Genomic DNA, 72,089 nt, shown 5'->3' with positions numbered 1-72,089 from the left:
TAGCTTTTAAGGACACAAATATTATTTGAAAGTATTTGGCATTGCAATTTGATATAAAAGTGTTACCTAGAGACAAAGGCATCAACCTGCTGAGGAACTGTCTCCGAAAGAAAGTATCAGTATGGCTTTATAAATGAATACAAATTTTAATGGCTAGATCACACAATAAAGTTATTTTGCTACCTCATCACCTATGGGGTCAGGTGCCAATTCCCATAAAGTCTTGAAAAAAAAACAATCTGTCATTCTGGGTTGTACTCATACAACCTAAATCTACCGATCTGCAAAGTCAAAAAGAGATTTATTAAGGGCCACACTTAATACAGCCTAAGTTTCTTTACAAGGACAACATTTGAAAGAATAAAACACATTCTTTTGTACTAATGTCCAGTTTGATTGCTACAGAAATATGTGCAACCTACCAAATTTTCAAAGAGGTCCATACATTGTACCCACTACTTTTCTCAAAACTTTCTATATTAAGAAGAAGATTCTAGTCCAGACATTTCCCAGATTTTTTTTTTTTTTTTTTTTTGGCCACGAAATAATTTATTTCAGAGTTTCTACCCTCCCTCCTCTTTATTATAGCTCTTGTCAGCTATCATTATAAGTGAACAACACAAAGACTTAAAGACATACCCTCTGGTTAAAAAAAAAAAAAACATAGCTTTCAAGTGTGAACAGGATTAAACACACATAATAATTATACAAAGTGATAACACTTATTATAAGATCATATAAACACCGTTAAACGAACAGTGGCAGTAACCTTTAGGAAAGAAAAATAAAGCCACCAAAAATAATACAAATCAAAGTTTTCATTGGTAGGACTTTCAGGGTAAGGCTTCTCTGAAACCCTTAATGAAACTAATGTGCAGCATTTCAAAGCAAATGACAGTCACAGCTGATTTACATGTTCCATGCATCTTCAAAATGCAGTACGAAACACAGGCACAAAATGCATGGGGAGAAAAATCACTGGGTCCCAATCCCTCATCCTTGAGCAGTCCTCAAAAACTTAAAAACCGGTTTTTCTAAGCTTGTTTTCTAGATCGTCAATACAATTATACAACAATTCATTCTCTCCATATTAGCAATTCTTTGTTGAGTCTCATGCAGTTCTAAACCAAGGCTTTCAGGCTTTCAAAGGTTGTTTTTCTTTTTTTCTTTCCATTGCATTAGTTGTGGCTTCAAACATATCAGGCTTTTCCTTGAAAACTGCTTTGTTTTTCTTAAAAAAAAAAATCCCTCTTTGCTGAAAGTTCTGTTTTGATCTCATATTATCACTCACTTTTATAGCACCCACCAAGTATCTGAGGAAAAACTTCCAAGAAATTCTCCATGCACATACACACATTTTTAAGCACAAGCAAATCCTGGTGAATGGCCCCTCTGGTAACGGTCCCAGAGCTACGTACATGTCACCAAGCACAACTTCATGGATAGGAGGAAAAAACAACCCACAGACTGGCTACAGCCTCCCGGCGACTGTTGTGGGAAACCATCCAAATGTGCAAGGGCAGCTGTAGAGGGGATCTCAACCTGGAGATCATCAGGTTGAGGGAAAAAGTGAGTAAAGATGTAGAAGTTTAAGATAAAAAATGGAATATAATCTTTTTTATTTGGAGGTGGGTAGGTAGAATGAAATTGATCCTGAAAATTTAGAAACTCTTAATGTATTTAAAATAAAAAACACGTAATTAATAAACATCATAGGAGAAATAGACTTCTAAGAGGGCAGGAAATTCCTCAGTCAAGCAGAGACCATGTAAATCTTAAAACAGGAGAAAAATAATTAAGGAGGATACAAAATTCTCAAGGTGACCAAGAGGAGTTAAACAAAGAAACATGGAAATAAGGAAGATCTCTCTAACAGCAGTACTTTATTTGGACTGAAACAGAGAGAAGCTAAAGAAGCAGGTCAAGTAGGAAGATGAAATAAAACTCCTGTGAAGGTGGAGAGAAGAGAATATGCCCTGAAACATGTTGAGGTAGAGGAAGATTGAAATAGGCAGGATTCAGTGGGGAATGAGGAGAAAAAGTAAAAACATATTGCTGAGGAAGGCAGGTTATTTTATCAGTAGCAGGAAAGAGCAGAAAGTTTGCGGGAGGAAGCATTAGGATGCTGGTGCTTTCAAAAACCCTTCAACTCTTCTCTCCACATGTCCTTAATTCCATAAGTGGGATTTCTCTTCTTTCATATCATCAGCTCCTTCACCTCAAAGATGACTAGAGACTAAAGGTGGCCAAAAAGCCACCTCTGATGACAACCTCTGAGGGGTCATCAGATGGATAACGCGTGATCCAAGAGAGCCTCAGGAAAGACAAAGATAAAATCAGTAAGTAAGTGAAGGCTTTTCAAGAATATTAAAGGTCCAGAGTGATCTGAAGCCAATACAGATGTAATGGAAACCTGACAAGCAGCCAGAACAGCTCTCTGACCGGAGAGGTTGGGAGCAAAGAAGTCATAAAAATTCTCAAAGAAATTTCCAGCTAACGAAAATTCAGAAATGAAAGGTCGAATGTCCTTTAGCAAACACATATAAGCACTAAAAATTTCATAGTAATTAACAACAAATAGAGCAGCTATAAGAAAAAATAATTGCAAACCTGAGAAAAAAACAGCTTGCTGCCTGAACTTCTCTCCTCTCCTCTTTCAAACAAGTGACATTTTGCTATTTGTCTATTGTCCAAGAAATTGTTTGGGATCATTAAATATATAAGGGGCTCAGATATCTATATTTTACCTTTATGTCAAATATTTACATGTCATACATAGGACCTCACCAAGGAGTTGTTGTGATTAGTTGCCAAGAAGCATCAAGAATCAAATACAATTGTTAGTGTTTAAGGGTTTTCCTGTTTATTTCTACAAATATACAGGATAAACACTGTCAGTCCAAAGTAAACTATAGAGTACATATTTTTTTCCAAAACTAATACCCTATAAAAGCCTAGGATGGTTGAAAACTGAATTTAAACCTATTCTTTGTGGTGACTAGTACCATGTGTGAAGACTCAAGGGTATTTCACAACCCAGAGTCTCTGCTAACTAGTTAGAATTATTATTAAAAAGCTACACTTGGTTTAGACCGAATAGCTGATGAAGATCATCTTACACTGATCAAAAATGTGGTCAACATTTGGGTTTGATCAAAATAAGTAAAACCGATACGGGATACAGTTTTAAGAAACAACACCTCAAATTCAAGTTAGGTTTTAAAAAACCAACACAGCAACACATACATACTGCATCATCAGATCTAAGTCTGTACACCAGGGACTGGATTTTGAGTGACATTCAAAAGATTTTCATTAAAGCATCCATTTGTTTCAGTCATTTGAGAACTATTTAGTCACTTAACTCTCCCAGCTGATTTTTTTTAGATGCCAATTGACAGAGGAAATTCATTCCAACTAAAGATAAATCCCTACTTTCTCTGCCAAGAGTTTTCCTGCCTTGGATTATTATTGGTCTAAAGGGGACTTTTTCTTTCTTCTTCAAATTTAGCTCCTTCTAAGAAACCTATGTGAAATTAAGTTCTTCATTAAACTGACAATCTGGTAAGTCTACCTTTGTGCTTTGTGCTTCTTCTAAGGCAAAGCTAAGGAACATATGAAACAGAGAAAACTTCATATATAGAGAGCTCAGAAAATAATTTGTTTCTTAGTTCAGCAGCTAGACTGGTAAAACACACACATGATAAAAAAGAAGAACTGAGATCAACAAGCCCTCATTTTCTCTTTTTTTGAGAAAGCATTTTGCTATGAGTCAAACCGAAGCATTTGCTTTAAACCAGATCATGCACAATCAGTTTCAAAAATAATCAACTATTTTCAATGTTTTGATTATTTCTTTTCAGTCTTGTCTCATTCCATGATAACATGTACTCTTGTATTGAAGAAGGCATGGTCCTTGCAATCTTTGGGTAAAAATTTTGGAGAGAATAGCTTCACGAGAGCCCAGGGTATCAAACATCTGTTTCAATGTCATGTATTTTGATGGAGGCAGATCTCCATTTTTTTACTAAGTTTTACTAAGGCTTTTCAGATGAGATGGATAAAAGAAATTTGATCACTTGTGCGCATCAGTTGTTACGATATTCATACTTTCCATGAGGTAAGAGTATTAAGAGTAATGCCATCTATTAGATGACATCCCAGATAGGTGAAATTGTCTTATTTGGAGATATCCACATTTTGTTCAGTACGGTACTTCCCGTCTTTCTAGGAATTGCTGCATTAGTGACTGCTACACAATGTCACCCATTAAAGCACTGAATACACCCACATCTGTCATCTGTGCACTACCTTGGTCCGCCTTAAGTGGCTAAAATATTCTGAAACGTCTGAAAATTTCCTCTAACATAACAAATGACAATTATAATCGCTTAGCAAAGTGAGCAAGTTCATCATCTGAAACACTGCTAAAATCAGAGCAGCAGGATAGGTATTAAAATTGCTCAAAATTAGGTCTAAAGGAAACAAAGGAAATGCTCACGTTCTGGAGGAACAAGATATTCACAGCACCAAATAAAAAATATTTGAACAAAATTCTTGGTGCATATGTGGATTAACCTGAGACTCTTAGAGTCTTGCAAGCTATAGGACTGAAAAAGAGAAGTTAAAAGCGCCCATTACATACAGATAGTTTCATTTAATAACTTCCACCAGGTCATATATATTCCAGTGAGAACAAATTTAAATAGTCTAATTTTAAAAGAAATGCAATGGCCACAAATTATGTAATATTAGAAAACTGTGTAAAAAGGATTTAGAAAACAAGTTTTACATTCATTATTTGCCATTACAGCAAGGAATGCTAGTCATTGAGGTGATGCTGAAAAAACAAGAAAGCAGTTAATCTGAAGCATGGGTCAGCTGGACAAGATGCATTAACATAAGATAGTTCGGGTGATGTATGTCCTTTACATAGTTAATGGAAGAAAAAAGGCTCCAACACAACAAATTATTTTATAGCAGACATAAATTTGCAGTAGCTCTGTATTTTGTGTTATTTTCATTCTCTGAAACATTTTAGAAACCATGTTCCAAAAAGCAGAGCCTCAAAAAGGATTTGGGCTTGTATTTTATTCCTGAAGCTGGCCCATGGGCATCACACCCTTGTGACAGTTCAAAGAGGAAATGGGGGGGACTGAATTGTTTATTAATTGCCAACGTGTTAATTATATCAAATCACTTCCCTCAAAAACAAATTCTGACAAATTGAGGGTTGGGTTTTTTTTTTTTCCTTTGTTTGCTTTGATAGTTTTATTACAGTCAGCAAAAATAATAGCCAATCATATACTTCTGTTTTAGATGTCACCAAAAGAAGTCTTGGGAGGCCTAAGTCGGTGCCTATGGTGGTCAGAGAAGAAAAATGGTTTTGACATCTGTGGTTTCCATCCCCAGCTCAAGGGGACGGATGTGAAGCAGGATCACTCTGGTGCGTGTGTAGATCACATTCAAATGTGGAGTGACTTCCAGAGATTTTTCCCTTTTTGTGCAAAAGGGACAGAGAGGCTCGTTCTGTGCCCTGCACTACTTAAGAATGGCCATTAATGGTCTTTTTTTGCCTTTTTCTCACCATTGAGGAAAACAGGAATAGAAGTATAGGGAAAAAAACACTGTGGACTAGTAAGATTTAAAAGAAAAATAGGGTTCAGTCCTAATTCCCCTCTTGTGCCTGGAAATCCCACTGTGCTTTTCCCATTTTGGTACTTAATAATTAGTCATTAACTCGTGGCCAGAGATGAGCAGAACACACTCATCTACCACTTACTTGACAAGATTAGGCTCATGTTGATTATTTTAACAGACTAATTTAATTCAGGTTTCTGTAGTTTCTCTAGGAATTTGCCAAGCAGAAATTTATCAGAATCCATATAAATCTATGTCAGAAGAAACTTTAATGGAAATGACTACATTAAGAATTCAGGATTGGGCCCTTAATAGCCACCATAATTTATCATATTTTTAATATGGGGAAATCAGTAAAATTAAATATTCTAAAGACATAAAAGTAATAATGCAATCATTTAACATGAAGGAATAACTAGGCAATACCACCCCATAGAAATATAGATAGCCCCTGGAAAGGCACTGAATATAAAAAGCAGAAAGGCAATTTTAACTTTAGAGAAATCCTGCATTCAAAAGGAAAAAAAAAGAAAGAAAAAAAAGACAGCAAAAAGAAAAGCAAACCAATCACTTCTATATCCTTAACTCTTTCTAGGATAATCAAGTTTTATTTTGGACGGTATGTTTAAAAACAGAATGAAAAGGGCAAATTTTCAGAGGGAAGAAAAAACAAGAAAAAAAAAAGGCAAGTGTTAAAAACAAAGCAGAAGGATATGTTTAACTCCTACAAGGAAATAAAAACAAGAAATGCATGATGGCTACCTACAGATATGCCATGCACAATAAGGATAAGAATCCTTAGTCGAACAAGACAGGGGAAAACAAAAAGTATGAGACTGAAATTTCTGAATATTTTAAATTAAATGTTAAAGAAAAAAAAAAAAACCTAATCGGCTGAAGTTCCCAGACAATTTCCGATTCCTGCCACTGAGAGTTAGATTTTAACATTTATTAAGGAACTCCACCACTTCATAAAGTAGCTCTTTTGAGTTAAAAAAAAGACAAAAACTGATTAATAAATATTTTCTAGCCCCATATCCCCCCACAAACCTTGTTTCCTTTGCCTGGCTGTAATTACACTGTTCATCCTAAAATGGGAGGGAATTGGAAAAGGAAATTGGAATTAAAATTCCTATCTGCCTTCTGCTTCCAAACAGCCATTCACTATAGTGCTACATTGGCCTGCTGCATATTCGTGTTATTGACCAGTTTGGGGTGGTGAACCAGCAGTTGGTGTTTCACATAATCCATACATTATGTTTTTAAGCGGTATTTATCATTAAGAAATTCCTCCTTTTGAGGCCTTCAGATGTTACGGTGAAGCAAGGCTAGCAATGCTGGCATGATCACATCATCCTTGCTGCAAACTGGGGGAATGAGAGACGTTCCAGGCTGTGTTCAAAAGCAACCAAATTCCTTTGGGAAAGCTGCAATCGGATATGTTTGGATCAAGCAAAATGTGCGAGTTTATACTAGGTATCTATTAGGTACATTTCCATTCTCAATCCTTCTAACTCATGCTTTGAATATGTCAGAATCCAGATAATAACTCAAATTCAAATAAAGCATATGTTTGAAAACTACAGGTTGTCATTTTAGTCATAATATTACAGCTAAATACAAATTCTAACTAACAAAAAGAAAATGCAGAAAATGCTCCTTAGCAATTATACCTGTCTCACACAGCCTTGCTTTCAATGAGTGCTATCAAATTACTTTTAAGAGGAGGCTAGACCTAATAACTTACTTTTATCTAAAGGAGGAGTCAGGCAAGGAAATTTGCCTTCACAGACCAAGAGGCCAGTAGCAGTGCAGAAATGACTCCTAAATTTTTGCATAGTATGCTGGATATTAAACTAATTTGCTGTAAACAGCAAAAGCAGCAGTATATTTCTGGATAGTTGTGTCCCCATTTGTGTCCCCCAGTGTATTTTTTTTGGAATGATTTTACTCTTGGTTCTCCAGAAGTCTCTTTCAAATCTGCAGTTCTGCAGCCAGTGAACCCTGAGTGATTCCATCTGAATTGCTCCAAATTAGGCCAATAGAACCCAGAGTGCTCTCCTCTCTATTTTGGGGGGTAAAAAAGAGGGAGAATTCATACATGTGAAACCCTTTCTGGCTGCAGGTGATGGAGAGGCAGAGCACAGACATCCACACCGGTTATTTACCCGCTATTTACCACGTGCTACCTGCCAAGGAAGGAGGGACAGTTGAGTTTCAATATTGCTTATTCGTGGTGATTTCTCCTGCTCGCTGCACTCCCAGGGCTGGCCTGGGGTGACGATGGCAACGCGGTGACAAAATCCTGCATCCCAGCGGCTGCCAGAGCCGCAGGGACCACGGCTCCAAATTCCCATTTACGAGGTGGGATCTGGGCATCCATGCATCCTTGGGGATCTGCCCTCAAATGTCACCGAATATCAAAAAGGGGACTTTTCACTGGGGGTTATTTTTGAAAGAAAGTTCTTTTACCCTCTTGGTAATAAAACAAAAGAAAAAAGCCTGGAATTAAATGTGTTTAAAGGCAACAAATATTTCTTAAACCTCACACAGAATAGAAAGGCTTTCTTTCTCTGTAGCAAGAAATTATCATTTGCCTTTTCTAGTATTACATGAACTGTGATAAATTCATCTCAATATGCCAAAAAAAAAGAAAAAAATATAACTTTACCAAGTGAACACGCATGCACTTCATGCCCAGCGCTACAGGGCCAAGCTGCACACTTCCATTTGTGACTGCCAAAAAAAATGGTTGTGTGGCTCTGGAAACGCTTTGCTGAACTCAAGTAAAAATATTTAACGATTTAGCTAACTGATAAGCTAAAAATACTACTAATTCCCATTTGTAAAATGCTAAGTTGCATGCAGCTAATTTAAGCAAAAAGGAAGCCAGGCTATCAGCTGTGCATTGTCATTTGTGGACAATACAGCAAAATACTTTATTTGCCATCTCCGTTACCTCATAACAGTATTTTTATTTAATAGATGAGCTACTAAAATATATTCTGCAAGCAGACAGTCCATATGAGCTGTAAACAGTTGAACTCAGCAAAGAATTTGCAGGCTGAATTTACCAATCTGATACTGTAAAATAAGAAAATTGTACATAGGACAAATTTTTAGCTTTAATCTGATACAGCCTCCTGTTTGATTGACTGTTTTTTTTTCCTCCTCCTCTATTTTACTAAATATTACAAGTTTCAGGTAATCCTAAACTCACAAATACACAAACACAACCTTGAGGGGAAAGAGAGGCAAAGCAGATGATACGCTCTGGTAGCTTCCTGCAATGCAAAAAAAGAGAAAAAAAAAATTAGCTCAAATCCCAGGATCCATCCTCAGGAGCTTAATTGCTTCAAAGAATAGGAATCTTGTCAAATTCCATCCAAACAAACATAATCAGCAGCTTTCAAAGCTTGCCTGACATTGAGGAGGCATAGAAAGCAATGTGGAAACCAAAGAAATGCACGTCGATGGTCTGTCAAAATTTTTTGTTAGACATGATGCTATTATCAAGGCACATCAGGATGAAATAAAGTGACCTGGCTGACCACAGGCTTACAAATGTCTTGGGAAGGGAGGAAAAACGGTGAATCAAAAGGTAGCTTTGTTGCCCGTCCCCCCAGGCCGTCTTATTGACGGGAATGACAACGGTCCCAAGATGCTCCATTATCTATGACCAGCAAGCAGACATCAAATGCTCCGGAGCTGTCTCTGTCAGAATAGAAAATGCTGCTCAAAATATACAGGGCTTGTTACATTTTGTTCAGCAAAGGTTTGTCAAAAGCCAGGGTCACTCTGTGTGTGCACTGCCCTGAAGGGTAATTTTAAAAGGACGGAGAGATGCACTCGATCCCTCGGTGCTTCTCCTGGAAGGAGACTTCAAGTCTGGATGACCAAAATGTTTTGAAAATCAAAGAGTGACTCAGAAAAAGGAAAAAAAAAAAAAAAAAAAAAAAAAAGTGAAGCAGAGCTAATAGAGGCTCGTTACGACTTGGTTATTAGACTGCAAACCATTTTTCAAAACAAACAGATTTGGGAATTATTCCCGTATTTAGACGTCTTTTGAATAAAAATTCAGTGGATTTTTAATACATCGGGGGCAGATGCTACTGAAAGGCATGACTCAAATTACAACATAAAGTACTACAATGTAGTGCCTCATTCAAGTATCTATATTTTACCATTATGCAGTTAATTGCAGCAAAAATATTTATACTGGCGAGAAAAGAATTGTTAATACCGTACCCTTTGGAAAGAAAAGAGAGAGGTTTTATATACAAACCCGACCTCAGAAATGTTTGGGTAAACTTTGTTTTTTGGGTTGTTTTTTTTGTCTTTTTTGTGAACATCTGCTAAACACACACTGAGGGAAGAAAGTCCAAACATACTTCAGTAATTGACACAGAAATCTTTGTTTTAAGAACTGTGTTGCTAAAAAACATAGCAAAACAAAACCTGAGGGTGAAAAAGGACATCGGAGGCAGTGAAAGGCATCGCTGATGGAGCAAAGCCACTACAGGGGCTGTGCACAGCTCCTTCCGAACGTGTCAGCTCCTGCTGTTCCCTTCCTGGCCATCCCTGGAGGTCTCCAAGAGCACTGGAAGGGACTGTGGTGTCCAAGAGCCCCACACCGTGTCCTCCCCAGCTCTTTGGTGGCTCACCCAACAAATAGACCCATGGATATTCCTGAAAACATCGGGCTCTTCCACTTCAGGCTTTGCTCGCCGGACCCGTTCCTCTGTTTGCTCCTGCCATTGGTTATTGGGATCCCCAGAGCATATAAGTGTCTTGTTTTCTTGCTTTCCTTCTCAAGGACAGTTGAACAAGAAAAGCAGGAGAAAAAAACAACACAGTTAAAGCCTTTTGCTCCAGGTTTGAGGCTTTGAGGTTATATCTGATGCTCCACAGTCCACATCCATATGACTTTCAGGATAGAAATTAAGATAATAGTCTATCAAAAGTACTTCTTCTCATCTTAGGCCAATCTCAAGATGATAGATATGGTCCTTTTCTGTCTCATGGAAGACATGAGACATTTTTGTCACCAAAACACAAGGCTATTAATTTAATGCAATAGATTCTTTTTTGCTTCCCTGGGTGCTACACGATGCCAGGAGTGAGGGCAACTCGCGCTCTTACCAATAGGTAGTGCAAGAGTCCAGAGGGGCTTCTCACACCAGGTGAGACTTATTTGTCAACCTGTTCTGTTATAGAGATTTCCTCAAAACCCTGTACACTCATTTTTCCCCCCATTCTCCACTCTTTATGTGGATTGACATATAGTATGTTGCTTTTTTTTTTTTTTTTTTTTTTCTTTGCTATAGATCATTGATATAGACATGAAACGAGAGAGAAAACCTCCTCGTCAGTACATTCCACTTTGGTTAAAACATTCACATTAATATTCTAAACCAGGAAATCCTACTAGTGTCTTTAGTGCCGTAATACTCTATGGGATACTCAAAGCTTTAAGATATCTTCCACGTTTTGACATCAAAGCATTCACAGCAAAAGATTTGCCCGATAGCATCTGGAAGCAAGAGTAGTTCACAAATAGACCCACAGTCCCTGGTCAGAGATACTGGACCAAATACACGTGAACATCTTGCTGGCTTGTTTTATTCTCGCACAGATTTCAAACACATCCACAGAGTCTATAGAAGAGTTAGCAACACCTTTCCTTTTTACTTTTTTTCTATTCAATAAAATCCTATTTAAGAAATAAACTCAATTTTACTCACATTTCTGACCACAAAACCACAAAAATATACTTAGCCTCCCATCCTGTTTTCACAGTATTTTGCTTTTTTTTTTTTTGAATCAAATTAAATGGGAAAAAATTAGCATTAACTCCATTTAGTTGTTATGCATCCTGAGCATGATCAAAGTGAACAACATAAAGCAAACCAACACAAATAACACATAAGTTTATATTCCATTTCTGCACTCCAAAATAAGGAAAGCTACATCCTGTCCAGTTTGTTGCCATCAACAAGAATTCTAAGCAATACCTGTGATTCTGCAATATTTGTCTATCACGCCAGTATCCATATTAATTTGTGAGTAATGGAAGTCTTGCAATTAATGATAGCTAGCTTCCCATTTAAGGATAGACACTAAGCAAATGAGTATGATTGCAGATGTTTAAGAGTAAATGCGAAAGGAAAGGAGTGAGCATTAAAAAAAGAGAGTATTGATTCAGTGTGACTGATGTGAATGAGTTAAATGATTGACTATGAAGTGTGAATTCAAATTTACTGTGAATGGAATTTACTGTGAGTGGAACAGAGTATGCATGACCATGACTGAGTATGACTAGGTATCATTAGGAAGAACTAAGTGAATACGAGTGGAAAGCACTGATTATCTCCCCTGTAATCTATAAATAAACAGTATTGCAGGAAGTTTTGAAAAATGTATTTAATAAGGGATTTCCACTGCCTGAATAAACTTGCTGAGGCCAGACAGCCTGATCTAAAAGAAAATGTATCATTCTGCTGAAAGTTCTGTCATGTAATAATCTGTGAGCTTATATCTGACAGGAAAAAATATGCCTAAATTTAAAGCAAAATATGGGGGCAAAAAAAGGCTTTCCAATTATCAACAAATAAATTTACCAACTCATGCTATCAAGTACCCTCTCTTCTGCTTAAGGATATTATGTTAACAGACACATTTAAATTCAAAACTATGAAAATTTAGGAACCAAAGCTGTCTTATAAATGATTTTTTTATTGTCACTCAATAGCATTGCAGGCCCTCTGCAGTTTGACCCAACTCCAGTTTATTTCAGCAACAGTAAAGTGTGTTTTACATGCCAGGATCGCACATCCCGCACGCAGTAATGTGCCTTGGCACCTTCTCTGCTATTGCCCTCACTCCTCAAGTAGCTCTTTACTTCAGCAATTATTATTACAACTCAGGCTTGAAGAGTACTGGAAGTTAGTCCAAAAGATCTTTGTGTATAAGGATGATTTTAAAGGTGGATCATGTCACAGATGAGAACATAGACAGTATCTGAGGGTACAGTGTGTCACCAACATGAGTATTACTACTGAGCAAAGGGCAGGTCCTCGTTCTCTTCCATGCTATAGGAACAGCTCCTTGCTAATATGCTGCCCTTTCTAATCAGTAATTTGCCTTACTTTTTTGGCTTAATCTAAACCATGCACATGAGCATCCTTGAAACCTGTAATTCCTGGACTTGGAGACATTCTACATTATTTTTCAGTGAATTCGATTGATTATAGCTTTACAGGTTCCACTTTAGCTCAGCCAATTAAACTTTCACACAGACTTTTGTTAGCACTGGATAAGACTTCTGCATTGCCTCCTTGCTCGAGGTGGAGTGATGCACTTCTATTTTATGAAGACCAGAACAGAAACTCTTATCGGTTATTACTGACTGACAGTCTCCAAAATCAACGATTCCTGTTTGGATATTACTGAACATCACGAAACACCTTGAAAACTTTGGCACTGTCCCCTTAAAATACTTGCACTTTTCCCACTCTGCAACAGAACTCGTAAAAAAGGAAATCCCACTGGAAAAAAAAAAGGTTATGCAAACATATCTTAAATTAATTTAATCAAAGAATATATTTATTGAGAGCATGATGAACTCTGCTCCCCATCCCACTGTCTTACAAACTCTCCTCTAGGTCAAACACTGGCCATAGAGGCTGGAGGATCTAAATGAGCATCTCCCAAGTAAGATGGAAATGCCCTGGCAGGAAATAGTGAGTGATTTACGCTGCTCGTGCCAAAGCTGCACAACTTTGCTCAATAAATAGAAGACTTAGCTCTCGAGGATAGCAATTCAGCCATTTTAAAGGATCTCCTAATGAAGAAAAATTCACTAGTGGGATATACAAAAAAAAATCACAATTTCAGAAATGCAGAGTAAGTAAATTTCAAAAAAAAATTCACACCGTTATGTAATAGACATCAGTAAGAATGATGTAATTAAGACTTGGTTGTCTGTCCCTTGCTCTGTATATGAAAACTTGTTTATTATAGCTACATTGAGTTATCTTTCTTGTTATAAAAGATTTGCTATTAATACAAGCCGAGCTGATGTTACTAATTCTGTCTCCATGCACTGCAGGATCACTAACAAAAATATGCCCCTTTTTTTACACAAGCACTTTTACCAGAGACCTTAAGATTTAGCACTACCCACAAGCCACTGAACATAGGGAAATATTGTCCTGAATACAAGCTGACGTGCAGAATAGGAATCTCTGCTTATTCTCAGTATATTGTTAGCACCTTCCAACAGTCTTCAAATCCCTTAGAAAACTTTATTTTGGGCAAGACCAGTACCCAATGCTTCAGCATTGATTTGTACTTTTTCCATCCTACTTTCAGACTGGGAAATATATAGAATTTGCTGGGGTTCCTTTTCTGGATTGTTTGTTTTGTTTGTTTGTTTGATTGACTATTTCCCCAGTTTTTTTCTACCTTGAAAAAAGTGTCTTCTTTCTGATTTTCTCAACAAAATTTTCTGATTCCAGAGTTGTTTTTACAGCTACAGGAAAGGATAAATATTGAGTGGACAATTAGCTTTCAATATGCTCAATGATTTTTTTTTTGTTTTTTTTTTTTCTTTTCCTTTTTTTCCCCTGGCTAAGCCCCTAACCATGGAGTTAAAATGAATCTTTTCACTGTTTTCTTTCCTCCCACCCACCCTGGGTTACAAAATCAGCCAGGACCGTATCTGAAGCCCATGTCAGGTTGATGAAGGACACAGTTCCTAATTTGCAGCAGGACAGCAAGAAAGGATGCTACGCTAAAAGAACAGTTACAGGCCATTTTTAACATTCAAACAAAATATGACACTCATGTATTGGTATTGCCTCAGTAAACCCAGGTTGTCTGTTCACCTTAGATTAGACTAGAAATTCTTAACATAGCTTTAGGTTATCTAGCTTTATTTAGCTGCCAACAGAAGGACTTCTACTACTGTGGATCAAGGCAACTGTCTCTGGAATTGAACTCATTAGCAAAGTTTCCATAGGAAAGAAGATTAGAGAAAGCAACTGATTTTCCTTATCTGTACTGGTATTTCTATGGCAGTGAAGTGATTTCATCTTCCTTAAAGGCATTGGTTTCAGTTCACATTTTTGACTTAAGTCCTCAAATAATTCTGAGGACAATCAAGGATAAGTGACTACTCTGTGCTACAGTAGAGCAAATGCTCAGCATGGTCAAGCCCTGGCTTTTGACGAATGTCGTATTTTTTCATTGGCTTTGTATATAGCATTCAAAAAAAAGTCAATATTCTGGATTTGACTAAATACTGTATAGCTCTTATTTAAAATAAAAGGAATCCAGTATGTGCATCCAAAGATAAAATCTGACCCTGGAAATTGCAGATGGAGTCCAGAAAGTTTTCTGTGTAGGAAAAGAACCACCTTCTTTTTAGTATACATAGGATGCTAAAGAACATATGAACATGTTTCATTTAAATATTTGTAAAAACATCTTAAATTTTCACAGAAAAAAAAATCCTTCAGTAAAACATAACGAAAAGATTCAGTCCAACAACTGGTTAACTTTGGGGGTTGATCTTTCCAAAGACAATATGCTACCCAGCAGGACAACTGAGAAACTCAGGGCAAGGTGCAGAGAAGGGAAGACAGCAACTTCTCTGCTTTCACAAGCTGAAGAATGATGACAACAGGGGAAGGATGATGAGAGAAGAGGAAGATATTGTGGCAATTCGGAGGATTCTCAGTTCCAAATCCCCCAGTTTGGAGGGAAGCAAGGGGTTTATCAGAGGATGCTTCTGCCCACTGCAAGGAGCCCCTTGCAAATCCCAGCTCACGCAGGCTTCAAGTAAGGCTCCAAATTTGGCCAGCAGTCACTATTTTTGCCTCCAAATCACAATAATTTGAGTCATATTCATAGTTTAAGCCATCGTCGTCAAGAAGAAAATCACTGTAGTTTTGCCCTATATATATATATACACATATATATGTATATACACACATATATATTATATAATTCTGGCTTTTATCTCTAAGGCTTCTCTGGCAAACTTTCCACCATTCCTTCTCTATTAGGCCTCGAAGTGATGGGAGTCAGAGTTCGTTTGTGCTTCAGATCGTTGGCTAGACAATGTCCCCAGGCTTTGAACTGCACCATGGCAGAACAGCAACATAATTTCCTGGCTACCATATTCTAATTCATTTAATTAGGGCTTTTCATGGATCTCTTGGGTGTGTGTCCTTTCGTGTTTAGAGGTTTCTATAGAAAATCTCTCTCCCTTCTGGAAAGACGCGGTGAAAGTTCTGCTGCAAGTGTAGATCTTGCTTGCTCTTTGTCAAATTAATATTAATCACATCAGCGGTAGAATATACCTTGCCATGTTCTGTCTGCGAATAATAGCCTTGAAAAGGAATTCTGGCACAGTAAACCGCAAAGAAATGCACATAATTTGGATGCAGTAATAATGCAAAACCAGTTTTACAGTATATTTTTTTTAAAGTGAAGACCTGACAAGATTTAAATCCAAATTGTTAAAAGAAGCACGGTGATAAGAAGAGCTCTAATTAAGAAACATCTTGCTACTAAAAAATGTGAACTTCTTCACACATTTCATACCTCAGGCAGAGCTCAAGTGAAGGTAGAATTATGTCTTCCTTTTTAAATAAATGAAAAGGGGGAAAATTATATTAATCTGCATTGTAGTGATGCTTACATGCCTGAAACCAAACTCCCACTTTTTATTGTGTGCTGTTCTCTGCATAAACACAGGAAGAGAATCTCTGCCTTGAGAAGTTTTTAGTCTAACTACAAATAGGTGGGAGAAACAATGTGCCATTATCTGCATTTTACAGAAGCGTGCGGAGGTTACACGGTTTTTCCAAGCTCATGGAAGACATCTCTGGCAATATCCGGCTGGAATCCAGATCTGCAATTGGTTTTATATCTCTGAGCAGGTAGGAGCATGCAGATATACAAACACCAAGGAAAGCTCAACCCACATCTTCCATATTGTTTCTAACGTGATATTATAGGGAAAAAAAAAAAAAGGAAAAAGAGGGAGGATTTTTAGCTTAATATTCATTATTTCAAATGTAACTATGAGAGCACACCGGTATGAGTGCAGAAATGAATGCTACTGTGCACTTTCTTATTTCCAAACCAGAGAATACATATCAGCAAACAAAATTGTATTAAATGGGAGCTAAGGTTAAGAAGGCAAATCAGTAAAAGCATTTCAGGAATATTATAAAAAGAAATGAAGTATTTCTAAACCAGTGAATTGAAGGCAAACATTTTAAGTCAAATGTTTCGTTTAACCTTATGCTGATTTTTTTTAAAAAAATTCCATTTTGTGAGAAAATAAGTAATAATATTGAAAAAGTCATAATTCAAAACTTTTTTTTTTTTAAGAAAAAGGAACTTGACAAATTGACTTGAGAGTTATGGAAATTAAAATATTTTTAAAATCCATATATATAAATGAAAATGTAGACTTAAGGCACCCAAAACCTTAAGTATGCACTCTAACGATTTCTTGTAAAAAGCATTGACTAATTTATTACTAGTGAGTGATAGTGTTTACACTCTTAGCTAAGAGGAAAGTGATTTTTCGAGGATACTATATTCTCTTTCCACGGTATAATTGCAGTCAGGAGAATGGGTTCTAAATCAATTAGAACTGGTTATGTTTCTTGTGGCATTTCTGTCTGTGGTATCTGAGAGTAAAGATTACTAGAACATAACAGGGCTGATAACTGTGTATCAACTCATATATCCACAACAGACATTTATGTTATCCTGCAACATGAACAAAGAGGGCCTGTGAACTACATTATTTCTGACATTCTCAACCCTCTTTGGAACAGGAAAAATAGGAAAGCAAGGAGTTATCCTGATCACTTTTCATTGGGCAAACCTATTCTGGTCCAAAGAGCTGGCAAAACCTGAATTTTCTTTGATAGTGCATCCAGCATTACTGACTCCTATCAGTGTCACGGACTGATTACTAAACAGAAGATAAAAAAAAATATGTTCTGGATAACCATACTATTCTAAAAATATATATTTCTATAAGCTAGATCTATTTATGACATGCATCTGGAAATAAAACTGATGATCCTGAATCTGCATGCATGAGAAAAACTCCTCCACAGTACCCTCTTAACAAATATTGTGAACTAAGGAAATATTATCTGAGCAGGGAGAGTATCTACAGCATTCCTACTCTCCTCATATTAAAAAAAAAAAAACATATTTTGCATTAGCCTCAGGATGCACAAATGCCCTGGCAAAACAGCAAGAAGAAACTATAGGCCATATTAATTAGTTCAGTGCTAAGGAGGCAGCTTTGTCTTGTGCACCTTGCGCAGAGAAATACCTGTAGAGACAGTTTTTTTTTTTCTTTTGTTCTTTTTTTCAGTGATTTTAATTCATCTAACAATACACTATTAAATGACATAATAATTTCCCATTTCAAATTTAATTTTTGTTTTATTTTACTCCAGATACCCCACTCCTATTTTTTTTTCTCCATATATGTAGCTCTCCCCATGTAATCTCTACTTTTCTATATAATTAGTGTGCAATACAGCAATTCTCAATTCTTTCATCAGGATGAGCTACAGAAAGAGTGAGGAAAGAGCAAAGCAGCTTCCACCATCAGTGTCCTGGAGGCCTTGGAAGCAGCTATGGCCATGGCATGAGTGACAACGCAGCCATCGGCACTAGCTCCATCCCTGACACAGAACCAGCAAGGTGATTCCAGCATTTAAATTGTAGTATACTCTTCTAATGCTATTATTACAAAATGGACTAATCAAACTGTCCTGCAAAAATCACTTCTTCCTGTCAAGAAGAATGTCTCACTTTGCTATTATAAACTTGAAATATTCATAGCACAGGGCTTACGACCCAAATCTGACAATTTAGCATAAAGTTTTTAGATGCTTAATCATACATCTTAATAAAAAATTATACTTTCACCAACAGAGACAGATTCTGATTACCTGTCTTTGAGGAAACAGACTGCTTTAGAAGATTATTTGGAGTACTCTACTATTGTACCTGTCATACACTTTTAATTAAAAATGTATTGATGCATGACTAAATTGCACACAGTGAAAAACAGACCTATTTTAGCTCAATTGCATTAATGTACACGTAACCCAATGAAGTAAGCCCATACAATTATAACAGGAAGGCAGCCCCAGCACACTGATACTTTTTCAGGTCAACCTCATACCAGATGTATATGCGGTGGAGCCGATCATCACAAATCAATGTGGACTCAATCAGCCCAAATGAATTTACTAATCTATTCTAAATACCTGTAATGAAGTCATTCCACTAATCTATTGTAAATTAAATATGTGGAGAAATGAATACAGAATAATGATTAACATTATTTTATGGAGTATTTCATGGCAAAGTCCACTAACTAAAGCAATCTACACCCAATATTTTAATACAACAAGTACATGCAACTAAAAATACAATAGTTACATTCTATTACATCTAGAAGCACGACATCAATGCACTGTTTACAAGAAACTACTTTGGAGGCCGACATCCTTTATGCCAGTGGAATATTGAATTTAGAGTGAGAGAAGGTAAATGTGCTCTCAATTAAAATACATCAAAGAGAAGGGGAAATTTAGAAGAAAACAGCAGAAGAACACCTACATGGCATTGGGAAAAAGGTTATCGCAAAATATGCCATTTTGATGAGTTTTAACATATGCAAAAACATGCAGCTACTAGGAAAGACATGAACAACTATTTGTGTGCAACCAGGGCGCTGGAGCTTCTTGAAAAGAATTGTTTAATGGGGAGAGATTCGTTGTAACTGTGAAGAGGGCCGTGCTGATTAGGATGCTGAATTTGTGCTAGTTGCACTTCGCTCCCTGCCTCGTGGTGGGGGATCCCCTTCAGCAGGGGAAAGTCTGCAAACTCGGAGAAAAGCCACGTCCCCAACTAATGGAAACGCGTGACGACAACTGCACAGAAATCAAAGAGCCATTTGGATACTGCAGAAATGCAAGGTCCAAAACCTCCTCATTTTTCTAGAGTATCACTCCCAAATAGGCATTTTCTCTTTTTTAATCCAATATGTTTAATTTTGTGATTGAAATCTTATTCGTATTGTTCCGCATTCCCTCCTTCCTATACCTTTTTTTTTTGTGGCAGGAATTCTGTACTGCCATCACACTTGCCTCATCCTGTGTGAGTTCCAAGGATAGACAAAAATGGTTAAAAAATTCAGACAGTTTCCTGAACACTGTGGGCTGATTTCATCAAATAAGCTTCTTTGCATTTGGAAAAAAAAAAAAAAAAAGAAGTATTAAATGATACAGTCTTTGCCTCACTGTTTTCATTCTTTCTGGTAACTACATAAAGGTTTTTTCCAGCAAAACACTCTTTTACTGGAAATGTCAAGATGCTGAATTGCAAACTTTACACAGGAATAAATCTGGGAAGTTTTCATACTCAGAATTGAATTTTTATAAAAAAAAATCACAGGCCAACATATGGAGGACATGGAGAATCACTGCTCTGCCTGACTGAGAAAACTGCAAGCAACTGCTCAGAGATGCTCTTGGCTCTTCACGTGTGTGCATCACTTTTGCAAAGCTGGGAAAATCCTCAGAGCCCCAGCACCCAAGACAACCCCTCTCCTCTACTTCTATATAATATGAAGCCATCTAAAAAAATATATCTACAACTGAATTTCACTCTAAGGAGCAAACTTTTAATATACTCCTCGGTTTCCTAACCGAAACATTAGTATATCCCCCCAGTATGGTTCATGCAGATTATTAAGAACAGTTTTTTAATTCTACTTCTGTTAACTGAACTGAGGAGAAAAAAAAATCATTTTGTTAAATGTAGACATTTATATTGCACAAATTACTAATACCAAATAGCTATTTTAGAAGCTCACAAAAGGGTAGCCTGTATGTTGGTTCCAGTTTGAATAGCTATAACAATCTTACGAAATGGTTCTTAAAAGGAATTCCACTTAGTGGTTTATTCTCCACTGTGACCAGAGATGAAGTACCCTAAGTAACATCACTTCTTGTTACAACATCTCTATTACAGTGAGGAACAATGAGATGAATTTTAGCCTTAAAACTGAATTTTACGACCTTTCAAGTCACATTCTTAAACCTCATTTGAGCAGAGTTTTCTATTTTTGAATATGCTATTGAACTGAAAACCATGAAGCGACATAATAAAATCTGTTCTCATTTTGTGGCCTTTCTCAGGTGTAAATTAGGCCTTTCTATTGTCTTATTTATTTACTTTATGCTGTATAAATCGTTTTGCCAAAAATGTTTTTGGTACATTACATTTTGCTGTTTATGCCTGATGCATAACATGTTCACTTGAACAGAAGAGACAAAACAATTGTTATAGCACTGAATTAAAATGAATACTAAAATCATTCTTAAAAGAAGCAAACTCACTTGGTATTACAAATTTTCTAAATTTTTAAATATAGACAGCTTTAATGCACTTTACATGAGTAAAAAAGTGCAAACAATCTAAGCAAATTATTACTATTTTTTTATTTCATTATAAGCTAAGTATATAAGCCAAAAAACCTTGTATCTTACATTCTGTCTTAGTACAAAAATCTAAGGTCACCGAATCAGTTTTTTAAGCATGTCACTTATAATAACTCATTACTTTCAAAAGCTTTCAATAGAAATGACTGCATTGTGCTATCTATAAACAAATCTCACAAATATATGTGGGTCATTCTATAACTATAATACAAATGTGACCTAAAAAGTGACAAACCCATGTCAGGCTATTTTCCTAAATATATCATGTTGTAAAAATAATAAAAAAAATTATAATCTCCGGAGCGTACAAAGAAGGATTTCAGGTTTAGAAACCTAAATATATCTGGCTTTGCAAAGACAGTGACAAAATGCTAATACTGCTACATGTCACTTATGAAAATTCACAAACTGCCAAGCGTTAATATGTTCTTGTAGAGCTCAGATAAGATTTCTAGTTTGCTCCTAATTCACTTAGGTGCTCTTAAAATTTTACATCTCGGGTAAAAAATGAAGGGTTGGTAAACTATGTTCACTCTGCTTTTCAAGACTCTCTCTTCCATTATGAATTCTTAGTTAGGAAAATTCAGAATCAACTTTTTTTTTTCAAAGATTAACATATACATTACATACAGCCTCTTACTACCAGAAATGAATGTATGATCTGGAAGAGTAGTATTGAAGCGGGCCTTGAAGATTATAGGGGTTTTTTTTTCCATTTCTGAAAGTAACTTACTTTAAAGTCCCTGAAATGTGGTAACATCCATCACGCGATATTTCATTAGTCTTTAAGGCAGCCTTAAATAACTGGGCCTAAAAACAGATCTTGGTTGATACGGCAAGTATCTAAAAAGGATAACTCTGAAAATATCCTCTGCTGCGTTCAGCTTGGATTTTGCCCAAATAAATTCAATCACCTCTCATTATGATTGAGGAGAGGAGGGAAGAAAAAAATTCAGGAAAGCAAAGTGCAGCTCTGTTTAATCCATATAGACATGTCTACCCAAATCCCTTTGCTAATGTATTTCTAATTCAGATAGGCTAACTCATCCTGTAAGGAAGAGAGTTCCTGTAAAAATGTGGTGCCTTTTTAGTATTCTTCAAATGTATTAAGCAATTCTATACCACTTTTTTTAGGGCTTGAGCAGGAAAAAAAAAATCAGCTTTCTGAAGTATGCAAGCTGGTTTCCCAGTAATTGCTAGATTACTTAGAAGAAATGAGCACCTGCTGGACAAAGCCACACAATAAAGAATCCTTAACTAAGCAGTTAGGGATCTGGGAAGGGTGTTTCCTTGCCTTTGCTTTTCCAGCATCCCGTATATTTGCCTCATTGTGGCAGCTCTGGCTACCTTCATGTACTCCGAGTTCTCACAGCTGCAAACAGATCTACCATATCTGTATGACAAGAAAGAAAATAAGTACTTCAATATATGTATTTATTTTTTATTATCTGTTTCAGCATGCAAGAAGCTCAAAACAATTGCAAGTTGGAAATTAAACCTTAGAAACGGAAACATCAACAGAATTTAGCAGAACCAGGTGCATCTCTTCACTTCTGCATGTGCATGCAGGCCTGGGCTCACTTCTGCACTTGAAAGTGCAGGCCAATGCTACAAAGCTCATGACAAAAAGAAGGAAAGCCTGGAAAGTAGGAAGCCCCCATCAACCTGATATTGCAGCAGGCTCCAGAGGTGATTACCTGTATTAAAAGTCGGAGGCCGAATGGAGAACCTACCTGCAAACAGCCCCAGGCCTGGCAGCCTCCTGGTCTGCAGCAGGCCTAGGAGAAACAAATGTCAGTGCTCCTATAATTACGTGTCATTATTTACTATTTGCATTTATCACTAATCTCAAGATGGCACATTTCTGAGAAGAAGGTAGCACCACATTACTGAGACTTCAAAATCTTATCAGAAGCATGTGGAAAAATAACATTGTTTCTTCCAATACTAATTTAGCAAACTACAACAACAATGTGTATGATTCATCTCCTCATACAATCATTAGATATTTTAAGAGGACTTGAATTAGCAATAACGATTTACTGATGCTCCTCGTCTTCAATCACAGCTATATACAAACTATATATCTTTTAAAATTCAGGTACTTAATATTAAATGGCAATAATTAGACTTTGAAGGTCACAGAGCAGCTGATGAAATTTGCAGCCATGATCAGGGAATCAGTATCCCATAATCAGATCACCAGTATGGATGGACTGCTCTGTAACAAATACCATCATGTTTACTTTCATACATTTAAATATGTCATAATTTAGGTTTTCACCTAATTATGCAGCATGCAAGGAAACATATAATGTTACTTAAGGATGGAATGAAAGATTTTTGTCAAAAAGAATGTAGTGGAAGATTCTGAAATGAAAAAAATAAAATTATATAGGCTTTTCTACATGAAACTAAGCGAAGAACATTGCAAATGATCCTGTGTAATAATTTAACATCAGTGCAACAAAATAAAACTATCGTGAAGTTTTCTGCTCTGATGAGAAGCGTAACACTACACTTACTCCATAGGAAGATATTTGCAGTACAATGCTATCTACATTTTAAGGACTTAGCATTATGTACTTTTTTCAGGATCTTCAAAAATGAAAGATAAAGAAAGGAGAAAAAGGTTCTGCATTTAGGAGAAATATTTAGAAAATATCATTACATGACTCAAAGATACAAGACTCCTCTCTGCTCTCTGCAGACACTTTAGCAAATCAAATCATAGGTTTACAATAAAATTATGGCTATTCATTACCACTACCATGTTGCATTCAGTTGTAATAGCAGAGATATTCATGGCACTTCATAGAGTTGTGACCACTCAAAGGAGCAGGATCCTTTCCTCTCCAGTCCCATGTGCATGACTTGCTGAGACCCATTACAGGATACAAAATTGTGCACATGCTCGTGGCTCTGTGTGATCAGGACATAACAAATCTTACTATTAGGTTAATGCCTTCCCACAAAACTAGATTTTGGTGCAGAAAGAAAAATGGGCACTTTAAGGAAACTCCTCATTTATTGAGGTTTAAGCATATGCAGAACGTTAAGCCCTAACGGTACTAAATCTGAACAATGCAAATAAATATTAGCTGCTTGACCTTTTTAACTGACAAATATTTTTCCCAATTTAAAAACACACAGACACATTCCCTTTTCCAAGCTCAGTCCTCTACAAAATGCCAATTTTAAAGGTTGTATAGTTTTTAATGGTTCAGTAACAATATACAACACCATGAAAAGAGAGGTTTATGATGGCCTTTAGCTACAGCAATGTGAATGGCGCCTCTACAATTTTATTTGGTTAAAAAAATAGTTGCTCAAATGATGTAATAGGCCTTCCCATCAAATTTCCTTTCCTGCTTTGCAGAACTGCACATGTATTGTTTTTTATATGCCAGTGAGTTCATTGGTGATAAAATGCTGCCAAAAGCCGTCTTTGACGATGGGTAATAAATTCAAATGCCTTATATTACACTAAAGTTTGGGTTTTTTTTTTTTTTTACTGAGAGAAGGGAAAACAAACAATTTTATTATAATTCACACTATCTATCTGACTGTAAGGAAGGACCAAAAAAATCACAGCACCAAAAAACTAACAATCTCAGCTAACTACCCTTTTTACTTTTCTTCCTGCTACAGATATTGAGCACAGAACATTTACCACAAAACAAAGAATAATACATTTCTGTTTATTAATCTATGAAATATGCATGGGAAGAAAAAGCTTAAATTACTTTGGTACAAAACCCTAAGAAAAATAAAGCATTGTTTAAAAAAAAAATGCTCAGAGAAAGCCTTTTAACTGCTTAAATAAAAGATGTAACCCCATCAGAAAATATACTTAAAATTAGACCATCTCTGCTGCTGTTAAGGAGTGGGAAGAAACAGATTTGGGTGTTGTTGAATCTGTGTTTGGGATTTGGAGTAGGTAACAGCACAAGTCACTCCACTCGGTTCTTCCTTACGTCTTAGCCATACTATGATCCTTAAGATGCTCCGGCATCCACATCCAGATGTTCCCTACAAGACACACCACAAAGATGCCATCATTCCCCCAAAGACAAGGCGACAACTGCAAAACCAAAAGTCTATTTAAAATTATTCACAAAGTTTCACGACTACACTGAGTGCTACTTTGTTCAACTTATTTATCATTAACGTCTGCTATTTGTTAAAAACTGGAGGAAGTGCCCCTACAAACAGCAAATATCACTACTGGACTAGTTTTCCTCTAAATGCCTGTTAACCTCAGTTCATCCAAGAATTTTCAGACCTTTGTGTCCTTTACATGATCTCTCCTTTCTCATCTCATCTCTGAAGTTACTTAAACATTAATGGGATGCTCTGAAGACAGGTAGATCTCTATTGCCTGTGTCTCATGTGCTACTAATCTCAGAAAGTGCAAGATATATCATTTTCTGAGGTCTGATTGACACTTATTCCAGACTCACCAACAATATGGCAGCAATACATGCGGACAATTCAATTTGTCAGCACATCAAAAATTATTCATCGTTAGATATTTAAGGAATGTTAACTGCATAACATCAAATTGAATACTTTATTGATTGGCTATATCCTAAATTTGGAGGACTGCATATTCAGTTAGAAATTCTGTTTCAAAATAATCATGCTGGCTGATGTAACTATAGCCCAAGAATTGATTTAGACCAGGATATACCTATCCAGTAAATAAACGAGGCATTTCAAGGGGTGTTTGAAGACAAAGCACATACCAGCAACAGAGGTTGTCATATTGCAAGGTCTTTTCTAAAAGCAGGTGGGGATGCTCTGGAAATTATATCCCAAATATATGGAATGATGCAACTACATATAGCTTGATGTCATTTCCCCTTCTCTCTGCCTTTCCTGTGTCTGTTTGTATCAATATTCATCACAGATTTGCAGCCTGCATCCCTCCAACTTTGGCTGTTTTCTAACACATAAAGCAACTGAACCTGTACGGAGGTCATTAAGCAGCAAATGTGTTAAATAGCCTTTAGCACACTTTCAGCATAATCTTCTAATTGCTTTGCTCTCAGTAGGTAGATTCAAAACAGTTCCCTTAAAAAAGAACTAAAGAAATTGAGAAATTTGTTCTGTTTATTTAATGACTTTTATTGATAGCTTTGTTTTCTTTTACTTTGGGCCTGTCTGAATCCCACAGACTTTCATATCTATTTAGGCATTTTAAATCAGTAATTTATGTCATAGGTTGAATCACAAAATAATGGCATTTATAGTTTATCATGTTCACATAGCTTTCTGGGTGCGTACCTTGGAGGCAAAAGAAGCAAATTTTTATTAACACATGTTTATACATAATTGACCATTTGGGAAGTAGAGAGGAGAAATGGCTGTGATTTACATAGTTTAAGAAATGTCTTAGAGCACCTCACCCAGTCTGGAGCTCCCACTGTGACAGATGAGCAAATGCCCATGGGAGATGACAGCATGGTATTTATGGTATTTCCTTCTGAGACAATTAAGTAACATATGCCAAGACCATAGGGATTATCTCTAAGCTACACAGTATGTAACTCTATCTGAAGAGAAATATAATATTTTATAAATTTGACAAACCATAAGAAAGAAAAAAAACTGATTCATCCATTTTAATATTGCAATAACTTTTCTCTGACTTAATCAGACATTTCTCGATTTTTTCTCAATAAAACGGTGACAAGTTATCATTGCACATCCTACTTCAGAATTATTGTATGGCTAGAGTCACATACCCACATGCAAAGTACACGACTGCCCTGCAATTAAACTGTTGAACAAGCAACATTGTCTAGAACAGCTTTGATTTTACACCCATATTACCCAGCAAAATAAACTTGAAAATCCAAACACTTTTCTCCATTAAAAGCTTTTGAAGGAAACTCTAAAATAAGATCTAGTATTTCTTAGAAAAGCTCATGGGCTGGATTCTTCATTGGTTCTCATTTTGTGCAGCCATTTCTTCCTTTGCAAAGTGCATGCAAAACATAACCCAGACAATTTCTCATTGCTTTGTGCACACTTTATTTTAGTAATCTGCACAGTTTAACTATTTATTATGAATGCACTTATATTCCTTAGGTGTTGAAGACCTCCATACATTACACCCTGCATTTACATGACCAGTAGGATTCACGTAATAGTACTACAGTTCCTGTACACATTAGCAACAGCAGATACATCCAGAGAATTCAATTTGGCGTTCTTGTTTTCATTTTCATATAAACTTTTCAGCACAATGGATTTTCCTGCCCTCCAGTGAAGAGGACTAATTCAGAGGATGCTTAATGAACACGCTACTCTGCTGAAATATAGTTCATTAAAAAGCAGTAGAAAGTCACATTTGTTCTACGAATCCAGAGTGTTGTTAGATAATAGGTGAATAACTGCAAGAGAAATCAAATACGAGTCACAGCCTTTAAAATGGACCAAATTAGAAACTCTCACAAGTAATCCTGACATTTCTCATGTTTAAATAAGAGATAGAATGGAAGAAACAAGCTATTTCCAATAGGCTTGAAGATCAAGTTATATATGAACTCTTCACAAATACCAAAAATACTGAAAATTACTATTCAATAAATATTCATTTCCTACAAAATTTTTATGGGGCTTGAGCATAAATCCAGATTTTTATGCAAGTTGCAGTAGTCATAATTTATACAGCTGTGTGTGCTCTGAGCTGTTTTTTGAAGCCCCTATAGTTACAGGATCTTGGCTCATGACTCTTATTTGTTTGGTTGGGGTTTTTTTTTTTCAAAATTAGCATTATGTCCTTTGTTATGCACTATATGCGCATACTATATGCTTCTTCAGCAATGCAGGATTTTATGTCACCAAGAAAAACCAAAGTCTGTTTTTTTCAATTTGTAGTCTAGGAAACTTCCATTAACACACACAATTTTTTTTGGGGGGGGGGGGGCGGGGTGTTGTTTTTTGTTTTTTTAGCTTTAAAAGTTACCTAGTGGATAGGCAAATGCAGAAATTAAAAAAAAAAAAAAAAGACAAATCCCAGCAGATAAATTGATTAATTCCTCAAATTACTGTATAACTTGAATCAAGAATATAATAAAGGCATTAATTACAAAATATCCAAAATGACAGGACTACTTTTTCTTTCAACAGTCATGGGGAAAGCTTCAGTTCCCCTTTATTATCATGTGATAGGAAAGTAATGCTCCAGAGAGGACATTACTGAAAGTTATGGATGGACCAGTTTGGCAACTAATAGATCCTTAATGGCTTTCAGAACTAGCCCATAATCTCTGGTAATACCATCTCTAGAGGGTCTTCATGATGTATTATGTAATAATTGTAGTGCTACTAAATATAGTTTGTATTACACTGATTACTATGCCATTAAATTTTTTGCAAGATTATAATGGAATTTTTGGAGTTTATTCTATCAACACTGAGAACTTTTACAGTTGTTTTCTTTGTTCCTACAGATTAATTTGAAAATACTTGGTGTTCATTATTTTGTGAAAAGAGAAACATATAGCTTAATAAGAAGTTCTTGTCCTTTTTTTCTTGCTGCTTTTCAAAAGCAGAGTTTTAGAGTTTTACACTTAATGTCCAGTAGTGATAAGCATTCAAGAGACATCAAGAATAGGTGTGGGTCCTCCCATGACCGTGTCTTTCACATCTACACAAGCAGCCCTGTGCAGGGCTAGCACAGATCACAGAATCACAGAATGCTGAAGGTTGGAAGGGACCTCTCAAGGTCATCTAGTCCAACCCCCTGCACACGCAGGGTCACCTAGAGCACGTGGCACAGGACCAAGCGGGTTTGAAGATCTCCAGAGAAGGAGACTCCACAACCTCTCTGGGCAGCCTGTTCCAGTGCTCTGGCACCTTCACTGTTACAAAATTTTTCCCTAAGTCCCTGTGGAACTTTTGGTGCTTCAGTTTCTGGCCGTTACCTCTAGGTCTGTGGGTGGCCACCACTGAAAAGAGGCCGCCCCATCCTCCTCACTGCCTCCCTTGAGGTACTTCTAGACACTGCTCAGCTCCCCTCTCAGACTTCTCCAGGCTGAACAGGCCCAGCTCTCTCAGTCTCTCCTCACAGGGCAGATGTTCCAGGCCCCTGATCATCCTTGTGGCCCTGCGCTGGACTCTCTCCAGCAGCTCCACATCCCTCTTGTACTGTGGAGCCCAGAACTGGACACAATACTCCAGATGTGGCCTCACCAGGGCTGAGCAGAGGGGCAGGATCATGTCCCTCGACCTGCTGGAAAATGCAGACGCTCCCCTTCCTTCTTTTTGCAAGCAACTCGCATAGCTTTCTTGGTTACTAGGGTCTTGCTATGTAAGTTTAAGTGTTCTCAGCACCACAGGCAAAGCTGAACCATGTCTCTAACATATAGGTATGTGAAGGGTCCATACTTTCCTCTGAAGAATCATTCCTCTTCATGAAAACCTTCAGTTTGGCAATACGGGTGGACAGTCTTCGCTCTGGACAGAAACTCATTTCAGTTGCCAATCTGTAAAAAACATGTACAAAAATAAATAAAATTCTGTATACTGAATGTACAGAATACCTCATTTTACTGAACTACTCAAGACTTCCACTCAAGCTTCTCTTTCGGTAATCCCTGTTTTGGTACTTTTTGAACTGCCACGCGCATGTATGGTGCCATATACAAATTAATGAAGTCTGACATTGCTGGAGAAGGCTCTGGACGTGTCTGGTGCACTTCTGCTCTTGCTAGGCACCACACAGGGGCAAACCTGCCTGAATTCTCTGGCGGCAGCGTCTGCCCAATGAAAGCAGTTTCAGATGCCAAAACATCTTTCTCTGACTCTTGCTGCATAATTTATGATGGTGGATTTTCCAGGATGAGGGCCACAGACAGAAGAGCTGTACTACAACATTGCAGATAAAACGCCACAGCAACACAGCATCCCGCTTCACTCAAGCCAAAGATATGTCCACCCTGAGCAGAGATGATGGCAAAATATGTCACAGGATTTTAGACTTAAATCTGTACTTTTTTTTTTTTTTTAAAGAACAGGAATCATGAAGTGAGTATTACTGTAGAAAAAGAATCCCACTTTGCTATTGCAGCGGGGGGAGTTTAGGATGAGTGCAATTACATCAATATTATTGTAATTAATGATTACATCATGCTCTAGAAGAGAAGTACAGGAAAGGTTGGTATTAACATGCAAGACACGGCAGAGTGATATCAATACTCATTTTACTGTTCAGATTTTTTTAAAAAGCTAATAGCTGTCAAAAATACCCATTATAGGCTAGTCTATAATTTGTAGAAGTCAAGTAATACATTTTTTCTGAAGGTATAATGGATGCTCCATGGAGCAATTATTTTAGAAAGACAACTTCATCTCAGCTGTCTCATGCCAGCAGAACTATTTAAGAGCCAGAAATGCATAATTCAACATGGAAGAGCTGTCAGATTTGAGAATACCTTTAAATTATAAAAACTTAGCACCACTAGTCAGTTATAATTATAATGGAAAAGTAGTTTTCTGTCGTTTTATCATAGCAAACATCTCTTAAGAAGCAATTTCATGTGTTAAAATATTTTGGCAAAGTGACTTTTGATTCTAAAGGGATACAGATTATCTAGTTTTATACCTGAATATTTTTCTTACAAATTGAATATAACAGCTTACATCGTACAAGATTGTAAGTGCAAGAGTACTATTAAAATCCCATTGGAAATTGTTACTATGAAACAATGAGCAGCATAATTCACTAGGATAGGTCAAGTTATGCACAAAAATATTGTTTTATTACCAAATACGACAAGATAGTTTTTCTTTAGACAGTCAATTATTTTATACAGCACATGGCCAAAACATAGAGGATGGTTTTTCTCTTGACTTTAGCAAGCAAAAAAAAAAGGAAATTAGGAATACCTGACGTAGTCACTCACATGGCTGAGGAGCAAAGCATGCTATGAGAAAATGCAATGAGAAAATTCATAAAATCCATTTCATTTTCTTTCTCATGTAATTACAGCTAAGCCAATTTTCTTTTTCTTTAGGTAGGACATTCAAAGTAGCCTAATTTCACTGCCAGCATCTTCACTCAGCGCAACAAGCGTGTCGACTTAGGTAAGGGTTATGCTGCAGGACCAATGCTTGCATGAAAACTTTCTTGTGGTTGTTTTTCAGATTAATCATCGTTGAGTTTTTGTTGTTGTTGTCAAAGTTATTACACTTTTGAGATTTCTATTGGCCTTTGTACTCAGCCCATACATACAGCAAAGAGAGGAGTATTTTCCTCTCACAGGTGATTAGTTGTGGTCAGCTGGTTTTATTTATATATTTGCTTACTAAGTGTCACAGTATTATACTTATTCATACAATCATTCAGTTTGAAGCAACTTAGTCAACGTACTCAAGCTCAATATTAAGCACTGCTGGGATGAAAAACATGGAATTTTACCATTAAATACAATAGTTTTCACACCTTTTCTGACAACTAGCTTTCTATACATTAAGTTCTTGTATTTATTGCAATGGTAAAGCTTCATCATCATAATACACCCAGGCAGTGATGACTGCATGCCTCTTTCATTCATCCAACAGTATGAGATGACATTACATCCAAGTGATAGAAAGTTATCATATCATCTTCTCCCTAAAAATACCAGCATATTAATAAATCAGTGAGAAACAGAATATCTGATTCAGAAAATATCAATTTCTTGTTTCTATGGGTGCAACATGATGTAGTATTGCATAACATAATACAAATTAAGAAATTAAATTGGTTTCATTTCATCTGATTTTCTGGCAGATTTTAATGTGTTAAGTATTTACTAAAAAGGCAATTGGAATGCATAGAGCATACAGAATTATAATTTATTAACACATCCACAGTAGTGGCACACATTATCTTCCATCATCTCACCTGTAAGTTTCTGGGTTAAATCAGGTTCTATCCCAATAGCACATTAAGTCTCAGGATAGATGGCAGTGCATTCACTAGCAAATTTCCAGTATACTGTAAAATTTACCTTTATTCTGTATCTTTTTCATGTAATACACTGATGTAATTGCTTAAATGGAGGTTTAAAATTAATGCTATAAATACAAATTTGGGTTTCGCAGGACATGACAGCGTAGACTTTTAATGAGTCAACAAAACTGTAAGTTTGCTACTCTGTAGTATTCCACATGCAAGCAATTTAGCAATAATGAATAATAAATATATTTTAATAGCTCCTCCATTTGCTGTGCCACATATTTGATTTAAGTGTAACATGGGACTCTCCCCATCCTCTGCAGACGCGGCCACTAAAGGTTAGGGATGGGGCTGCTGCCCTCGTTTCAAAGACACTACCCGCATTTTCTTACAATTCTTACACAGAATTTCTAAGTCCACAGCGAAGGAGGAGTAATAATGGAAAGCTGCAGTGCCCAATAAATCTCCCATTCTATAATTAGAGCCAGCAGTGCTGGGAGTCCACATTTGTGGGCCATGTAACTCTGGAAAGGTTCCTACTATGTGGTTTGAAAGGAGGAAGGACTCTAGGAAGAACTCCTGCCTAGTTCTGGAGCAGAAGGAGCAGCAAAGTTCAGGCACCTGGAGCAGGTGAAGACCCAACTCATATGAAAGACCTTTCTGATAACTGATATACAGCTCCCACTGCCTTCAATGGGATTGAGGAACCTGTTGGAAGAACCCTACAAATGTGCAAACTTGTTTGGGATGCAGATCCACCTCTGTGCAACACGCAGGTGTGCACAAGGAGGTATCTTTACCTGCTGTCCTTAGAATAGATACTTCAAACATGAATAGCTGGCTCTTTTCTTCATTTTGTTCGTGGGTGAACATGCAGATGAAGTAACTCAAGGTCATATTACCTTCTGGCTTCCTTTGACACAAAGTGTATTTACAGTATGGTCTAAAAGTTTTTAGTCCAGTTTCTCAGTCCAGCACTCTTGAATTCGATTAATGGAGACATTCTAGCACTTACGTCAAGTTATGCTGCATATAAATGGGGATAAAAGGATTACCAGGTTATAAATCAATTGAGAGATTCAGGGATATAAATCTCGGGGACACTGGGCTTCAGTGTTAATGGAAATGCAGAACTCCATTGGCTAATCACAATTTAGATTGCCTACCAGATACATCACCGGATTTTTACAGGGTGTCTTAATAAAACTCTAGCACTGTGGGGAAGAAAAGAAGAAGAAAAAGAAAAACCTCTAGTGCTGGCCTACAGCAAACGGCTTGCACGCTAGCCAAGCGTATGTGTGAATAAGCTTATAGAGTAAAACAGACAAGGATGATTTTTTGAACAAGAAATAAGCTACATCACAGGAGTCACGGTTCTGTTTTCATACGGGTAATGCAGTGCGGCAACCATGGTACTTTAATTAGTTTCTCAGACAGGATCTTATTCCAGGCCAAAAAAATGAGCACAGAAAACTATACATATATGGGAAAGAAGAGCTTGCATGACAAAAGCATGCCATGGCTGTTAAACACTGTTCCAAGTCCATGAAGGAACTTGAACTTGGTAGAAATACCATTTTTTTTTATACAGAAGACAGGAAGATTCTCGTTCCCTCTGAAAAAAACATGCACGATGGAAGGAGAAGTCTAAGACATGCAATGAAGCAGTGCCAAGAGCCTATTTGGGTCTTCTGAATGGCAAGACTTTAGCCACATTCCCCAGTCCAGAAGAGCTTGAACTTGGTGCTAAGCACAAAGACAGCAGGAGTAACAGCATGGAAGATGTCTTGACTTCAGCACAATCAGAGGAGGTGGAAGAATTTTGCAGGAATATGAATATCCAGCTTTCCCCAAGGGCAAGTTATCTGCTGGCTTTGCTTAACACAATATATATATATATATTTCCTGAATACTATAAGAAATAGAAGCCAAGGAGACACTATGGGAAAAGGAATATTCACCGGGGTATATAAAAATGTGAAAGACAGTTTACACTGAAAGGGTCTGCTGTGATTTTATAAATATAGTATGTAATTTTTAGAACAAATCAAATACAAATAAGTTAAAAACTCATGCAGTGATTAAGTTTAGGGGCTTTTGCAAGGAATGTATATTTTAAGCTTATCTAACACCTAATATCATGGGAATGACCTAATGTTTAACTAAGCATTGTCCTATCTTCTAGGTAGAGGGAAAAATATTTTAAAGACCTTCCTTTGTAAGAAATACATCATATTAGAAATCCCTTGACTGTTGTATTATGTACAAAACATAGTCAACCAAGAGGCTCTTGTAGGTTCCTATAAATACTTGCTGAACACCAGGATACTCTATTGGAAATAATGAGAATGCAGGAGAAGGCATGACCCTGAGCAACTGGAGTGGGGAGGCTGGCGTGGGAGATATTAAATCATGCTTTCTTTTGTCATTGCCAATTATATATTCAGCTTCCATGTCAATGTTTCATATATCATCACAGCAATGTATTACAGGTCCAATGTGCACTGCATAATCATAGTAACATCACTCTGATGTCACATCAGACACTGGCAAAGAGCCACATTACTCGTTAAAATTGGGGCTTACCAAGAAATGTCTACAATATTTTTTTAAAACAAATGATTAATTTTAAGCCAAACCAAAGAAACAACTCATCTGAAGGAGTGGAGGTCATTTCCAACTGTTACTTCATAGTGTACTTTGGCTCCAAGCCAAAGAGACAGAAGGGGAGACCCTGTAATAAAACATCTTTTACTAAATTATTAATTTTTTTATGGTCAGGCCAAAGATTTAGAAGCACTTTGGCATTTTCTGCCTAGGTTGGGGGCTGCCTGAAATTAGCACTATTTCCCTTTTGCTTAGCAGCTGAGCATATACACCACCCTGCAATTCATTTTAAGTTAAATACTCGATCATTATCTATCCAAAATAGGATGTGCAATAACCTGTGCAGATTTCTAAATTCATAGTTGTTGTTAAACCCTCCCTCCAATTCTATCTTTATGAAACACTCCCTGTTTGACTTCTTAGCTTGAAGGTTCTGGGAGTCAAGAATTCAATAACGCCAAATGCGAGAGGACAAATTCGTAAAGTGTTAGATTCGTTCTAGCACTAACTGGTTGAATCTGAATTTCTGGAATTTGCTCTTAAATTTAACAGTATGCTATTTAAGTCACTCAGAGTATGTTTTCTTACCTTTCTCCTCTATGAAAATAAAGGCATTCCCATGTACAGAGAAGTGATGTGTGCCTTCATTCACTCCTGCTTGTAGGACAAATTAATACCCTCTGATGGGAGGCTACACAGCAGAGCAAAGCACTGTTTTTCTGTAACATGTTCTCTAGGGTAATGACAAATTCAGGGTACTAACTAGGAGATTTTTTTTTTTTTTTTTAGCCAGAAGGGATACAGAAATTTTAACATAGTTTATTTTGTTTTGGAGGAGGCATATTTAAAATTTTCTTCCAATCATCTTACCTTGGAGCTAACTGGACATGCCTTCTAAGTCAATATTCTAAAGAACCAAATTTTTAGCCAAAAGCGTCTGCTCTCCAAAACTCACAACTGTGGCACAGATAACACATTCTGTATAAGCAAGTGGGATACAATTTCTGTATACCTTGAGGTACAGTTTTAGGGACAAATATGAGGAATCATTAGGAAATTTTAGTTGCACACTTGGAAAAAGCAAGCCTCAAAACTAACACACTCAGTAAATCCCTGGCTAAGAAATTGCATGTGAAACTTGAACTTCATCTCATTTATACCCCGGACCAAAAATCTAATAAATTCAGCCATTCAAAATGAACTGAAATAAAGGAAGACTTAGACAGTCAGAGTTAAGCACGAGACTCTCTGATGAGAGCATAAGCAACACTCATATTTCTTCCTGGAACTTGATCATAGTGAGGTCTCTCACCTGTTCTTCAGACAACTAACCAGAAAATAAGTTATTGCAGATTAAATTCCACATCAATGTTTCTATCAGCTTGAGGAGAATTGTAATTTTAGCATTATGCAGTAAAAGCAGTAACAGTGCTTTTAAAATACATCATATCTCAATTTTCCATTTGATAAACAGAGAACTGGAAACTAGAACTACCGCCTAACTACCTTAGCGTATATTTGCAAAGAAAGAGGAACGGAAGACTCTAAAGATTATAAATATTGGCAAAAGAGTGCTTTCATGAGGGAAGATGCAGCTTTTTTCAAAAGGTTCGTCACTGTCCACATATTTTTACATTTGGATAATACCATTATTTTCATTTTTTTCAAATCTTTTAGAAATGATTACCTAAAAAATAAAAGTTGCAATTATTCTTACATTTTATTATAAATTTGATAGAAATCCTAAGGAAGATAAAAAAAAAGAAAAAAAAAAACTCTCAAAACTAAAACAACACCAGTAATAAATATGTCTCATTATAAAGAAAAATAAAGAATCTTTCTGAATTTTAAGACATAGCATCAAAATTGCAAGACTGAAGGCAAGGAAAGTGAGCATAAGCTGGACTCATGAAACTGCACTGGGAAACTATGCACATGGGATATGGTGATTTTTGACGTACGATGAACATGAAATCATTAAGGCACAGTAAAAGAATTGCAATTTAAAGCTGAAGCTAGTTCCAATTTATACTTACGTATAAATATACTTGTGCATTCTTCCTTTTAAATCTTTTTCACGCAGCTTAATTGTGACTCTTGATAGAAAACTCTTTGGGACATTTGTGTGATTTCTGCCCTCTGCCAGCAGTGCAGCATGACAAATGCAATGGAATCCAGCGCAGCCAAACACAATTGCAAACACTGATAGAAATGCTTTCCATAAATCTTCCTTTTGCTTTATTGCAGGATCTTGCTTTCTTATTATAGGGAGCAGAGCTGGCTGCATGTTTGCGGGCCTGTGTGGATATATATTTATAACATGCATAATAAACTAAATGCAAAAATACATACTTTGTATATATATTATATATAGGTACATAATTCCATATGAATACATAGCTATATAGATTTCAGTATCTACATATATAATGTGCACACATTTATTGTTCTGTGTGCACGCGTCTGTACATATTTATGAATATATGTGTGCATATGTGTAAGCATACATGGTGCAGGTTCCTTGCCTCACATGAACCACAGTGCTTCTTTCCCTGAAAGTTTCACTGCACATTTATATCCGCATAAAAGCAGCAGGTTGAGCTCCTGACCACCATTCTCTAACAAATAATTCTTTGGGGCTATAATTAAGATGGCTCTGAAAGACTGCTGGGATGTCTTAGTGGTCTGCAGAGCACTCCCCCTCCCCTGAAACAAAATCCTTTATCACATTTTTGAATTAATTATAAAAGTTAAAAATTAAATCTTTCTTGTGTCCCCCATAATAATCCTCCTAGATCAGTTTTTGTCCATATTAATGGAGAACACATCCCTAGTAAGATTTAATTTCAAACTTTTATAATTATGGTTAAAATTAAATCTTACTGTGGCTGTATTACACATTAACATGAATGAAAGCCAGCCTAGGAGGATTATCAATGGTACTCCAGCGCGATTTATTTTTAACTTTTGCAATTAATTAAAATCTTTGGATAAAGATCTTGTTTTGGGGTGGGGGAGTCCTTATTAAGATGGAGCCCACAATGTGTTTCCATTCTTCTGAGGGGTATTGGAATATGAAGGAAAAGGCTGTGAGCTCAGAGAGATGATCCAATAAATCATTCCTCCCTCATGCAGGAATACGCAGCTCCCTGTGCTCCGGAGCAAACTGCACCAGCGTAAGGAAGAGCAGTTTGTTTCTAAATGTGCTCAGCAATACCCTGAGCGAGCACGGGTATAACCTCTCACAAGCTCGTAATACTGCAAACACGCACAGTGGGTTTTGCATTAACATCCTCCAGATTTTAATACCCTTTGGGAGGCTCTGGATTATCCAGGCTGACCTCCCAGATGCAAGAGGGCACAGACTTTTCCATAGAAATCCCTGATGCGGAAGGATTGTCATTCCTTTCTCCCGCGTAAGTGGAAATTGATGGGTGCACTCACTTGCATACCCAGGTAAGGACTCCAAGGACCTCTCCTGGGCTTTAGCAATTATTTTTGTTTGCTGTCTGTTATGCTTCACCCCCATCATTTCCACTATTCCGCTATTTTATAGGCTGGATAAACCTCCTTGCAAGGCATTTACAAACACTGTCCTGAACACTGACTGCTGTAAATGGCTTTTATGTGGACAGGCCACCAAAACTGCAGTCACCTCCCCTGCAAATCCAGGCACAAGTCAGTGCCTAAAACTCCCAAAGGGTTTTGTGTATTGGGGAAAAACAAACAGAAAGAGCAGAGAAGCTGACAAGGGACCAGACAGCGAGAGAAACACTCGTAGTTTGGCCCCAGATAAAACCTATGAAAGCGATTGCACTTGGCCAGGTATCCCATTGGATACCTTTGGCAATCGGGAAATGGGAACTAGCCCATTTCTATGTATGAAAGCATTTGTATCGCATCAAAAGTATCTGATTCCTCCATCATATCTTCAAAAGAGCCCAAAACTTTGGCTAACCTCATTCTTTCGGTGTAATTGGCTTCAAGTTACATGAGCAGAAAAATCTTATCTGTTGTTAGGTATTTTGGGGCAGTGGGATTCTAAGTTTCCCAGAAGTATCGTCTGATGAATACAAAAGTTTTAAGAAATCCATAAAACCAGGTCCAAATTTAACATAAACGGAGGGAAAAAAATATGTATATATATATATGTTTAAATATATATATAACCTTGCACCATATCCAGTGTGCTAAACCCTACAATACTACAATATTGCAATCAAAACATTTTAATTACTTTTGCAGAGTGAAAGGTGGAAGCCCCCTCACCAGCTTGTGTTCTGAAGGAAACGATTTTCCCTCTTTTCAGTGATCATTATCTGTAGGTATTCACTCATTATCTGCCTACAGAAGAAAAGGAGGAACATCTTGTTTCCCATAGTTGGTAAGTATCGTATAATTGAATATTCAAGAGGAACTTATGAATACTACTAGTACATTTATGTATAGACAGATCCACACACATATTGTTCCAAATAAAGAAAAAGAGGCAAAAAGATATTTGACGCTTCAGAGTATAAATATAGAAAGTTTAGACTATGGAATAAGAATAAATTTGTTGTTTTGAAACAACCTCCCCACAATTTGCTGACATGTCTCTGAATTATCAGGAAAGGAGAACTGAGATTCTTTATTAGTTCCCTTCTGCTACCAGCCCAAGAATAACAGCCCATAGGGTCAAAAAGCCTGACTGCACGCGGTACATTATAGTGTATGTAGTTACCTGCATCCTAGAGAAGCAAGCATGATTTTAAGCATGAAAATTAAATATCGTACAATTTCCTTCCCCTCCTTTGTATATTGTTCTGTATTCTGCGGGGTAACCGAGAGCCCTGTTTGCTTTGGGGAGCCCTGCAAGCCGAGTCATCACGAATGCTGATGAATATTCTGGGAATGATCTGAAATGCTTCCAGTTAAACTCGAGACTTAACATCTCAGGGAAGAAAAAATAATGTTTCCACCACATATTTTATTAAGCCCTTTAGGTCCTTTTACAAGGGAGGAAATACCAATTAACGTATAATTTAGCAGAACAAAATATTATCCCATTTCAACCAGTACCCACTTCCTTGAAGTTTATTCAAGCATTAATAACCATTTAATGCAATTTAACTACACTGAGGTATCCGTTACATTAATATCATATATCCATCAGGAAATTAGAGTTTTGTCTCTATGAATTTTGTATTACAAGAAAGTCTTTATAATTTTATTCTGCACTTTATGGTGGCTAATTTAAGTTTTAAAATGGTTCAAATAGCTTCCCAGTCTCTCTCTTCTACAGTGTAATATGACTAACAAATTGTTACTGATGTTAAAAGATCATGAACACATCATTTATTAAACAGGGCTGGAGAGAAAAGTTTGAAGGAAGAGCGCATTTCCAGTGCAATCCCTGTGTTCTTAGGAGCTTATATCCAAGTCGTGAGAATATCCTCAGGGAATTGGGAGGCTCCAGGGTGCAGGGCTGCAAGGGCAGGGATGCCACGAGTCACATTACGACTCCTCTGCATCCCAGAAAACATCCAGCACTGCCAAGAATTCAATCCCTGCCCGAATGTCCCTGCGCGCTCCCCAAAAACACCAACGTGGACTGCACGATTTCCCCTTCCTACCTCACTTCTGCATCATGAATCACTGCGAAAACAGCTTGGGAGAAAAGACACTTGGAGGCTTTAAAAGTGACTCAAATTGAGAGAAAGAAAAAAGAAAAAAAAAAAAAAAAAAAACAACCACCCACATTTTAAAATCCTCAGCTGCAGCACGAGCACATGTAGTCACATAGACATGGTTCAGCTGAAGCTTCTTCAGGTAGCTGAGTGGTACCCAGGTATTTTCAAGCAGAAACTCGACACTTTGTCAAAATAATAGAACATGCACTCACTGCAGCTGGCAAAATAACTAGAGCTAAATTCTGAGATGATGCAAATTATCCCGGGATTGAGGAAAAAAATCTTGCTATTAGCAATCAGACTGGTATATATCAGGGTTTCCTCTGCCCAAATCTCTCAGGCTTTCTATCCCAGTCAAAGCGGAGCACCACCACTGTTCCTCCTCTTTCTGAAAATCAAGTTTCTGTTGCCAAACCCTGCTGTCCATGCAAATTTGCAATGGAGCAGACGCTTTCTCCTCTGTACCAGCACACTACCGAAAAATATTCATTGCATTGCACACTTTGCAAGCACTTAGGATCATTTACAGAAAGAAAAATGTAATCTGCCATAACCACACCTGAGGAGGTTTCAGGTGTTAATGTAAGAACTCAGCCAATACAGAGAGCAAGTCAGAGAATTTCTTTAGTCAGGAGCTTTCCAGGTAAGTGGGAATTCCCAAAGTGCAGACGATAAACTAGGCTATTCAAAGAGAGAAGTCTTCTCTGTATAGCCTTTAAATAATGAATCATAACCTGCCTTATGCCTCATGCAACAAAATGAGTAAAAAATCAGCTTGCAAACCTCCCAGTAGTCAAACACACAACAGCAAAATCCTGCTGCTCTTGTAATTTTGCTGCAGTGGTTAGAAATAACGTACACTTGAAAAATACTCCACTGTACAAGTTCCGCTCCTCCTCATCCCTTTTCCCAGTACAATATGTTTTTTCTATGTCAGAAAATTACAGAGTCTGAGAAGATGAATTTTCCTGGGGTGAATTACTCAGTCACCTGCACACTTAAATGAGATGGTAGAGTGGGATAAGAGAGTCTATATTAAATTTCTTTTACTGACAGGATCACTACAGAATAGAAGAATATCTGTCACACTGTTGATATGAATCTCCTCCTTGTTGTGCCTTTTGGCATCCATAGATAATTAAAGAAGCCTCAAACTGCTTTTTCTGCAAGTTCTTTCAGTTCTTCAGTTCTTTTTATTTTGTCCAGCAGGCTTTGGTCTTGTTAAACTTTGCCTATTGGAGGGAAGAAAAAATAGGCCTAATATATTTTACAATTCCAGAAGTGTTATTTTGCCAGAGGGAATTGGCAAAATCCTTTGGTGGAGCTTCAGCAGCAGCAGACAGGGCAGCTCCACAACAAAACTGAGTTTAAGACCTAGAGGGGTAACTTAATTTAGGTGTTACAATTGCGGTATTTTTAGTTCTTTTGGTGCACGTGAAATTTCCTTCTGTGGAACTAATGACAGAGAAGGGCAGGATATCTTAAACTGGGGAGGAAAAATAGTAGAACAGGTCCATTTAGACCAGGAAAACAATGCAGGACACCTACAGAAAGCCTGAAGCTGATATTCCCTTTGTTTCTTATCTTAGACAATATCTACTTTAGTTTAACCATCTCTTAAGCAGAAAGGATAGAATATACCCAGTTTTTAATGCTGCATGAAAGAGACATCAGAAGGGCCACCAATGGGAGAGGAAACCACAAGCCCGTGAGTGCCAGGGCAGCCTATTCGACCAAGGACCCTTCCTTCTTTAATATCAATTCAACAGATTTCTACCATTTTTTGAGTCTTGTAGTACAAGATCCGATATTCTTCGTATCAGGAGCATTTTTTTTTTCAATATTCAACACAGCAAAAGAGGAAAAAATATCCTAAACTACTTGTAAGAGAACTCGCACTGCTTAGGTACACCGGCAATCCCACATTATATCACTACCCATTCAAATACACTTGGCCTCAATTACTGTAACAATAAGAGACTCTTTTTAACATATCCATTAATTAATGCTTCAAACTGCAGGTCAAGTCTGCTGTTAACATTTAACTTAATGACATAGTTAAATATAATTCAGCATTAGTTTGGGGACAATTAGGTATTTTCAGTATCTTAGCATGTATTATAGCATATAGCTACAGTAAGGTCCTTTTAGCAAAAACTTAAAGAAAAAGTCTTGCTTGGGGACATCTATACTTAAAACATTGTTACAATGAAAATTACACCCTTTAGTACATGAAATATGCACTAAAGAACAATATCTTTAGTTTGTTCAGCACATTTAAAAATAAAATTGTCTTTATTTTCTAAATATTCTATTGGAAAAAGTATACTTCAGAGAGACATTAGAGTTCTATTGTAAAAGATGTAGTTTAAGCTTAGTTTAATGTCACGAACATTGTAGATTTCAATTCTAATAAAATCCACTTGAACTTCTAATAAAACTCCATATGCAAGAAAAATCAGTTAGTTTACACAATTTATACTGTTACAATGGTATGCCCATAAATTGCAAGGGGAAAAATATCAGGGAAGTCGAAAATATAAAGTTCTGTCTTGAAGCAATAAAGAAAAAATATTGTTGCGTTTGCAACTATTTCTATTTCCTGGTAATTGCTCTTGCTCATCAGATCTACCGAGCAACAAATGACATGAGGATTAGCTCATGAAGTTCCAGCCTAAAGCAATTTTTACCGCTAGCCCAAATGACAAATAACATGGGCCTTTGTCAATGGCCCCTTCCATAATCTAATTGCATCCCGCTAATGAGCCCCGGGTTCAGGAACGCGCCGAGGTTCCCATGCCCGGGTCAGGGGGGACGGCAAGCGCAGACAGGCTCGTGGGCAGGAGGAAAGCCCAGGCCCTTCCCGTTGCCCTCACTTTTTTTGGGAAACCACAGCACAGTCCTTCAATCTTCCCAATGGCTTAAGTCGGTGTTTGTATTGTAACGCGTGCTCGTGCGAAGGGAAGGATGGAGCAGAGTGAGGACAGCAAAACCCCTTCTCACACTAAGAGCAATACACTTTCCAAGTGCATATCAACAGCTCTTATTCCCTCTCCTTCCCTCTAAGTTAATACATCTGCAATATGAATTCTTATGATGACTTATCAACACATACCACGACCACATTATTACAGCAGGTGAGGATCAAGGATATGGGTTACCTCAGCATTATCCTTTCTGAGCCTGTGGAGACAGAGACCGCTAATGGAAACTCCATATGTAAAATGTAAATATTTTCCTTCTCTGGACACCAATTCACTCTACCATTATCTTTCCTCATACCAGGAAACAGCCAGAAACAACTTCCAAAGCCTGGGAATTTTACCCAGAAGATGGATACTTGCAAGAGAGCACATATTGTTATTTATTTCCCTCCACACACACACTGTAAAGCCCAAGTTTCTCATCTGGCAAAACTAGTCCTACTTTTTCATCCTCCCTTTCATTCTCCATTTAGTTATACCTTAAGTAAATGCCTAATAGCAGAGCTTTGCATTAGCTGGTTGGATATTATCTGTTCTGCAGCAATCTTTTTAGGCATGCAGTGCAATTTGTAACAATTTCATATATGTAAAATATAGGCCAAATTTCTCCTCAGAAACACCCGTATAATCTTCAGTGACACTAACAGGGTTTGCAGCATACAACTGAGAGGATATTGGAGTAGAACTGCAAATTCCCATCTATTACAGCAGATGAAAGGTCACTAGGGTTAGAATGCAGTCTCCTTTAGATACTTTTTGGTTGATCCCATTTCATTAATTACTTTATTAAAATCATAGAGCACAGAATATATACTAGATTCAAACTAGAAAATCATTTTTCATGATCATTTCAAAAAAATCTGCTCTTGCCTGTGTTTTTCGCTTCTAACAAAATACAAGCACATATTTTTACCAGAAATTTCACTTCCTTTAATACATCTTTTAATAAATTTTCAACAACTCAAATGGCTTCAAAGATCTCAGCGTACCTCCTCCTTCCTTCCCCACAAAGAAAAAGCAGGACAAAATAAATTATGAAAATAAATTAAAATAAAACAGAAAAAAAAACACAAGTAAAAGCTTTATATAGTTAGATAGGTGTGGAGATATATATATATATATATGATTGTGTGTGTATGTGTGCACATACACATATATTATGAGTCTGGACATGCAGACTGCACTTGAGGAACACATTACAAAACTGCATTATTTCAAGGTAAGAATAATCCTACAATGATCTGTTTTGACCTCTATATAAACTAGACACATAGAAACTTGTAATTTAATAAACTTTTAAGTGTAAGTTACAGCACTGAGCGTTGATTAGGAGCAAGAAAAATCCCAAACTTGAACTGCAGAATTCCCATCATCAGCCTGCCCCAGGCAACAGAATCCCAGTGGCCAATTTTTAAGGTTTTCCTAAGGAATCAGATGAAACTGTCTCCCAAGGCACCTCCCTTAACTGATTTACACTTCCAGAGATTTGAAATTCAAGAAATATTAATTAGAATTTAACAAATACTAAGCAGAGAAGGAGTTTCCGAAATATTTTGCTCAATAAGCAAATATGTAGGAGCCTGGAAGTCAGAATTCTGCTTCTCCCTCTGTCACTATCTCCCTCTGTCACAATGTATCTTAGACTGATGAGTCTGCAAAATCCAGATAAGAAATCGAAGATTCGGTTAGTTTATCACGTTGCGGTAGAACAAAATATGTGAACAGAGTCGCACATGCAGTCGTGCTGCAGCTGTAACAAGAGTTACACACTATGAGTTCCTGCAATTGCTTTTATAATCTGTCTTTTAATATTCACTTTTTAGGGTATAACTTTACAATTTTCTCTAAACATCTTGAGAAGCAGGAAAATAAAATGCAAGAAATCCGGGGCTTTTACACTAAAAGCTTTAACTCTACAAGTTTTTGAGCAGTTCTACTGCTAAAAAGTAGAGGGAAGAGAAAGCTGAAATTTGAAAATATTGAAGGGAAATAGTCCCTTTAAAATGCATTTTTTAAAAGCATGGACACGGAGCTTCTTAGTGTGCCTTCTAAAATCGTTTTACCACATGGCATGATTCAGTTTCTATTTTCTTACCAAGGCTGTAGGAAGTTTCCTTTCAAAACTTTCCTTTCTCCAGCATGTGAATGGGATTTCTTCTTGCTAGATAGCTCTGTGACACTTTCTTTTTTCTGCAATAACCCTATACAGCATCCGAGGGCTACAGCGTTGCCTGGTTAATATATCTGAGATCCTCAGTATTTCATCCTGCTTTTGATACGTGAGGAGAATGAATCCCTTAGTCCTTACCCCTCACACGCTTGCGTTCAGGTATGTGGAGTGCATTTGTATTTTCTTTCCAAATAACAACTGTATTACTGGATCTGAGAGATTTGTTTCCTGGCTGGTTAATTCATAATCTTTGTCACACACTTTCGCATCCCCCAAAAGTCTTCTTGACATATTTTAGCTTTATCTAGTCTTTACGTAATGTTGATGCCCAGTAAAAATAATGTAGTGTCCAGAAGTTGAAAGCATTTGATGATATTTGCTTGAGACATATTTAATTACTTCATTGAATCTTTGTTCCTCATGCTGTCTCTACAGGACTATTGTGTGGTTGTTATATCATGTTATAGAAGTTGCCCACCTTGGCAGAGACTGAACTTTACTGAAACTTTAACTATACTTGAGGAAGTTAAAGCAGCACTTCTGAATCCTCGTCCCTTTCAATATTTTATACTGTCCACACCCATGCATATAGTGGCTAACACTTTAGGCTATAAATATAGTTTTAAAGTGCTAATCTGGACTAGACAATGACTAAATTGAAATTCAAGGAAAAACAGGCAAAACTTTCACAGAAGAAAACTTTCACAGGTGACTGATTAATAAACAGATGCAGTTAGAACAGTGTCTCCTTTTGTTTAGTTACTCACGTTACCCTGTCAATATTTGAAAGCCAAAAGTGGAATGCATTTTAAAAAATGGGAATATTTTTTCCTCCCTCCAAGTAGACATAGTACAGTAGAGCAAGCAATCGCTGCCACAACCTGGAGCTGTGTTTTGCAGACAGGACTACGTGTGCATGCATTGTTTCATATATACGTTGAGAATTTAATGCTTCCAGGACGTGTCCGATTCGCCACGCGTGCCCTCACCGCTCACCCACCAGGTTTCCCACTTCCTGGAAACACGAGACTCACGCCTGTTCCATGCAGAGGGCACTTCCAGGATTCCCAGATGTCCAGCAGACCACTCCTTCCTACAGCTTTTCCCAGGCTGTCACATGTCTAGAAGTCCTGAACAAATTTAAGTTGCTGGATTTCACACAGTCACAATTTCTAACTGGAGAAAAAATACATATATAAATATATATATGTGCAATCTTAAGCACTAGCCCTCGACAACAAAAAGGATAGTAATGGATAAATGCTTTGCAAGACACAGTGATCGTCATCCCTGGTAAAACGATGCAAATCTACCATTAAAAACCTACCCATGGAGTAACAACGTCACTAATACGCTATACTCTTGAGCTGCAGGGCACGTATGAGGAAAGCTCCTGAAATACATCTTTAGAAGAAGCTATTCCATTTCGGCTTTGCCATAAAAATTAGGAGTATGCTGACGAAATCTGATGACAACACCAGAATTAGCAGGTATCATCCATACAGAGGTAGAAAACAGTATTACACATACACACAAAAAATAGTATGTGTTTGGTGACCAGACTAATATCTTTAAATATTTTGCAAAGTGCAGGTTCTTACACAGGTGACACTAAACGTAAAACAGCAGTGGAAGAGGAACACGATTGTGCCTCAGCATGCCCAGAAGCTTAAAAAAGAGCTTTTTAAAGAGGAAGATTATGGTGACACAGGTAAAAATGGGTTTAAATTTGCTGTCAATGGGTAAAGGCTGGAAACATGAAAGCAGCTTTGGGGTATGGCAGGAATATCCTTCCTACTCAGGCTCCAGAGTCCAGCTATAAAGCAGTGGAAAGAAACCACCCAACTATTAGGACAGAGGCTGAATAAAGGTATGAACTGGATTACAGCACGTGGTGGTTTGAAGGGCCAAGGACAGACTGTAAAGCAGCCTGCAAAAGCAACCCACCTCAGAAGCCTTTCTCTAGAAGAGTAGCAGAAGGACTAAAAGGCTGTTACACTTTCTAGACGAGCAGAAAGACCTTGCTAGGAAGATCAGAACGTGCATCAAGGAGAAATTGCAAGAGTCTTCTGTGCATAAAGAGGCTGGAGATGAGCTTTGAAAGGCACTCAAACACTGCTGACTGGACATCTTTGCATGATAAGGACCAGATGGAAAATTCAGAAGAGTGTAGATGAATTCACTTGCAAATTGTCATTTAACATTAATTATGCCCGGAAAGCTGCCTCATATTGACGTTTGTATTACAAAATACTACAACATGAATATATCTACGTAAAAGTTTATAATCAAATCCATGCAAACAATTTAAATACTGCAATGCTGTAAACACATTAGAGATATGATTTTAGTTAAGTATTTGGGTTTGCAGTAAAATATTTCACCATTATGCCATGTGTGGTTTTTCTGCTTAACTGCAATCTGCAAAAACGCTGTAATAACACAGCTTTCTGATTAACCAAACAACTAATAACTGAGAAGACGTAGTGACTAGCTATCATCCTTATGTAAATAAGGAAAGCTTATTTTTGCTCACTAATAGCTGCACATAACAATGAAATGCTTTTAATAAGTTTTAAGAGGATAAGACCAAGAAATCAATTTGGTGAATGCCCTTTTCAATGACCGCACACCATGTCTACGGCTGTATCCTGACATGTTTGCATTGTTATTTGGCTGTAAACAAAATGAAAAGATCTGTCATTGAAATTTAAACAGAGAGACTGGTTACATAAACTGAAACATTCTAAGCCCCAGTACAGTACAATCAACAGTCTGAAGAGACTGTACAACTAAACAAAGTTTTGGGATGTTTTTGGATAGGGGAGAAAGATTAATAACCAGAAAATAACTCTTGGCTCCCGTTATAAACTCTTAGGAATATAACTTAAAATTTGTGTAAATCCAAAGATTGATGTTCAAGCTTATGAAATAACCATTTTTCTGCAGTGTTGAAATACACACCCACGTGGAAACAAATCTTTTCGCTAGCCAATTCTAACAAAATATACTGCTTTTACCAAAAAAAGCAAATTAAATAAATCTGACCTATCTGTTCTTCCCAGATAATTGTAACTGCGGTCAGAGAACAACAAATCTTCTATAAATGGTCATCTTTCCAAATTACCCTGACTTTAGAATGTGCTTGATTAATTGCACAAACACTGTGTGCTTACAAACGCAATTTGTCTGGGCAGACCAGCAGGGAACGTCTAAAACCTTCCCGATAGTGAAATCTCCTCTCATGTGACTGTCTATTTGTGTTTACTGCAGGTAAACAACTTGGTGGCCGATCACGAGACCTCGCGGTCCTAAACAGCGCCGCAGCCTTGCCCTAAATGGAAGTGGGGATGGGAAGAAGGGAGCTCGGAGAGGCCTCATTCCAGAGGGAGCCTGGCGGCTCCGGGAGGTTGGCACTCCCAGTGACGTGGCCCACGTTCGGGCAGCTGCGCAGATCCCCGTGCCTGGCATTTCCCAAGGACTTGTGCTCCGTTTCTCCGGAGCACGGGAACCAGCACGGAGTTCACCCGAACACGGCCCTGGTTTCTTGGTCAAGCAGAGCCCTGGCCAGGCAATCGCTAACTTTAGAGCGTATCCTCATCGTCACACACAAAATATTTGTAATAAAAGCATGATGCACACAGCGAGCAAGTTAAAGGGAACAATGAATTACAGGCTAATCATCTTTTATACTGTATCTACCACTAAGAATGCAGCAAAATTTAATAAACTCAGATTAAATCCAAGTGGATTTTTTTTAATTGTCATTTTTCCTGTGTGATTAAGACAATGCACATTCCTCTGCCAAAGAATTGTCATCTTCCTGCGGACACAAATATCACTGAGCAACTTGAGAAGCAGGATTTCTGATTAATAGTAGCAAAAGGGTTAAATGGATGTTTCTGCTGAAAAGCTACAGGCAAGTACAAATAATTAAGTTATAGAAGCCCATGCAACCGCACTCTTTCCCCACCTTCAGGAAGAGCAACTATTCTTTTATAAATGCCAAGAGAAAAAGATCTCACCAAGACAGACCTAATAAGGAACAAGCTGCATACAGATGACGTGGCTAAATGACCTCCTGCAAAACAGTGAAGGTCTCGTGTCCACAGATCCTACAAGCCTGAACAGACACATCGTGTAGAACACGGAGCATGAATTTAAGTCTCTGGGAAGAATCAAAATACTCCTGTTTTGGGACACAAGGGCCAGTACTTGAGCGTCGCAGAGCAGAGATGTTTGCTGCCACCACGGGTGCCCTGGAGTGCAGAATGGGACACTTTACCCCCTCCCCTGATTTCACCCTATTTCCCAGACAAAGAAGAAACTGGATCCACATTCCTTCTCTTTTTGGCAATTTGACCCTGTTTCTTAGACAAAGAAACTGGATGCACATCCTCTTCTGTTTTGGCAAAGCTGTTGCAGTTATTGTTTGGTTTAGTCAAGTCACTGGAAATTTAGAAGCAGATCCCATTTCATTCCAGGCCTACGAGCCCAAAGAAAAGCAGAGCTTTTTGATAAATGGGTCAGTTTATGGCACATTTCTAGTTTTCCCTCTTTTCTTTCCTCCTGAAAACTACAGCACAGTTCAAGTTCAACTTGATTAATACTGAAAAAGAGTCTAGGGTGTATTCATTTACCCACCCAGTCAACCGTATCTGCGGTGGTTAAAGAATAAAAAACACAACACTCAGCGTGTTAGTAACATAACAAAATATGTCGTTTGTAAATGGCAATAACATGCACGACACCAAAAAGGGTTTGGGGTGAAGCTTGGCTCTCCGCACACTTCTCAGTTTCTTAAGAATAAATAAATAAATAATACGGGAAAAAGTATAGATTTAAATTTGAGTTTTAACCAAAAAAAAAACATATACACACACACACACACACACATATATGTTGAAATAAATAAATAGCTAGTAAATAAATATGCTGCGAAGGGGTGGAGGACTAAGGACTCAATCTGCTCTTGGTTACATGCATGTAGATCAGAACCTGCCCATGGGCTGAGTAGACATCAATAAACAAATATCTTGGATAACTTACAACTGTTTTGCTTCTTTTACCTTCACCGAGTGCCATCAGGACAAGGCAAAACTACGGATACAGAACATAAATCTACTACATATTCAATTCTTTAAGTCTGGGAAGATTTCAGTGAGAACACCTTTTTATCCTCTTTGTGATATCTTTTGGTAAAACCAGACAGAAACTACCATGCTTCGAAGTGTAACCACCTGTAATTGAATCACTATCTGTTTTTCCTATTTAATGTATTTATAAATCATTTTCAGCATAGAAGCTTCCTTATACGATAAAAACTTGATTAGAAAGCAGGAAAAGGTACAATAAATAGCCGACATGCTCACTGGTGTTCTTTGACACAGCCGAACAAGCTGTGAAAAGGAATATTGTTCCTTTAATAGTACAACTGAAATGGTGCTTAAAACAGATTGGGCTGACAATTTTTGCAACCTTGGTGTCTCCTCCAAGATTTACAATGGCACAGCTCCCCTTTTTAGCAAATTTAACCTCGTGTCAAGGCTTAAAATTAAATCCAAACTTCTTTTCTTCTCTGTACAGAAGGAACAAATTGGCACCACATGCCGGTAGTCAAGGAGTGCTGATGGGAAACAGAGTGAAGGGAGCGCCCTCCAACCTGCAAGGTGTCACTAGTCAAAATCAACTGGGATAAACAGTCAATTCCACTTAAAGTTTGACATATAAAGGCTCGTTAGATAGAAACATTCAAATATAAGAATTCCTCTGCACCACACAGACCTGTCTCAGTGCCAAAACTTAAACTTTCGGTGCTGTGCAAGCACTTTGTAGAAATCTGCCTTTAGGATAGTTTTATGTTATAAAACTCTGGATTGCCAAAGCCCGTTTCATTTGTTCCAGCGGAGAAAAGAGAAAAAAAAAACAGAGAAAAAAATCAAAAAATAAAAATAGAGACACAGAATGCATGAACAGCAGCAACTTAATATCAGATTGCTTATCAATATCATTTTTTCATTATTCAGGCTTGTCTCTTATTTTAAAGAAAGAACTTTTAAAAAATTGCACAAAGGGCTCTTCCTCCAGTTGAGGAAGGCAATCCCTGCCTTCTTTCTGACAAGTACTGAAGAAGGCCCTATGCCTAATCCTCACTGAAATCCATTTCTCCCCACTGTTTGCAAGCAAAACTAACCCTGCTCTTTCCAAGCGGAGAATCAAACTCAAGCCAGGCACTTTGATATATTTAGAAAAGGTTTTGCTTTCACTTCTGATCCCGTTTAGTCATGGCACAGAAGCTGCTCCAGGAGAAGGCTCTTGTCACAATATAACAAGAAACAAGAAGTTAAGTCTAGTTTTAAAAGCCTCTTCATCTCTTTAGATTAACAGTGTAGACATGAGAGATTGTTTGAGAGGAAACCTGATTCCCTACTTCAAGCTTTTCACTGGTCTTCCCTTACTAATTCTCAATAAAACCCATACTCAGAGAATATATTTATACATAAAAAAAAACAAGACTTTTTATTCTTTTTTTTGACTGGTTCTAATGTCTAGGTAGCTTTTAAGTTCTCAGTGAGCGCCAACTGCTGTAGCTAGTGCAACTGCAATGCTGTTGAAATGTGGAAGTTGTGCAGATGAGACAAGCACGAGGAAAGCAGATGTCGGGTTACAGGCTAACTGGAAGGACAGATCTGTCACCGACACAGCGAGGCAGGCAGGAAAGCCCGATGCTTCCAACACACTCCTAGGTTAAGGCCACAATATCAGAGTTCCTCCAGAGACACCAAATCTCTTCACACCTTGGATGCATCGCAAATCCTAAAGATCATCGGCAAATCACGATGGTTATGGACGCTCGGGTTTCCATGTATACAAGCTATTTTTTTTGTCTGTGATACATAAATATCTGTCGGGGATCTTTGCATTACACCAGTTTAATTTACAATGCAAATCCAAGATTTTAAGAAGGATAAATTAAAACACGCACACCATGACGAATGTTCACACAAGTAACTTGTGCAAACGTTAGTGCAAGAACGTTTTGCTTTATAAAGCATTTCTCAGCTACAGTTTCATTTCTGCATTGCAGTTCACCTCTCTGTTTAAATAATAATTATGGTTGTGACATGCAGTGACAAAAGCCAGAAAATTCAAAATTAGCAGCAACATACTCTGTCCATTGTTTGAATGTGTTCAGCTGGTTTTCCTTAACTAATACCACCAAGAAAGAAATTTTCATTTCCCCAAAACACAAACTTCTGGCACGGGGTTACAGAGTGAAATAAATCTTATTCTTGGAAGAGATTTTTGTTTGACACCTGAATCTTTTCTGCTGGTTTCTCTCCTCTTTGCCTTCTTCAAATGGAGTCTTAGAAGTCTAAGCCAAAATAGAGAGTCTTAGAGCTATCACAACAAAAGCTCAGCATCCAATTTTCCTTCCAAACACACTGACATCAGCAAAGCTATAGTGGCCTTCACAAAACCGAAAAGATGATTTGCCACAGTAAAAACATCATCTCAAATGTTTTGATACGCAATGGATCTCCAAGTGGGCTTGGAAGCAACATATGAAGATGCACACTTTTATAGTTATTATCTCCAACTGAAACCTGAAGATAGGCAAATTATATTTGACTGGCAAATGCTAAATATATTTGACATCAACAGTGTTTTTGGACATCAATAAAACTGTGAAGGATGAGCTTATTCCACCATTTTGTTTCACCTTGGGTCTATTTTTCCTCTTATCTATTGCTCTATCTTCCTTCTAGATATGAAGGAAAAATCCCTTCTTTATACATCTCTTTCCTCTTTTGTTGAGGAAATATGATATGGTTTATCATCAATAGAGTGGTTTCCCATCGCTATTTTAATATATTATGGGTTACTTAAGCATTTTTTTTAATCCAGATGTAAAACAGATCTAGATATTTTCACTTGCAATCCTAGAACATCCACAAGTTTTTCCATCACTTCATTAAGTCCCAATTCTGTGTTTACTGGAATTGATGGAAATATGCCATGGACTTCAATTTGTGCAGATTTACAGTTTTGGTTTAATGGACTAATTCCAGCATAATACTATTGTATCTGATGGGTTATATCCCACAGGAATTTGGCCCACAGTTTCACTAATTAGTATATGCTATGATAGGACACTGAATCCGCCAAAGCTTTGAAGTGGATCTGCTGAAACCATCACCTACGGTGAAATCCCTAAAGACCAAAAGGCTTTTAAACGCAAAAAAAAAAAAAAAGCCAAGCTTTATATGAATAAAATTAGAAATTTAACTTTTAAATAGAGAAAGCTCACAGTGAATATGGAAAGCAGTAAAAAGGTTTATATGTGTCTTTCTGTCTACGACTTTACACGTGGATCCTCGCTTGCAGGCTTTATTTTCTCCAAATCACTCACTCACTGAATTGCAGCAAATTTTGCCCAGTTATTTCCCAGTTTCTTCTGAACTTGCAAGAGGAGGAGGAGGAGGAGAGCAGAGACATTTGTCTCTCAAATCTATAGAAATCACTTCTCGACAGGAAGGCAGCTCTGCCTTTCCATGCCTTTCCCACTTACTGTGAACAACATGAACATACCAAAAAAGTAACCAGAAGATGCTCAAATGATGCTTTAACAAGGCTACGGCTAAACTTTGCACGTTCTCCCTATATCTCAAATAGGCTTTGCTTAAGCAGTTAAAACTTCCCAGGCTGTCACCATTCCACAATGCTGCCAAGAATGTTATTCTCCGCCCTTGGGAAATGTTACATTCCCCCTCGCGCAGATCCATCATGCTATTGCACAGATCCGTCAGCAGGGATTGCTTGGACTGCTCCAGCCCCTCTCCCTTTCGTCACCTCTCCTTTTCCTGTTGCATGAGGATTCACGAGGATTTAACAACCCATCATTTCCAATTTGCTATCTAAAACACACTTGATGCTTTGCTCTGCTTCTGCAGATGCAGAAAGTCAAAGCAGAAACAAGTCAGACTTCCAGCACCCGTTTGCTACAGTCTCAAAGTCTTATCTTGGCTTTTTGCTACCTTTTCGGCCCCACAATCCTCAGATTTTCTTGCAAACATCTTAATATCCTGAAAAAATAGAGGGAAAACAATAAAACTCGTTTGATGTGTTTGATGATTGCTTGTATTATAAATACATATATACATTACATATATATATATATTTATATTTCTAGCCGGCAGGGATGTCTTTACTTCTGTTACACTATTAGTTTTAAAAACCATATTATTTATTTCTGATGCTTTTCAGTGGGTAATTGTTAAAAACCCATTTAAACAGCAACTGTATAATTTTAGATGATTTCTTTCCCTGCTTCCCCCCCACACACACCCAACTATATAAGAATAATAATTAAAAAAAAAAATCAACTAACAATTTAATTAAAACAGATAAACTGAGAAAGATGCGAGTCCCCAGAGAGGATTACAGACACATTGGATATTTTCAAAAGAAGAACGGGGCGGGAGATGGGGGGAGTCGGGGAAAGGCAAATTTAACTCTATGCAATGGCAGAGTTCTCGTTTCCCTGTTCAACAGGTGAAGTTCCACTTTTCCACGCGGATCACTGAGCTGATTCCCAGTCAAAGTCCGAGGTTTTGCCATGGAAGGAGGGTTGGGGACAACATCTCTAACCTCAGGTAGCTGCTGACCCAGCAGGGTAGCTCAGAGGCTCCCTCATCCCTGTGCGGCCATTGCCCAAACCGGTTCCGACCGGCTCGCACCAGCCTCTCCAGCTGGGATTTGAGGGGAAAAGGGGAAGGGAAAATGTTTATCCGTGCTTTTAGCAGAAATTATTTGGGAATTAATTATGTATATGTATATTTTTAGTGCGAAGCCATGCTCTGGAGGAACACCTGGGGTAATACGGTATGTCGGAGCAAGGAACAAAAAGCCAAGGTGATTGCTGTAAGTTCATAGTTAAAATTCCTTGAAGTTTTAAGCTGCAGATGAAATAAAAGTTTTTTGTTGTTGTTGTTGTTGTTTTAAAAAAAAAAAAAGAGAGAGAGAAAGAAAGAAAAAGAAAAAAAGTGGAGCCTTCATCTTTTTCCAAGATTTTGTTGAAATAAAATGGATTAGAAAGGCCACACTTTCCTTGCCTTAAGTTGGTACCATGTAGCAGGCAGCTGAGAGGTTGAGGAATCAAGATGTTTGACTTAGAAATATGGGTTTTAAGGACAAACTGAATTTCCACGTAAAGATCAAGAACAGCAACATGCACATTCTTGTATTTACTTTCCAGTAATTGCAGAGAAGAATCATGATTAGGGTCCTAATCTTAAAAATAATTAAATCTCTTCAATATTTCAGTTGGGAAAAATATTCCATTCCTTTCACTTTTTCACATTCTTTCTACACATTTTCAATGAATACAAGCTATATTTTAGGCAAAAAAAAAATGTAGTCAACTACTACAGATACAATATTAACATCTTATAATTTTCAAATTGGCTTCCATTTTTTGCATGTCCATGAGTATTTTGTTCTAAATTTTTTAACCATTAATTCCTTCCTGCTGTAAAGCTGCAGAGGCTTGAAAGCAGAGATGCAAAACTGTATTTTCAAACCTGCAGACAGTTCAGAAATCACCTTCTTCCAAATATTAATACCATGCACAATAACAGGGATACTTCCCCTTTCTTATTAATTTGGTAATCAATCAGCTGCTAGTGTTAACTTTAACTTGTAGAAAATGTGTGCACAAACCAGAAAGCAAAAACCCAAACATCTACAACAAATATTTGTAGCTTGTTTGTCCATTAGAAAATTAATTGGAAACAATTTTTTGTACAATTATGTGCAGAATTAGAACTTCTGCAATTCTGGCAGGCAGCCCATTTCTGTATGCAATGCATAAAAACTGTAAGAAAGGATTCTATACTAACTACGGGGTGCTTACTTTCCTTCAACGATAATTGTCTTAATGCCTGTTTTAATCAGTATTAACTACTAGCAATAACATGCTTTTAATTATGTTTTAAACGAGTCCTTTATTGGGCTGTTTTGGGAAGCAAATTAGTCAAAAGGAGCTGTTAATCAAAAACGTGTTACTGGCACAAAATAAATGTTCATTTAAGGAGCCATTTGAAATAAACCTGGCTCATTGACTCTGACAACCTACAAGGACACTGGGGCCTCCTGAGGATAACTCCTTCAGTACTCTCCTAGATACGCCTTGCTGCTCAGAAGTTATAAGGAGAAACATTAAGCAGTTTAGGTCATTCATCAGCTAACTTTTACTACTGTACTCAAGAAAATGAGCCTCCTAGGAACTTCACAGCAGATCTATTCCTTCATTAGCTAAGTAATATTGAGAGAGATGTTCCTGTCATTATGAATGGAGAAATCTATTGCAGTGAATTTTACTAGTGTCCCCTTTGTCTATGAACTGTCTTTGTAGATTCCAAGGTATTTAGGCTGAAAAACTAGCATAATTATCTTGGAACATTATTCCTATATGTTCATTTCCTTCTGCTGAAGGATATCCCTGCCCGAAAATTCAACCACGTACGATTATATATTGCACCTAATACACAGGGACATAACTTGACACTCAGGAACAAGTACATAATATCACCATCACAGCACAACTTTAAATAGAATTTTCATTAAATCAGTTCCATTGCCAGGTCTGAAAACTTAATTTTGCTGTAGCTGTTTAATTTGAAGCTCTCCAGCTTTAAACAAACTGAAGATTGCTTAAGCTATAGCAGTAGCTAAGAGTCTGGGTTTAGAGTCTACAGATCATGGCTTACTGGTTGATCCTTTGACTTTTAAATCTTGAACTAATTTTGCTTCTTCACAAAGAAAAAAAAAGAGAAAGAAAAAGACTTGGAAAATTAGGTGATTTGATTTTACTGACATGGCATGTCTCTCAGTTAATTCCTTCAAAGTCCTTAACCTTCATCCCCAATATATATATCTTTACAAAATGGGCCCCCTCAAAAGGTCACTGAGATAGTGTCCCACCTGCCCCGGCCGCTATGACGCAAGATGTGCTGAAGCAATAGAAATTGAGCAAATCTAATGAGAAAACTGGGTTTTCTTACATCAAGAGCCTTCAGGAGCGTATTGGAGTAGGCTTTTATTGGGGAGGCAGGTGGTTAATTAAGCATCAGTTCACAGTATGTTCTTAAGAGCCTGAGCCTAGGGGTAGGAATGAACTTGCAAGAGAAGTTATCACTGGATTAACAACAGCAGAAAAGGAGGGTCAGGGAGGCTGAAGAAAATACCTATATGCTAAAAATACAGGGCATACAGCATATCCATGTTTTGTTTTGTTTCAAAAGACTAATGTTACTCCAGAATCCAGTGGTGCTGGTCACGTCCAAGATTATCACCAGGACTATGATGGAATTAGCATTCAGACTCCCATCTTCAAAAGGCAACTGGAGAGAGCAGCAAGCTGAGTCCCTTGGGTATCCTTGACACACATTTTAAATGGCATTCTAATAAGAGTTTACAAGCATAACACAACAGTCTGCCTTCCTTCCAGCCCAGCCATGCCTAGTAAATCTTTAAACTGACTAATTCCATGCTCTTTTCATGCTCATTCAAAACAAACTCTACTCATGACTGCGCCAAACCAACAACGCCAGCACATCACAGAGGGTATGGAGTACTGCACTGTCCTCTTGCTCTATAGGACTACCCTCCTGGCTGCATGCATCATGAATGGCAAATAAATAATAATTAAAATTTTAAAAAGCCTGCAAACAGATCTATGGGACCTCAAACCAGCAGGAAAAAATATATATATATATAAATAAAGCCAAGACCTGCTTCATGGCATTGCATAAAAACTGAAGGTCCTGGGGTGGGGCAATAGGAAAAGGTGAGTTTTTGTATCCCAGCAAGCCCAATTCCCTCTTCATTAGCAGCAAACCATGTCAGCAAGAGTCTGAAATAGTTTTATGGTCTAATAAACACATCCTGATTTTATTGACTTGTATTTAATGCTTTCAGCATGTATCTAATGGAACAAAATGTCTGTTGAACACTTAAAATTTCAGTTTAATCAGTTTTTAAGAAAAGATTAAAATGAAAATTTTACTAAGGGATGATCCAGTAAAACACCTTCTCCAAGACAATTATTCTTAATGAAATACAAAGATTACCAATAGCTACTGACTCCTTCCATTACAAAAGCCATTACAAACTTCGTTTCACAGAGAGTTCTCCCACCCTTTAAAATTTTAAGCAAACCATAATTGCAAACCTGATTTTTATTTTATTGCCATCAAAGCTGATTGCACTTTTTGGTGGACTTTATTATGCTCCAAAAATAGCATAAATACTTTCTAAGATGTGGGTTTAAGAATGTTATTGGGACTGGCAACTTATTTTTCAAATTATCATTCATGGATCTATTTTCAACACCCTCTTTCTCAGTCCATTAAGTGCATTTCTGCAGCCTCCATCCACAAGCCACAGTAAAAGCTTATGCCCGACCCTGCTGCAGAGCAGCAGTACTTGCCTGCTTCCAGTTAGCAGTATAACCACAAACTTGGGTTTTATTTCTTCTTTCTTTATATTTCTGGAAACACAAAACTGTGGTCTTTTCAATCTTCTATAGCTGTTGCTCTTTCCTTGGTCTCTCACATTTATTCTAGGTAACATTGCAGGTAGTTTGGTGTATTTTGGCTTTTGTATTTATTCACATCCACTGTCCTTTGGGAATCAAATTCCCACATTTTTATTTTGTTTTAAAAAAAGGGGGAGGGAGTAAGTAGATATCTTTCTTGGCCTTGGCAAGAACCTCCAGATATGTAAAATTCAGGCAATCAGTTTGTTCAAATTTACCCTGGGCCTGTACAGACAAAAGTGTTATTTTAAATTCTGCTCTTTGAAGGCGAGTTATTAATCTACTTTCTTACCACTCATGGTAGAAAACACACAACACACAGCCCAACTAGGCTAGAAATTCGACAGAAGCCAAGATACAAATAGATATAGAGGGTGATGGAGGAAAATGAAAACCTCATGTGTATATGGACTAAGAGATACGTTCAGTGAAGCCCATAGGAGGTCCAAGGGTTTTACCAGTTAGCCCAGTATTTGAAAACAGCACCATGAACCTGTAAAAGCAGAGCCCATGATAGAGGCTCTGCAGTGGCACAAGATACAGCCCTGTCTTTCCACCATCAACTTTTAGCAATAAATATGCTGAAAAAAACCCTTTGAATTAAAAAAAGAAAAATAACAGTCAAATACAGGCAGCTAGGACAGGTGGTACAAAAAATGATGGGAAAAAAACATTACGATATATAACATCTTAATCTCTTATTTTTAATTCTTCCATAAACTTTATTATAAGTCATTATGTACATCTCGGAGTACCTCGTGACAAAATGGCATTTACAATGTAACCATAGCAAAATAATTCTACATGGAACAATTTGCAAAATATCACATCAAAGGTAATGTAAGAGTACGACATAATTGTAGCAATTTCACCATATTAATACTATATTGCTTATACTTTGGGCCCCCAAGCAAAATAACTTTACACACAGAATAGGTAGGCAAAAATACTTATCTCGGTTTATATCATTTTATCTCAGTTAGATTTGCATGGAACAGAGTATGAAATATAAAACACATTCCACATCACTGGTAGGTCCCACTGTTCCTTACAGTGAAATGTAGAGATATTTGTTGCATACATTTGTTACATAAGCGGTCCTAATCCTACCTTACATCCAAATATCACCCATCTGTTAAAAAAACACACACACACACACACACACACACACACCATTCTCCTACAGAGAAATACCTCCAAAAACAGAATGGTGAAAAGAAATCATTACTAAAATTCCCATTATTCCTATTCCATACTAGCAAATCTTTCAACTACATAAAAGAAAATGAAAGCAGCCCTGAAAATCATTTATTTAATGATTGAACAAAAAGGAGAGGAAGGAGAAGATAAAAATAGCTTAGGACAAAAATTTGCACTAAACATAACATGAAAGTTTCCTTCTAGACTTGCAGAGCTTTCTAAGTTGGTCTGTTGCAGGGACATTCATCTAACCAAATATGAGGCCCTATGGGAACCCTGAGGAGATTAAAAAGAAATAATGAAGGCATAATTGTGGGTTAGCTGGGAATAGTGCTTTCTCCTCCTCAGCATATGGAGAAGTGTGTCAGTCAGATGGTGCACACTGGAAGGTATAATACCTAGGGGGTTTGAGCGGCTGATGCTTCTTTATCTCTTCGTTTTGCTTTCAAATTTCTTTTTTCATCTGTTATTTTAAGAGATATCAGGGCTTGAGGTATTCTCTGTGGGTTAGGCTCACTATTTTTTTTTTTCTCCTCAGGATGGGAAACTGAAGATTCACATTCATTTATGCTTTGAAAGTTGTTTCATATGTGATCCTTACAGGTGAATCATACCTGCTTAAGCAAATGGCTCAGAAATTGGGAAGATACATAGCTATTACTAACAACTGGAGCCTGAAGTTTGTTTTTTAAAAGCATAAAAAAAGGCAAAAATAACACAGCAGACAAGCACTTTTGATAGGATCGTTTCATCTCTTCACATCTATTAGCTCTTCCTTTTGGCCTTTGCTGGATACAAATTGTTTCTACTTTGTTTAAACTCCAGTTTTCAAATCTATTACTTTCCATCTGACAAACAAAACAGCTACATTAGAGAATGTGGACAGAGAGATTAAACTGGCAAGGTTTTTAATGCCATCTTAATTGAACCTCAGTATTCATGCACTTCTATCCACTAGATTTCCATGCAGAAACATTTCTGAGCATAAGTAAAATAAGCCGAAATCTCAAATCACCTTCAAGAAACAGTAGTATAACTGCAGGTTTGGAAGACCAGCAGTGCAATTTTCACAGAAAAACAAAAAAAACAAAACAAAAAAAAAAAGAACAAAAAAAAAGTAGTTGTTTCCAAGACCAAGTTGCCCTGATTGCACTTTGCCCCATAATGAATTGGGAATACAGGTTTTGAAGGTATGTATCTTTCGCTGAGTGAAACACTGAATGGCAAAACCCAGACTGTTAAGCACAAAGGTGCAGACAGGCTGCCTGTATATGGCAGGATAAATTCAGCCCAGCTAGAAATGCCATCCTGGAAAGTAAATATGTATATTATCTTCTACAGGGAAGGGAAACAAGCAAAGGGAAACACTCTTGCCTGTATAGCCATCATCTAATGTAAAAGACAAGTTAAAGTCCCGTTGCAAACACAGTGACTTAAAGCAGAGTGACACATCTAAAGGCAAAGTGGTTTGGGGCTAGCTTGTGTCCCCCCCTGTTTTCCTCCTTACTCCACAGAGGACATAATTTGCTGCTTCTGCTGCTATGAAACAAAAACCTACTACACCTCCTCATGTCAGCCAGCATTTTATCCATTCCCAATGCTGTACTCTAGCAGCTCCTCCTGACTGTCCCCCCGAGACAATAATCTAGATTCACAAACCAATTTTGGAACCAATTTTGCAGCTATCCCCCCATCCAATGGCTAATTAGTCAAAATTACTTATTCAGCTTTCCTACACAGTACATTGACAACATATGTGCTACTAGCAACTAGAAAGGACAAGAACGGAGTTGACTCACGAAGTCTCCTAGATCTTATCAAGGACTTCAACCAGGAAGCTGTAGCACATCTCATCCTTAGTGAGCAACTCAGTGCCTCAAATCCAGCTAAAATAAGATCAAAAACAGGTCCTCTACCTCCCAGTTGGTTTCCCTAGATCCTAGGCTTGGAGGAAAACAGCAACCTGGTAGCCTATTGCTACCCGATTGCCTTTTAGACAACAGTCAAGATGAGAAGACTCCCTAGAAAATCAGACAAATTAGATAAATAGATAAATAGATAAAGCAGGCAAACTCCTAGGCTGAAAATATTGATTAGACTTGTGAGCTAGTGATCTGAAATGAATATTTAAGCCATTCTGCTGAGGAAAAAGAAAAGGAAGAAACTTGGGTACCTACAAGGATGGGTAGGGATTTAGAGTTGCTCTGTCTTAACGGTTACATATCCAGACTCCTTTAGGGGACACAATCTTCAAGTGAGATGTTACAGAACATATCACATTCTAGCTAGTTTGTGGGGAACGGGTGTTAAGCTTACCCAGGGTGGGTAGACTTGTGCGATTGACCCTACTTTCATGTGCAACAGCCATTTACCCCGAGTCATAACCTGGCCCTTCATTTGTAGAGCTTCCAAAAATAAATTTGAGTCCACTTATGAAAATTAAGCACAGCAACAAAATTAATAATTGCTAGAAAAAGGCAGGAACTAGTAGAGATTAAAAGAAAATGATGTATTAGACTGGAAAGAGCTAGTCTCCAGAAATTATTCTCTCTCTCTTTTTTTTTTTTTTTTTTTTTTTTTTTTTAAGTTGAAACGGGTGAAAGTATTTTACAAAAGTTGTTTTTAATGAGACATTTTCTCTACATCGTATCAGGACAGAACTGTGAACTTTTTTTTTTTTTTTTTAAATGGAATTACTTGACAAACTGATCAGTGCCATATCACTGCCTCCAGACACAGTTCTTTTAATGATGTCCAAACTACTTAACTATTAAAATGAAATTGTGAGCCAGCACAGTAGGAAGTAGATTGAGCAAGCTGAAGATCAAAGAAGATACCATCACAGTGGCCTTTGTGTGCTCACTGTAGGTTTGTTCTAACTGAAGGGTAAAGTAGTAGGGAATTGAATTATATTGGGCTGGTTCTATACCAGAGCATTGAAAGCAACATAAAAGTGGGGTCAAATAAAACAGTACAAGCCTACCTGCCCTGGGCAAGATTAAAACCTAGTCTATAGTGCCACGAGCCATTTTGTCACACACCATACAGCAACCTTGGTTCTCAGAGCCCTGCTGGTGTGTTTTCTTTATGCAGGAATGGCCTAATACTGCTTTAGTTGTGTGACAGATATGGATTTTTTTTAATGTCAACATTAAAAGCCTGCCCTTATGCCTTGAATTACAGAAATTTCTGGGTGCAGAGCTATATTTTGGGAGCCCAAAATTGTTTATCAACTTGTTGACAAAGCAACCTGGGCTTCCTGGCCATCTCCAGCCAAAGGCAGCTTATCCATTGGACACATACAGCCTGGAGTGTTGAATCCATAGGTGCAAATTTCCCCTCTTATAAGAAATGGCCCTGTTTTTTTTTTTTTTTTTTTTTTTTTTTTTTTTTTTTTTTTTTTTAAGCCCCAGATGAGTTGTATTTCAGTATCAGGCACATATTCACGGGCTATATCTGATACCTGAACTATGGTGTCCATATAAAGCCTCAAGAGAGGAAAGAGATGTTTGCCTTGGATACTTGTGCTGGTCTACTGGTTTTTTAGATCTGTGGGAAGTACTGCTTGACTGACTACAGTGCACTCAGGGAGTGCAGCCGTTCACACCACCTGCGCTGGCTCCAGAAAGGTGGAAAAAGCCATTTTTCTGCATTTGCCTTTTAGACAACAATGCCATCACGGTCAAAGTATTCAAACTTGAAGAGCTTAATTTGGCTAGTAGATAAGATTAAACCATGGGAAATGCTCAGTATATCTATACAGCATTAGCTTGCCAAAAAATAATGGCAAAGGGCAACAAGATGGGTAATATTGCAAGATAAAGTCTCCATAATATTAAAGGAAAGAAAACAGCAAGCATACATACATATTATTTTGCATTTACCTCTCCCTAAAATTACACCAAAAATATTGTTATTTGTACTGCAGGTTTTTGTTTTGTTTTCCTTCCACCTGCACCCTTTGGGATTATTTCCATCTGCTGTTCAAATCTCCATAACAATCCTGAGCAAAACAGTGACCTGATTGCAGGTGAGCTTGTTGGATTTGCAGGACAAAATAAGCTTATTATCTAGCTTTGCATTTTATTACACAACCACCTCTTCCACATAAGTGGTACATAATAGACATGCATAGAGTACATATACACAAGCACCCGGAGCTTGTGCTGCAATTTTAAAATTTATTTAAATCAAATGTAAATAAATTTTAAATATTAGGAAGAAGTTACAGGTACTGGGGGAGAAGTTATTTCTATTTTATGGGATTCATTTTCTGCACAGTATGTGTAGGGAATTAGCAACAAAACTTTCCATTATTACCCGGGGAAGTTGGCCGTTTAATTCTCCATGTGTTGTTAAGAAGATTTACCTCTGCATGTTGTTTTAATATTTAAAACATCATAGAGCTCGAGTTGGGCAGGGGGAGGAAGCAGTAGAGGACTCTTGGACTATTTGGGATGTGCAACAACGAAATCCTTGGAGGTTACGTCCAGCCATGGTGACTAACCATGGTTAGGGGAGAAGGGGTTGGTCAGCAACAGCAAGTCTGTCTGAAATGGGGCATTGGGGTGGGAGGAGGAGGCTGGACCTCTGCCATCACATTACAGGGCAAAGAGCACCCAGAAGTCTGGCCAGAGCTAAGAAGCAGAGCAACCTCCCTGCCCTCTACAGTGAGGAGGAAACCCAAAGCAACCAACCAACCAAAAACTCAACCAACCAAACCATCTATCTTAGTCATACAACAGCACATATCCCTGTGAACCAGCACCCACTGCATCCTTGATATCCTTCTTGCCCTATGTCCTTCTTTCCAAGAGGCTTAGCTTTCTTAAAAACCTCTGTAGTGGAAACAAAACCACTCTAAAATTGGATCCACTATATTCTGGAGCAAGCTCCCAAACCTTGCAGTGGAAGAGGAAACCGGGTTTGCAAGCAAGTGCAAAGAGCATATAAGCTAGGCTAATAGACCCTTCAGTCATGAAAAATAGAGGTTAAGAGCTCCAGCCTGCTTCTAATCAACTCCACATCCATATTGCAGGTACGTGATGACACCAGTAGCCGAGCATGGTATTGCCTAAGTAACAACAGCAACTCCCACACTTCAGACTGCTTATAAATCCTTGAAGCAGGCAAAAGGAAAATAAGTTTCAGCTGGGTCCAACGTGCAGGATCAGAGCATTGGTGACTTGTCCTCCATTCGTCCTAAAGACACTGTGTCCCTCCCTATTTATAATCTTCTCTTTGCCTGCTAATTATGGTATCCAAATTCATCTGCAGAAGAATTATGTTTGACCTATCCCAAAAAACATATCCCTCACCTTGCTCTGAATTCCAACAAACTGGGTCTGCACAAATCTAGAAAATAATCTTTCAGATCCTTCACTTCACTTCACGCAAGATATGCTCCTATTATGATTTTTCCATCCCCTCTAAATTCTATGGAAAGTTCTTATTCCGTGCATGGCTTATAATGAAATGGAAACTTTTTCTTAACATTAGTCCCCTGCAAAATTCAACTGCTACTATAGGAAGCTTCTTTCATTAGATGAAATAAAAAAGGTGTAAGGCAAAGTGACCTTACCGTGGTAGATGTTAATCTTTCCTAAAAAACGACACAACATTTGTTTCCAGAAATAGATTGGTCATAGAATGACAGCTTCCTGCAAGTACCTGTGGGACAAGGGCAGCTCCCAACATCACTGGAGGGTGGGTACCACGCCAGGAGACCACTGCACCTCCAGGAAAACACCAGCAAACCCGAGAAGTAGAAAATTGTTGCATCTTCACAACAAACCTTTTGTCACTCTTTTCTGCATACACCCAGCTTGACATTTTTTCCATGGGTCATTCTACGTGAGCTTTATGTTAAGTTAAAGATTTTTCCATTCCCTTTTTCCTTTTGGCCTTAGCCTCTCAAGCTCATTTAATAGCCCTGATGAGTTTGTAATGAATCATTTGGTTAGATCTCAAGCAACAACTCTGATCTAAGCTAGTACAAATGTCTATGTCAAGGATCCCTTGGATCTTTGGTGATTGAAGAGAATCCCGAGGTGCACACAGATTTCTAAAGCTTCTGCATTTTCATCCACTTCATAATTACGGACCGTGAAGATTTTTCATATATATTTTTGTGTAAGTCAAAAAAAAAAAAAAAAGGATCAGCACACTGTATAAGCAAGTGGGCCACTTGGAAGTTCATTTGGGGAGAAGACAACGGTATGATTCTCTAAAGAAGAAATCAAGCCAATCTGTCCATATGGACAGAACCTAAGAAACATGATCTAATAGATTTATGTTAAACTTGAGCAAAACTTCAGTGGAACACTGATGAATTTTGATTTGCTTTTATATTATTTTTTCATTTTATTATGCAATTCCACTTGATGAGATGTGGAATCCAAAGAATGGCACTTACACATAAAATGATTACCCAGTCTATCCAAACAAAATATTGTTAGAAAGACTTTTTAAAGTATTTAATACATTTAAAAAGCCATTTAATTAAGCATCTCATTTATATATATATATATGTATATGTATTTATATATCTCATATATATATATATAAAGTAGCAGTTGACAGCAACTAATATAAATTAAAAACCTAAAATCCACATAAAATTGGTAAGGGAACAAAAAATCATAGAAACAGTAGAATTTAAGTAACTTTTTTAAATAAAGTTAAACATTATAATACAGTAGGGTAAAAAGGACTAAATACTATTTCTCTTTATGGAAAAAAAGAAAATGAGGAAGCAATACTGTAAATAGACAAGGTATTTTAAGAAAGAAACATAAAAAGGGAAAGCATCTTAAATAACTGTTTAGAAGGTAACTTGAATACATGTGCAAAGCTTCATGAATAAACCTTTGAAACTACATGGACAATGTTGACTTGAATGAGTCTCTAGAGGTCCCTTCCAACCCTAAGCATTCTATGATTCTATGATTCTATGATTCTAGAACTGGAATGTTGAGAAGAGCGGAAAGTTGATATGTTAACATGAAAAACTGTGAAAGGAAAGAGTTGAATACGTCTGTCAGCCTGACCTATATCTGGGACAACAGAATGTGATGGCTAATGCAGGACACAATTTAATAAAGTAGGCATAATACAGTTAATAGGTTTTTGGAAAACTAATTGTATCACAGAAACTTGATCTTTTTAATGAGATTATGAGTTTGGGTGATAAAGGTAATAGGATGTTTATGTAATAGAGCTCAGTAAAGCACCTGACTTCCTTACACATGATATTTTGATTAAGAAACCGTAATGAACAATCAACACGGCACACATAAAATGGATTTAAAATTTGTTATGCCTCAAAATACACTTTTAAATGAAGTATCCTAATTAAAGAGTTTTATCGGAGTCCTGCAAGAGTGAAGTCTTGGCTCTAAAATCTCAACAGCTAAAAATAGGATGAAAATATAATTACAATTTCATCAAATCTGGAAGCGATGAGACTGGAGAAAGGCAAATAACAATTAGGACATTTCACTGGCAGAGGAATGGTGGGAAACCAGGTGTAAATTCTTCAGGAAAGGCAGTGTTGGGACTGAAGAGGTCCCCAGATGGGTAAAGGCCAAGTGGAGCACAAGCTGTACATCAACACTGTACCAGGAATTTTTGGAACATTGTATGTGTAGCCCTAGACCCAACTATTCCAGAACAGCCATGGGAAACCAGAGAGCCTGAGCATTTAAAACAAATAATAAAACAATATTGGTATGCTGAATGGATCACAATCTGCAAAGACTTCCATAAGGAAAAGAATTGCTACAGATGGGGCTCTTTGTTCTTGTGAACCAGATACAAGATCCAACATCTAGGGTCTGACCCTAGAAAAATTAAAACTAAAAATGTGGTGGAGTTTTAAGTATTTCATTTAAGTTACAGCTTGTAGTAGTCCTCAACAGAAGGTAATGGACCTCCCAGTATCAGAAATAGTAACATTAAAGTTTAATATCTTTTTAAAATATATGCTGCAAGTAGAACATGCTTATTAGATTTGATTTAGGAATCAGTTCAGGGAATAGCCTATGACCCCTAATATGTGAGAGGACAGCCGCGTTCCTAGGAGGTGTGTCCAAGCCAGATGTGATAAATTCCTCTCCGCTGATTGATTAGAGAAGTAGCTTGGCTAGGTAGACTAAGTGCTTTTTCAGATGGTGGAAGTGACTTGAAATGAATCCCACCCTAAATTATTTCGTATATCCCCAATGGATATAGAATGGAAACCCAATGAGATGCAGCTACCAGACCTGATACATATATACATTTAATCAAGATGAAAAAAAAAAAAAAAAAAGGCAAAAAACACAGGGCTTTGTCCTTTTCAATCACCTGAATAACGTTACACCATGGTTTATGATGCCTGCTCTATAGCTGCAAAATTTGGCATACAGCTCTGCCTGTAACTAATTCTTTCTGATCTACCTTCAACCAACAGTCAGATGTCAACCCAGCTTCTCCTGAACCACCAGCACAACCCCAAAAACTTCTCCAGGAACTTGCGCTGTCTCTAAAACACTAATTTCCATAACACAGAGGTGCCATTACAATTTTAACCAAAACAATGAACAGAATCAAAACACACTACATTTCTCCTATGGGTCCTATAGGACCTATGAATACCACTAAATTTTGCCTGTTATAAACCCAGCAGTTTCAAGAGCATCTCTACAGTCCTGTAAAGAGAAAATACCTTTTTCCCCCCGCCTTGGATTTGTAATTCCACATGCACGTTAGACCTACTTTTGAAAAGCAAAAGCCTTACCCTTCCCATCCCTTCTGAGCCAGTATTTCTAATTGTCATGGAAATATAAGAAGAAAAGAGAAAGATAATACTGTGGTTGAATTTGACTTGGTTTCGGTTCGTCTTTTGGTGTTTGTATATATAAATGAACAGTGACATTTCTCTGGTTTAAATTAATTGTGGTGGCCCAGACACATAATCCAGATCTTTTCTGTAGTGCAAGATGGAAAGACAAGAAGGAAATAAATACAGAGATTAAAGTAGAAAAAGGATCTTTTTTTGTTCCCTAACTATTCCCTACTGTGGTTTCTCCTACAGCATCCTTTTGTATTGTGCTTATATACTATGTTGCTGGTGAACTTTTCAGTGAAGCGGTAAGTTTTGCAACTTGCAGAGCATTAAAAATATCTCAGCTCAAGAGATCTCAGTAGGCATCTCTACTAGGCAATTAATACAGATATTAACCTAATAGTAAGGTTTTAGCTACCACTGGAAGGTCAAAACTGAACTGAGACTTGCCTGAATTTGAAAAATACACTTTTAGCATACACAACATACTAGCTCCATTTATGGCATAGGTACATATTATTTTTGACTTTCTTTAGCATAATCATCTTAGCAAACCGTCCTCACCAAAAACCTCTTTGTCCTCACCAAAATAAATGAAGCATTTCTGCTTTTTAATTCTTCCATTGTACTTAAGAACACTCAAAGCCCAATGGAAATACTTGCCAAAATACTTAACATGGCAAAAACAAAACCATTTCAGATTCTATCAAGTTAAAGCAGATCTTTTCTTTCTCATATTAGTTACAGAAATAACTGATCTATTATAGGAGGAAATATCCTGAATTTGTCTTTCCTGCAGTAACATCTTACTTTTCAGATCTCTTCCAAGTGTAAAATGAGAGTTTTATCTGGAAATATTCAAATAATTTAAAAAAATCCTCTATGGGAAGATGCAAGGTCCTGCACCTGGGGAGGAATAACCCCAGACACCAGTACAGGCTGGGGACCGACCTTGTGGAGAGCAGCTCTGCGGAGAAAGACCTGGGTGTCATGGTGGATGACAAGTTGACCATGAGGCAGCAGTGTGCCCTCGTGGCCAAGAAGGCCAATGGGATCCTGGGCTGCATTAAGAAGAGCGTCTCCAGCAGGTCGAGGGAGGTGATCCTGCCCCTCTACTCAGCCCTGGTGAGGCCGCATCTGGAGTACTGTGTCCAGTTCTGGGCTCCACAGTACAAGAGGGATGTGGAGCTGCTGGAGAGAGTCCAGCGCAGGGCCACAAGGATGATCAGGGGCCTGGAACATCTGCCCTATGAGGAGAGGCTGAGGGAGCTGGGCCTGTTCAGCCTGGAGAAGAGAAGGCTGAGAGGGGATCTAATCAGTGTATATAAATACCTCAAGGGAGGGAGTGCAGAGGACGGTCATGGTCTCTTTTCAGCGGTGGCCACTGATAGGACTAGAGGAAATGGCCGGAAACTGAAACATCAAAAATTCCATAGGAACTTAAGGAAAAATTTCTTAACAGTGAGGGTGACAGAGCACTGGAACAGGCTGCCCAGAGAGGTTGTGGAGTCTCCTTCTCTGGAGATCTTCAAAACCCGCTTGGACGCAGTCCTGTGCCACGTGCTTTAGGTGTCCCTGCGTATGCAGGGGGGTTGGACTAGATGATCTCTAGAGGTCCCTTCCAACCCTAAGCATTCTATGATTCCATGATTCTATGATTCTAAGTGAAGATCACTATGTAAAGATCAAGTGAGAAATGTTTGTCTTATAAGAATTTTCACAAAAATCCTCCATTTATTTGAAAAAAAAAATTCTTTCAAATGAAACAGTGTTCTCAAGGAGTAGCCAATATAATAGACTTAATGAGAGCAATCCTATATGTTTCACAGTCCTGCTCCAATTTTCCTGTAGATTTAGTGGCACACAAATTGACCATTTTCATTCCAAGCCACCCCTTAGCAAAGCACTTACCGAGGACGCCAGAACATCTGCTTTGCAATTCCTGCAGCAGAGAGGAGCTGCCTGCAAGATGCAGCGGGCAGCTCCAAACCAGCCAGGACACAGCAGCTCCAACAAGGAGCCTGAGCCTGGGTTTTCAGTTACTGAAAACACCTGAAGGAATAATGCTAATGAGCTACATTAAATAAAGCAAAGGGTAGTTAAAGACTCCCTTGCCTTATGAAACTACTCCAACCTTCTTGTAAGGAGAAAAAAAAGCATGGAAAAAATTTCTCTCTCCCATCTATCAGCTGCAATTTAACAAGTGCTTAACAACTCCCTGCATGGCTCAGAGACCTCACCTGGCTTCACCTAGCTGAATTTACTTCATGCTGAACAGCCGCAGCAAAACCCTGGGAGTTTCCCAAAGTTCAGGATAGGAGCTTCATGTTGTCAGTCACCGCCAGCTGCTGCGTGTGACATTGCTCCACATCTGCAGCTCCCCAAAAGCAGAGCTTTAGGCCCATGGCATCCCTGTACAGCACCCACTCATACTGACTGTGGTCACATTTTATTGTTTCAAGGATAAAGATTGTTCAAGGCATCTGACATTACGCCTAAATTATTCATCCGCTGGTATTATTTATTCATTAGCTCCTGAGTTATCTTGCTTGGCTAAAGTACCTGGTTTCTATTACTCATAGGAAAAAACATGCCATTTTCTCTGTTTTAATTGAGATTTTCTGACTCTTGCATAGTGCTAATGCCTCATAATGTGTTTTGACAAGAATTTGAACCAGAGAGCAATTTCTGCATGCAAGTGTTGAAGAGGCAGCCACTGCCGCTGGGCACTGCACCTTGACTTGGGAAGGCCTGGCAGTGCTCAGCCTGAGCTCCTTGCAAATTACAGAGCAAGGGAAATACTGGACGTCTTTTATAGCTTACGGCTATAATATTTTCCTTATGACACAGCCAATGAGCAGACACTGCTTAA

This window comes from Tinamus guttatus, unplaced genomic scaffold, assembly GCF_059628265.1.
Source record: "Tinamus guttatus ecotype Peru unplaced genomic scaffold, ASM5962826v1 Tinamus_guttatus_pri_ptg000325l, whole genome shotgun sequence".
Lineage (NCBI taxonomy): Eukaryota > Metazoa > Chordata > Aves > Tinamiformes > Tinamidae > Tinamus > Tinamus guttatus.
Note: the sequence above shows the minus strand (reverse complement) of the source record.